At 44.5% G+C, this 71,114-nt stretch overlaps 2 protein-coding genes, 1 long non-coding RNA gene and 2 gene segments (V, D, J or C); all 5 read left to right on the top strand.

Moving 5' to 3' along the window:
* The first annotated feature begins 6,360 nt into the window (after window positions 1-6,360).
* LOC133373464 (immunoglobulin lambda variable 8-61-like) lies at window positions 6,361-8,133 on the top strand. The segment is given in 3 exon segments: window positions 6,361-6,431; window positions 6,890-7,221; window positions 7,984-8,133. Coding segments are annotated over 3 exon segments (522 nt in total).
* Window positions 8,134-9,900: 1,767 nt separating this feature from the next.
* On the top strand, window positions 9,901-15,374 carry LOC133373292 (vacuolar protein sorting-associated protein 29-like). 2 transcript variants are annotated; one of them, XM_061602830.1, is made up of 4 exons: window positions 9,901-9,944; window positions 13,627-13,818; window positions 14,231-14,466; window positions 15,092-15,374. In XM_061602830.1, exons 1-4 carry the CDS (start codon window positions 9,918-9,920, stop codon window positions 15,207-15,209), a joined length of 573 nt encoding a protein of 190 aa, XP_061458814.1. In that variant the 5' UTR covers window positions 9,901-9,917; the 3' UTR covers window positions 15,210-15,374. The 2 variants fall into 2 exon arrangements, with proteins under 2 accessions (XP_061458814.1, XP_061458816.1); XM_061602832.1 differs by lacking the exon at window positions 9,901-9,944 and adding an exon at window positions 9,951-10,112.
* Window positions 15,375-17,964: 2,590 nt separating this feature from the next.
* Window positions 17,965-21,679, top strand: LOC133373295 (uncharacterized). Of its 2 annotated transcripts, none has more exons than XR_009759642.1 (3): window positions 17,965-18,048; window positions 21,245-21,462; window positions 21,592-21,679. It is a non-coding gene; the product is annotated as an uncharacterized LOC133373295 (long non-coding RNA). The 2 variants fall into 2 exon arrangements; XR_009759641.1 differs by lacking the exon at window positions 17,965-18,048 and adding an exon at window positions 18,230-18,273.
* Window positions 21,680-46,970: 25,291 nt separating this feature from the next.
* On the top strand, window positions 46,971-47,520 carry LOC133373293 (Ig lambda chain V-1 region-like). The segment is given in 2 exon segments: window positions 46,971-47,046; window positions 47,195-47,520. Coding segments are annotated over 2 exon segments (372 nt in total).
* Window positions 47,521-52,501: 4,981 nt separating this feature from the next.
* Window positions 52,502-60,760, top strand: LOC133373463 (uncharacterized). The gene is made up of 6 exons (XM_061603242.1): window positions 52,502-52,574; window positions 52,723-52,834; window positions 55,496-55,572; window positions 55,733-56,050; window positions 60,201-60,293; window positions 60,432-60,760. The coding sequence occupies exons 1-6, from the start codon at window positions 52,529-52,531 to the stop codon at window positions 60,758-60,760; spliced, it is 975 nt and encodes a 324-aa protein (XP_061459226.1). The 5' UTR covers window positions 52,502-52,528.
* Window positions 60,761-71,114: the final 10,354 nt, after the last annotated feature.

Raw genomic sequence — 71,114 nt, 5'->3', positions numbered from 1 at the left:
ATATATACACACACACACACACACACCATGTATACCAATATCTATAACTATATCAGGTGTGTTGAACCTTTGGCCCTCCAGACATTGCTGAACTACAATTCCCATACTGGCCGTATTTATAAAGATTTTTGGAGCTTCACTGAATCTTATTTGGTGAACTACAATGCCCATCATCCCTGGCCACTGGCCATGCTTACTGGGCTGATGAGAGTTGTAGTTCTGCAACATCTGGAGGGCCAAAGATTTCATACACCTGATCTATCTATCTATCTATCTATCTATCTATCTATCTATCTATCTATCTATCTATCTATCTATCTATCTATCTATCTATCTATCTATCTATCTATCTATCTATCATCTATCATCTATCATCTATCATCTATCATCTATCATCTATCATCTATCATCTATCATCTATCATCTATCATCTATCATCTATCATCTATCTATCTATCTATCTATCTATCTATCTATCTATCTATCTAATCTGAATACAAAAGATAGATATCATTTTTTTCTGTATGTGTATATGATATATGGTTAAAGTATATGGTTGAACAGGAAATTGTAAAAATTGTTTATTTCTTTTCATCACTTTCGTTTCCTCCTCTTACTTTCTGGAAATATTGTGTTGCTATAGGACAACGGGGAATTTATAAGCCTTTTCCACTTTTCATTATAAATGAAAGAATTTTTTAAAAAAGATATGTGATTTTGCTCTTACAAGCAAACGAGTTAAATTTATTTGTTCCGTAATCCATAAATATCAAACATAGTGTAGGGTTATTAAAGCAACCACAGGATGAAAGAAGGAACTATGTATGCACACAAATTGTGCCTTTTAAGATGAGAGTATGACAAAATCCATAAGGAAACATAAAAGTTTCTACCAAGGATGCCTGGAAGAATTCAGAAAACTTTAGCCTCCACATCAATCTGCCATTGGTTGTATATTGGGGTGGGCAGAGGGAAGAAGAGGAAGAGCAACTATGAGCTCATCTTAAAGTCCATTCTTTTCTTAACGTGGAGAAGCTGATTTGGGGTCCAATCCTAATCCTAGATCCACCGGGATGAGAGAGGTTTGGAATAGGCAGATCCCTGGCTAGCTGGCTGAGTCCTGGCTCAGCTGGGCTATGATGGTGTAAGTCCCTTATCCTGACTCAGATGGAGATACACCAATTCAACTCACTCACACTGGTTGAGCCAGGGCTCAGCCAAAACCAGAGTAAGTTAAGATGGCATCAAGTCGCCCAAATGGGCATTCTGGGGAACGTCAGAGGAAAGAGGAAAGGGGGGGGCTTACACTGGATCGTACCTCTATTCAGGTCAGTCCCATGACCTGGTAATCCGGCTGAACTTACACTGGCACAAAGGGTGGTATAAGTCAAACTATATTTTACAGGGTTGTTTTCCCTCTGCTAGGATTGGGCTGGCTCAGCTGGGAGTAGCCATGCTCCTGAACTGGGTTAGGATCTGGCTAACTTTAAGCCAGCATCACCATAAGTTACTCCAGCTTCCACAACTCAGTACAGATGCTGCCATATGCTGTGTTGAGTCATAAATCACACGGACGGGATTTAATACGACAACAGTAGGCCTTCACCTTCCTATGAGGAGCAGGTGTGCAGGTAGGAAGCAAATATGTCAGCAAGTTCATAGAGAACATAAAGGAAGCTATAGTGATGGATGAATCTGTCACTTTTGCTTTCCCCCAGTTTCTCATCTTTCCAGTCTCAAGTTTAGTTCAATCCATTTCTGCATTATGTTAGGATTGAAAATAAAATAAAAACAGTTCCAACAAAAATTTGTCAGCATTCTAGAGCACATTTCTCCCAACATACACATGGTTGTGTGCAATTTTGCCTAATGTACACATTTTTTGCAAGCAATCTCCCCTAATATAATGCATTTCAGGTGTTATTTCCCCTAACGTATTTTATTTATTTATTTATTTAATTTGTATCCCGGCCCTTCCTCCCGGCAGGAGCCCAGGGTGGCAAACAAAGCACTAAAAACACTTTAAAACATCATAAAAACAAATCTTGAAATACATTAAAACAAAACGACGTTAAAAACATTTTAAAAAGAACAACTTTAAAAAGGGTTAAAAACATTATTAAAAAACATATTAAGCAATTCTAACACAGACGCAGACTGGGATAGGTTTCAACCTAAAAGACTTGTTGAAAGAGGAAAGTCTTCAAAAGGCGCCGAAAAGATAGCAGAGACGGCGCCTGCCTAATATTCAAGGGGAGGGAATTCCACAGGGTAGGTGCTGCCACACTAAAGGTCCATTTCCTATATTGTACAGAACGAACCTTCTGACAAGATGGTATCTGCAGGAGGCCTTCACCTGCAGAGCGCAGTGATCAGCTGGGTATGTAAGGGGTAAGACGGTCTTTCAGATATCCTGGTCCCGAGCTGTATAGGGCTTTGTACACCAAAACTACACCTTGAACTTGGCCCAGTAGCAAATGGGCAGCCAGTGCAATTCTTTCAGCAGCTGGGTGACATGTTGGTGATACCCTGTCCCAGTGAGCAGTCTTGCTGCCGCATTTTGCACCAGCTGCAGCTTCCAGACCAACCTCAAGGGCAGCCCCACATAGAGCGCATTACAGTAATCCAGCCTGGAGGTTACCAGTGTGTGGACAACAGTGGTCAGGCTATCCTGGTCCAGAAACAGCTGCAACTGTCTCACCAGCCGAAGCTGGTAAAAGGCACTCCTAGCCACTGAGGTCACCTGGGCCTCTAGCGATAAAGATGGATCCAGGAGCAACCCCAGGCTATGGACCTGCTCTTTCAGAGGGAGTACAACCCCATCCAAAGCAGGCAACTGACCAATTATGTGAACTCTGGAACCACCAACCCTCAGCATCTCCGTCTTGCTAGGATTCAGACTCAGTTTATTGGCCCTCATCCAGCCCACCATCGAGTCCAGGCAGCGGTCCAGGGCTTGCACGGCCTCTCCTGATTCAGATGTTACAGAGAAATGGAGCTGGGTATCATCAGCATGCTGCTGACACCTCACCCCAAAGCTCCTGATGACTGCTCCCAAGGGCTTCATATAGATGTTAAACAGCATGGGGGACAAGATGATACCCTGCGGCACCCCACAGCACAGCTGCCAGGGGGGCGAAAGACAGTCACCCAATGCTTTTCTCTGAGGGCGACCTTGGAGATAAAACAATAAAAGGCAGATATACAGCTTAATCAAATTATCCTACTGACCAGAAATGGTGTGTGTGTATGTGCGCGCGCATGCGTGTGTGTGTGTGCATGTGTGGTTAGCTCGTCTGTCTCCATTTCATTCCACTCTGTGCTCTCAGACTGGTGGGGCCGTGCGTTATACACCTGCACATGAGTTCTGAACATCTGTAGCATGATATCCTGGGCAAACATTGTGGTTTCCCTTTAAGGCAGTACATCTTGATTTTTTTTAATTAACCCCCCCCTTCTGAAGTATGTGGTTCCCCCCCCGACCAGACACACACCAGTCATCTACTCTGCAGATGAACCTACGCGTAGCTGAAAGCAGGCCACCTCTGCATATTATGATCTGAGAAATGCAGCAGCAACCCAGCCAGGCATTGGAATTGTACACATAGATCTTTGACTCCTCCTAAAACAAGGAAATACCATCAGAACAAACCAGCAGTTCATGTTTGGATGATGGGGAAGTGGCAGAACTCCAGCGCATCAAATGTGGATCTGTGCATCTCCTCTGCCAAAGGGACATTCAGCCTATCCACAGGGATGTTAACTGATGCATAGGGGGAAAGTTTACCTGCATCAGGAGGATCCTATCCTATCCTTTGCACCTCTTTTAATGGATCCCTGATCATCAGCCTGAGAATTACTATGTCCTTCATGGGTTGTCTTTCTCCCTCCTTTGAAGAAACTTGTAGCTCAGTGGTAATCTAGTCTAGAGCATCTACTCCTGCTGGGAGAAAGGGCGGGATATAAATCCAATAATAATAATAATAATAATAATAATAATAATAATAATAATAATAATAATAATAATAATACTTTGGATACAGTCTAAAGGGACTGGGCCAGTCCCTCTCTACTTAACCTAGTAGTGGGGAACCTGTGGCCCTCCAGATGTTGTTAAACTGCAATTCCACTCAGCCCCAGCCAGCATGGCCAATGGTCAAGGATGATGGATGTTACAATCCAGAGACAACAGAGGAGCACAGCTTCCTTAGCCTTGCCTTAGCCTAACTCGCAGGGTTGCTGTGATGGTGAAATTACATGGGAAGAACCATGTCTGTAGTCCTGAGCTCCATGGAAAAAGAGCAGGATATGAATGTTGGTTTGCATACAGACAGGTTCAGTCCTCAGCATTTCCAGGTAGGTCTGGGAGAGATCCCTGCCTGAAATCCTGGAGAGTTGCTGCCAGTCAGTGTAGACAATACTGAGCTAGACGGACCTGTGGCCTGATTTGGGATAATGCAGCTTCCTGTGAACATGAAGCACATTGTCAAAATGCTGCTTTACCCTTGTACAGCCCTTACTGAGATTCCATTTACCTTCTTAATACAAATTGCAGTACTTCAGGTGAAGTACTTCAGGACCCCCATTCATTTATATCTGTTTGGAAACATGCTTGAAAAAGTGGATCTGCCAGTATAACCTGGCCTGTTTGGAATGTTCTGAAACCTGAGGATCGCAGATAGTCCAATACTGGGAGAAGGTTGCTATGCTCGTATCTCCCTTTGGTTGAACAGTTGCATGTCACTTTATCTCCCCTTAGGAGAAGGGCTCTAGCTGGCAGCAGCACTCCAGGGCTTCAGACAAGGATCCTCTCCCAGCATTACCTGGAGATGCCATTGGGGACTGAACTTGCCAGAGCTTGGAGAAGTTACTTTTTTGAACTACAACTCCCATCAGCCCAATCCAGTGGCCATGCTGGCTGGGGCTGATGGGAGTTGTAGTTCAAAAGAGTAACTTTTCCAAGCTCTGCGGACCTTCTGCATGCAAAGCAGATGCTCCTCCACTGCGCTGTGGCCCCTTTCCCAGCGCTGATGGGCCAATATAAAACAAAACATTGTGTTGGCAGTAGCACTGTGTGGCCACTAGGTGTCCATGTTGCCACATTTCCTGGAGAGAGGCAAAAAGAGAGAGGCAGACTCCAGTAAAAGGTGGCCATCTTCTCAGTTTCTTCTTTGTAGAGAATGGTCTAAAGAAGGTGTGGTGAACCTTTGACCCCTCCAGATGTTTATTTTTTTTATTAGATTTATATCCCACCCTTCCTCCCAGTAGGAGCCCAGGGTGGCAAAATGCGGTTGAACTACAACCCCCATCTGCCCCAGCAATCATGGCCAATGGCCAGGGATGATGGGAGTTGGAGATCAGCAACATCTGGAGGGCCAAAGGTTCCCCGCACCTGATCTTAAGGCATTTGACTCGGTACAATTGTCACTGGGCATCATAAGTGGGGAGAGGGGTTGTTGAACTCAGGTCCTTCTTGGGGTCTTCCCGTGGACATCTAGTTGGCCACTCTGAGAACAGGGTGCCTTTGGGCCTGATCCATCAGGGCTATTCTTATGCTTTTATGTCACGTATGTACAGTTCCCACCTAATCAGAAAAATGCATCCTGACCTGCTCCTGTGCCATTGAACTCACCTTGATTGGCACAAACCATCAGAGGAAGCTTTTCCGTTCACATACACACATTATGCATACCCTCCAACATTTAACAGATGAAAATGCAGTCTTGCATATAACCACCCCACTTCTGCTTAGAATCACTACCCCTCTCTACTGTTACAAATGGCTGAAGTTTGTGTTTTGAACATTTTAAAAATTGTATTGAGTCCATTTACCTGCAATAGCTTCTCTGGGGTGGCACAGTTTTAAACATCAAGAGGGCCTTTGTAATTCAGAGGAAAGATATGCTAGAAAAACAACAACCCTGTCCTGTACTTTGTAATCAATGGTCCCAAATGCGCCTTGTCAGCATAGGACACGGCAGACTGTGCACTACAAGCTACTTTGGGGTGGGATTTAATCACATTCTGGCGAACTGAGGTTGCACAAGTATAGCTGATGGGTGGGATCTTGAGCAACAATCCCATGTCTCCAAAAGAGAGGACTTTTTATGATAAGGAAATTGCTGGGGAAACCCTTGCTTTAAAGCAAAGTCGTCTAATCTCCCTGCAAAGAGACGAGACAGTCGCATGGCTTACTAGCAGGTAAGCGTGTTTGGTTTTGCTTCCCCACTGGTTGGTATGCTGCTCTCCTGTGTCCGACTCAGGATCCTGAGTTAAAGGGCAGGATATTTGCATGAAGGGGAAGCTGTCAGTCTCTGTGGGTTTAAGAGAGCCTGGGAGGAGGCAATCAGAATCCCCTTTGCCTTAGGAAGATTCTCTGGGTCCCTCCAAAATGGCCCAGGCCCTTCTCTTCCTCCTCCTCCAGTCCATTGGTGAGGGACATTTCATGAGTGCAAGGAGGAGATAAACCTCATGGAAATCTCCCATCCTCTAATGCAAGGATGGGGAAACTTTTCTGGCCTGAGGGCCACATTCCCTTCTGGTAGATGGGGCCAGGCGCCAAAGCGGGACAGGTGACAGATGTGACTCTTACCTTTGTACAGTGTAAACCAGGGGATTGCGCACCCCTCTCTCTCCATCCAGGCAAGCAGGAAGCATCTGCATAGTTCAAGGACACATCACAGCCAGGAAGAAGCATTGAAGAAAGATGTGGAACAGGATTGGCCTGGGGGAGAATCCTGCAGGCCAGATAGAGAGATCTGGTGGGAGGCATTGAGCCCCTGGTCCTCAGCTCCCCCATCTTTCCACTAATGCAATGCTTGACAATGTTTGGTGCCACACCGTTGTGTGATGCAGCTGAATAAGCTTTCCATGCCTCATTCCCTTCCAGGTCTCAGTGTCCAGCAGCTACAGCCCTTGAAACCCTCAGAGACTGTGCCTCAAGGTGGGACCGTCACCTTGTCTTGCAGACTCAGTAGTGGAACCATTGCTGATGGCAACTACCCCCAGTGGTTCCAGCAGAAAGAGGGGAACACTCCACTGCTGATGATGCACCAGACCAACAGGAGGCCTTCTGACATCCCAGCCCGTTTCTCTGGGTCTAAGTCAGGGAGCACCATGTCCCTGACCATCACAGGGGCCAGGGCGGAAGATGAAGCTACCTATTTCTGTTGCATGCTGAATCCAGGAGTGTCTTGCACAGCCGTTCATTCAGATGGGGAAGTGAGACAAAAACCTTTTAACAGAAGCCATCTCCACTGTTGCAGGCAGGCTTTGCTTCTGAATACCAGTTGCTGAGAATCACAAGTGGAGAGGACAGGAGCGGCTGGTAGCTCCATTATTATTATTATTTATTACATTTGTATACCGCCCCATAGCCGAAGCTCTCTGGGCAGTTTACAACAATTAAAAACATTTAAAACATTAGACAAATTCATGGAGGATAAGGCCACCAATGGCAACTAGCCATGATGGCTGTGCTCTGCCTTCCTAGTCCTGCTTCTGAAAATCAGTTACCGGGAGTCTCAGGAGGGGAGAGTGTTCTTGCACTCGGGTCCTGCTTGCGGGCTTCCCATGGGCATCTTGTTGGCTACTGTGAGAACAGGATGCTGGACTAGACGGGCCACTGGCCTGATCCAACCGGAAGGCTCTTCTTGTGTTTTTACAGGGATTAAACAAATTCATGGAGGATAAGGATATCATTGGCTATTAGCCGTAATGCTTCTGAATGCCAATTGCTGGGAATCATAAGCCAAGGAGTGTGCTCTTGCACTCAGGTCCTGCTTGCGGGCTTCCCACGGGCATCCGGTTGGCCACTGTGAGAACAGGATGCTGGACTAGATGGGCCACTGGCCTTGAGCCATTAGGCAACAGCATCTCTTCCTAAATTCCCAGCAATTGGGACACAGAGGTGAAGGAGGGTTGTTTTTATATACAAATATATTTCTTTAGAGAATAATATTTTGCCATTCTTTGAACGTCCAGAGGGTATCTGGGGAATATCTGGCGTCAACGTTTACAGAGCAGAATTCGAAGATGAATTACCGGGCTCACGTTCATCCTTCCTCCATCATGCTTGGCTTTAAGTGGTGCCCTGGGCTGATCGCAGCCAGGGACAGGAGACTGGGACCTTGAAGCTCTTGAGGCAGGGCCTTCTGCCTTCTGGGTTGGTGACAGGGATGGAGGAGAAATTTGATTCAGCTCACATTTAAAGGGAACCAAAGGTGCACTTTTTGAAACAATATGTGAACTGAAACATAGCTATCCATCAAAATCTGCACTTCTCTGAATTTTGCAGTGCACATAAATGCATATACTAGGGCAAAGTGTGTAATAAATGCACATATGAACACAGCATACAAAATGCATTGATTGCATTTGGGAAACTCCTTTGCAGAAACGCTCATAGGATACCTGAAAGACCATCTTACCCCTTATATACTCAGTCGATCACTGTGCTCTGCAGGTGAGGGTCTCCTGCAGATACCATCTTATCAGGAAGTCCATTCTGACAGCATTGGAAGCAAACGTTTAGTGGAGTGGCTCTTTGGAATTCCCTCCCCTTAAATATTAGACAGACACCATCTTTGTTATGTTTCCGGTGCCTATTGAAGACCTTCCTCTGTCAACAAGCCTTTTAAGCAGAGACCTTATCCCAGCCTGTGTTGGAATTGCTTTTTGATATGTTTTTAAACCTTTTTTAAAAAAGATGTTTTAAAAGCTTTTTAAAAAATGTTTTTAAAGAGGTTTTGTTTTAACGTATTTTCAAGTCTGTTTTTATGAAGTTTTAAAGTGTTTTTAGCGCTTTTGTTTGTCGCCCTGGGCTCCTGCTGGGAGGAAGGGTGGGATATAACTAACTAACTAACTAACTAACTAAACTAACTAACTAACTAACTAACTAACATAAATAAATAAATAAATGTTTATACGAGGAGGAGAGTGCCCTCAAATGATGATGATTTTTCATAAGGATTTTTTTTTTAAAAAAAAATGCAAGCTGATGTGGAAACCAAGCTTAAGATTGGAAATGAGAGTCTGAAAGAAACTGAAATTAACCTGTTCACCTGTCCCTAGAGACAACGCAGTCTCCTTTCTGGAAGAGAAAAAAGGTGCTAGGAAGTGAGAGAGAACCAACTGGACAGCTCTCTGCAAGACAGTTTTAAAAGCAAACAAACGAAGTCCCAACGGACGTGAATATTTTGGTTGCTTCTGTTTCACATCAACATTTCAGAGCAGGGGTAGCCAGCGTGGTATTTTGTTGTGTTACAGTTCAAATTCAGTGAAATGGAAGTGGTCAAGACAACAAAAGACGAGAAATAAAAGAGGCGACAGAAATGCAATTTAAAAATGTACAGCATCTCACACAGCCCATTACAATGGCTACAACAGGTGGAAATATCATTAAGTGATCTGCCAAGATCATCAGCAATGTTCAAGTGGTCCATGGGAGGAAATAAGCTTGGGAACACCTGCAATAGAGTATCCTCAAAGAGGGCATGGCTTGCTGGCTGGAACCCTGAACAGGAGCACTCTATGATTGAACATTTTACTATAGGTCCTGCTTGTACCATCTAAGCTTCCCGTGTGTAGATAGTGATCTGACACTCCATTATAAAGTTAGTTCTGCATGCTTACTTAGAAGTAACTCCCATTCAGTTCAATGGTGCCTACTCACAAGTAGGTGATTGCTGCCATTGCTGGCCAATCCTCTGCACACTTGCTTGGACATAAGGACCATTGTGTTTGTCTGATGAGGGTCACTCCCAAGCGAGTGTAGTGTATATAGATTTGTAGCTTTAATATTTGGAACAGGTTCTGGATCTCAGCTCCAGGAATGCTTGCCTACTTCTTTAAATGAAGTCCTGTATATAAGAGCCTTCAGGAGTTGAGCCCCAAATTAAAAATGTTTTAAAAGGGAGATGAATGCAAAAAAAAAGTTGTTCAAGGTAAGGGCAGCGGCTTCAAGTTTGCACTGCTCATGTGTCAGGCGCTCCAGAAACCTACTAATTTTGACCCTTGGCAGCTGCTGTGGCCAGCTTGCATTTGTGATTTAGTGTGTTTGCTCTGCTGCTTGCTGGAGCGCGGTGAAGGCAAAGGAGACGTGTTGCAAGATGGTGAGCAAGGGAGAGGAGTTGGGGTGGTGTTTCTGTTGGGCTGGAGGAAGGGTGTTGATCCAGGGGCCTGTTTTTCTGAAGGACAGAAAGGTGGCTTTGGGGTGCCAGGATTCTAAGCAGAGCTCTTAATTTGAGGTGATATCTTCTGGTTCTCTGACTGGGAAGGTGCTTTCAGTGCCAAGGTGTACCTTGTCATTTCATTTCAGTTCTCTCAGTTTCTCATTTTTCCAATCTTAAATTTGGTTCTCCACATATCTGCAGCAATTTGTGATATTTTTTCTTAATCCTCATGAACATTTTTCAACATTTTAGTGTCAATTTCTCCCAATAAACACATTTCTCGATGCAGACCCAGGGGACAAATATGACCCTTGAGGCATCTCTGTGCAGTCATTAGGACTTAGCCCAGGTCACATCCCTCACTGGTCCCTTCTCTAGTGATTCCCCCCCCTAAACTGTGATTCCTCCCCCCTTGAACACTTGAAGTTCAAGTGTTTCCTTGACCTGTGATAATACCTCTTTTTTGCCAGGATGGAGAGTGGTGTGCGTTTGACCACACCCGCTTTTGCCACACTCACCCATTGGAACAATGGTGGATGGTGCTCATTGGCACTGCCAAACAGGGGTGTAGTTGTGCAGGGTCTTGGGGGGGTGTCTTAGACCCCTTACTTTTTTAGGAGCAGGGTCTCTAAGACTCTAGCATCCTGTGAGCCAATCGGCATGAAAGGGGAGAGTGTTAGCCACTGAGAAGGGTCTTCCAAAATGCTTCCTTCTCCTTTCCTGCTGATTGGAGCCAATCAGAGTGAAAGGAGGTGAGTCAAATCCTGAGAAGACTCTTCTCAGTAGCTAACACACTACTCTTTCATGCTGATTAGCTCCTAGGAACATCTATTGTGGTGGACGGAGGCAATAACTAGGATCTCATTCTCCACCCAGCAGCAAAAAAGGAGGGGAGGGGCTATGACTATCATGAAGGGACCCTGCACTTGTGAATTGGGGCAGAAGATAGGGAGGCCAACAGTAGTTGGAGGTAGAGTCAATGACAGGCAGAGCCAGCTAATTCTAGTTTTACTCCCATTCTCCTCCTTCCTGGGTTTTATGAGGGCAATTGTATTCAACTAAGCTTGACTCAGAATTAAGGATGGGAGAGATCTGATTGTTTGCATTGCAATTTGCCCTTTTTGAAACAATGTGAGAAGCGAAACAGCCATCCTTCAAAACCTGCACTTAACTGAATTTTGCAATGCAGTTTGACAACAAAAATGCATATGTAAGGGGAAAGCGTGCATAAGAAATGAACACATGAGTGAAAATAACATGCACGATGCATGGTATGAGGGAAAACTGCAAAAACTTGTACACTAGTCAAAACTGCAGACAAATATGTGCTTATGAGGAGAAATTAGCACTAAAACTTTCATGAGCATTTCTCAAAGAGGAAATGGCTGTAGAACTGTGGAGAAAAAGGAGGAATGGAAATTGACGGATCTTTCCATCCCTGCGCAGGATAGACCCACTGAAATCAGTGGACCTAAGTTGACCTGACTCATTAATTTCAGTGGGTCTGATCTGTGTAGGACCAACCATGGATACAGCCCACTGAGACTGAGAAGGAGGAAACAGTCAAGCAGTGCCACCCTCTGGACTGGTTGTAAGTGAGAAGGCAGGTGGGTGAGGACACACCCTTGCTGGAGAAAGACCCTAATGGATCAGTTTCCATTGCAGCGGAATGAAGTCCTTGGAAGGTTGCCGGCAAACGGATGTAGCCCTTGGGCGTCAAAATGCTCCCCACCTGCTGCGTGTGCAAGGAAAGGAATACATTTCTGTAGGTTTCCTTTTTGTGCCACCTGAGAGGTTCTGCTGCTATTAGGAATCTCAAAACAGTCTTCAGAGCGCTGGGTTGCAATCTAAACTCACTCACTAGAGAGAGAACTTCCATTGAGCTTAGTAGGACTTGCTTCTGTGTAATAAACATGCAGAGGATTCCGGTTAAGAGACTCTTGAGTACATAAGACCACCCTAGACTTAGTTAAGATTGGGCGCATTCCTTTCATGGTCATGTGACTGGCTCACAAGATTTCGGCAAATCTGTTCTTGGAAGTGCACGCGTGTTTGCAGAACTGGGGTGATTAAAAAGATAAACTATTGACAGAACAATGCCTCGGACTTTGCCATTTGTTTGGTTTGTGTTGTAACAGGAAAAAAAGGCTCCAGAAATACTTTGCCAATTAGGCCTAAAAGAGTATGATGTCAAATTACCACCTCTGTGAAAGACGGGGAGGGGAGAATCAAAACTAATGCCAAAAGCTACATGTCCCCTGTGTTAGAATTTGGCAGAAAAAAACCTAGACATTTGCCCATCTTGAGTTGTGTGTTAAATATCATTTTCTTTTTTATTTCTTAAAGCATTTTCCTCTCACTCTTCAGCCCAAAAGGCCCCCAGAGCTGCTTATATAAGATCAGTATCAAACAAGCTAGCCCCCACCCACAGGCTTACAATCTAAAAGACATGGCATGTGAGGAAATGGGGGTGCGGAGGGAAGAGGAAAGCAAGCAAAACCCGGGCACCAGTTCTTAAGATTATCACATTCTTATACTGGCCAAGTATTTAACCCATACAGTTCCTGAAGCTGGATACCTTTTTGTTTTGCGCAGTATGGAGCTGAGGAAACAAGCACTTGTTTAATAAAACACCCCCTCATGAGATCATTCTAAAGTGACATTTGAACGAGGAACTCCCTGGCTAACAGCTTGCACTCTTTGCCATGATGCTACATCACTTCACTCCTGGAAGTAGCCATTCCATTTAGGCTACAGCAGAGGTAGAGAAGAGGCGTGCTGGGAATATGGGATGGAGTGACTTGCTCCTTTTCAGCCAGTCTGCTTGGTTTCTGTGCCCACTGACTCACCTGCATGGGATTCCTCATCACCTGTGGCAAGGATTCTTTAATCTTGGGCCTCCAAGTTGTTGGACTACAACTCCCATCAGCCCAAGCCTGCTTGCCCAATGGTAAGAAAGCAGCAGGTGGGGGTGAGCTGAGGGGCTGGTGCATTCTCCCTAATGGACCAGCCTCCACAGGTTAGGGATTATGGAGTTGTCGTCCAACAACATCTGGTGACCAAAGGTTGAAGAACACTGATCTACAGCTACCAGGTGAATTGTTATGCACAAGACACAGGCTGAGTTCAGGAAAATTGAACTGAAGTAATATACACTCAGGGTAGAGTTTGTCTCTCCAAGAATTCACTATGTGGAGGTGTTCACATGTTGCATTCGGTGAGCATACAATCTGCGTCCACAAATAGCTGAGTGCCACACTTGTACCATTATTCAATGAGTGTACAGTCATGTACACAATAGTTGAGCTGTATAAATCAAGAAGTGTACATTCTTTCACACAAACACTTGTCCATGTATAGAGACAGCTTGTGCCTGTGTTCAGTGTAATGTGCTATAAGCCCACTATCTCACTTTGCTGGTGTTGTCTTTGCCTCCGCTGAACTCGAAAAAAAGTTGGTGCTCATAATAGGAGACCTCCACATCCCACACCGATGCAACAGCCTCCCAGCCAAGTTCAAGAAGCTCCTGGTTCCGGGGAAGATCCAGCACATCCTATGCACTGGGAATCTCTGTACGAAGGAGACCTACGATTACCTAAGGACGTTGGCCGGGGATGTTCATGTGGTCAGAGGGGACTTTGATGAGGTAGAGGGGCTTCTCCAAAATTTGCTTACTGTCTTCAACCATGGGAAGATGTGAATGGGAGAGATGAAGGGAGTAGGGCAGCCATCCCGCCCCCCAACCCTCAACCCTCATATAAGGCAGCTTCATAAGTTTGTATATTTTCAGTGATTGCAGTGGTGCTGAGACACAACTGTTTTTAGTTTAAGATGAGCATCTGGTTAGCCACTGTGAGAACAGGATGCTGGACTAGATGGGCCATTGGCCTGATCCAGCAGGTTCTTATGTTCTTAGGTTTTAGCTTGGAAAGAAATACACAAGAAGAAGCCTGTGTGTCCTTTATTTATTTATTTATTTAAATGTAGAGGCGTGTTCATACACAGTTAACTCTGCCCTGTGTATTGGTTAACAACTAACCACCTTCTTTTACTTTCAGGGTATGAGTTACCCACAGCAAAAAATAGTCATGGTTGGGCAGTTTAGGATTGGCCTCATCCATGGCCATCAAGTTATTCCTTGGGGCGATCTGGCCAGTTTGGCGATTCTGCGGAGGCAGCTTGATGTGGACATCTTAATTTCAGGGCATACACACAAATTTGAGGCATTGGAGTATGAAAATAAGTTCTACATCAATCCAGGATCAGCCACGGGAGCCTACAATGCCATAGAAAGGTGAGACCAATACTCTTTCTGATGGGGACATAGGAAGCTACTTTATGCTGAGGTCAGATCCTTGGTCCATCAAGGTCATTAATGTCTACACTGACTGGCAGCAGCTCTTCAGGTTTCTTCCATACCATGCACTTCTATCATGTCACCTCTTGCTTGTTTTTTCTCTAAACCACCTTTTCCCAATCTTTGGGTCCCCAGAAGCTCTTGGACTACAACGCCCATCATCCCTGACCATTAGCTAAGATGGCTGAGGATGATGGGAGTTGGAGTCCAATAACATCTGGGGACCCAAGGCTGAAGAACTGTGCCATCTTGATTTGCACCAGTCCTTCATCCCTTGATAGCCACACACCAAATGTCCAGCTGGAAGATAGGAAGCAAATGAAGTGAGTACATTTGTGAATGTAATCCATGCTCTGCACTCAGATAATGCTGTTGCGGAATTCTAGGGTTGCATAATCCTGCATTCAGATATTCTACAACCTTATAATTCTGCAACAAAATCCTAGGGTATCGTTCCGTCCTCCCTTGGTTCAGACTGTTTTGAAGGAAGTCTGAAATCTTCTCATTGAGTAATTTCTTGAGTACTGCTATAACATTGCTAATATCATTTTGCAACTTGCAGAAATATCATTCCTTCATTTGTACTGATGGATATCCAGTCCTCCACAGTTGTAACGTATGTGTACCAACTCATCGGAGAGGATGTGAAGGTGGAAAGAATTGAATTCAAGAAGTCTTAAATCAACCTGTCTTTTTCTCAGAGCTTTTTTGCAACTAACTGATTTAACCTCTTAGAGAAGCCATGTAAACCCTTAAATGCCCGCAGTACATTACTGGAATATTTCAACAAGAATTTTGTACCTGAGTTGAAAATCATGGGAGCAATAAACCTGTTGCAAAATGAACTATATTCCAGTATTTGTAATAAAGAAGAAGAAAAAGTTGGGTCTGGAAATGGTGTTTGATCCACAGTACATAAACTGTAAATATCGATTTAGGATAAAGCTATTTCTGAAATGTGTGTCTGTAGGGCAGGATAGTGAGTACCTTTCACTGCAAGGGCCACATTCCCTACTGGGAAATGTTCTTAGGGCCACATGGCCAATAGTGGGTGGGGGCAATGGATCTGACTTGAATCTTTGGGTTGCATCCAATGCTAACATACTTGAAGTAGACCCATTGAAATGTATGGACATTTTAAAAATGTTAATTGTAATTTCATGAAAGAAGAAAGAGAAAAAGAGAAAAAAGGGGGAGAGAGGCAGAAGAACACCCCTTTCAATTCACATTAACAGAGCATTTAAACATGTATATATTCATTTTAGTCTGCACATATAGATCAACATATGCTGTCCAAATATGTATCTAGGCAAAGTTGGTCTTCATAAGAAGTACGCTGAAAAGTAACAAGGGTGTTCAGGTCATCAGACCATTGTATAATAGCTGAGGGGTATTTGTCCTCCCAGGCTCAAAGTACAAGTCTCCAAACAACCATTAGGGTATATAAAGTCCATTCTTCTTGCCCTGCCAATAATCCCACATAACAGGAATATCATTTTAAAAATGCATGGACGTCTGCAAATTTCAAGGATTTCGCCAATGCCAAGTTAGTACGGACAATGGTGTCAGACCAAAAAGAAAATAACTGGACGTGCCCGCATCATATGCCTCAATTTATGGGCATAACTAACGTAAAGCCATTAATTTTCAATGGGATGACTCTGAGTAGACTTTAGCTGGATACACCCCTTTTTACAGGATATTCAGAGCTTGACAAATTACTTTTTTGAACTACAACTCCCATCAGCCCCGGCCAGCAAGGCCACTGGATTGGGCTGATGGGAGTTGTAGTTCAAAAAAGTAACTTTACCAAGCTCTGAGTAGATTGCAGTCCAGCCCTACCTGTCATTCAGTCCAGGCAAGGGAAGAGGCACTATTGCAGTTGAAGGACAGACATCAAAACTGTAAGAGGTTGTGGAGCATGCCCAGTGAGAAGTATGGCCTGCAGAGATTCCCAGGGGCCAGATATAGAGGCCTGGGGGGCTGCACTTGCACCCTGAGGATCTCCATCCTTGCTGTAGGATAATACTTTTTCACTCTCTTAGGTAGCAGGTAGAGGTGGAGAGCAATAGCATGCTGAACTCACATTTGAGGATAATCAAGGACTTCTGTATATCGTACTCTATTGTACAGTTAAGCAGAAACCATGGCACATGAGTGGGGAAGCTGCTGCCCTCCAAATTTAATTGGACTACATCTTCCATCATCCCTGGTTATCTGCTGGCTGGTGCTGATGGGAGTTGAAGTCCAGCAACACACGGAGAGCCCACAGGTTTCCCCATTCCCTTCTTAAGACATGATGCTGTAAAGGAATATAGTCTTCTCTGGCGCTGGACTGTCCCTGTGCAGAGAACAGCTGCTGGGCAGGCAGGACCACAGGTTCAATAATAGAGCTAGGTCATGCGCAGAAGATCCAACGTCCATTCCCTGACATCTCTAGTTAAAAAGGATCTCTGGAAGTAGAATCCACCCAGCCTATGCTTCTAATGAAGGAGAGACCATAACCTTCAGAGGTGGTTGGCCCCACTGTTGAACAGCTTGCACCAACAGTTCTTCCTAATGTTTAGTAGGGGTGTGTGTTGTATGTACCCCAAAGTGGAGGCAAATTGGGATGATTTGGGGGAAGGTTTACATGTTTCTGAGTTGGATTGTGGCATTAACAAGGCATTTTAAAGCAGATCAGCTACTCTTGAAGCTTCTGGGTGACCCTGTGGCTTTGGCTGTCCAAAAACTATAGAAACCACCCTCTCTGTAGTTTTGCATATGAGGGTGAGCTGTGACATTTCATAAATATCTTCTAGTCTTACGAAACAGTAAGGAGGGCTATGGGAGTGCACAATCATAATACAGGCTGAAGAAACACTATTGTATATCTCTTTTTTTTATAACATGCATTTTAAAAAAAGAAAACAGACATAGGAACTGCATAACTGTCAATCAAAGGGCAGAATCCATAGGTTGTGTCCAATACTAGTCCTACTTAGAGTTTAGCCACTGAAATTAGTTGACCTAAGTTACTCGTCATGTCCATGAATTTCAACGGGTCTCCTCTAGATAGGACAAGCATTGGCTACAACTTCATGGACATAATCAAATTCACCTTAGGACAAGTGTGGAGAACCTTTGGCCCTCCAGATGTTCCTGAACTACAACCCCCATAACCCATAGCCATTGGCCATGCTTGCTGGGGCTGATAGGAGTTGTAGTTCAGCAACATCTGGAGGGCCAAAGGTTCCTCACACCGGGCTTAGGGGAACTGAGAAACTGAAGCAATTCTTTCCCATTTTCAATGACATAATATTCCGGGGCAGAAATGGGAGGGTCTTCTAGCGCTCATGCAGCCAATGAGCAAACAGAACATGTATTTGCATGCTGTGATGGATCACGAGTCCTGGAGCACTTTAAGACTGACAGACAAGGTGCCTACCAGAGCTACAGTGCATCAGGAAGGGGAGCGTCCTCAGTTTCACATCATGCTTTGCGCCATTCTTCTCCTTCCACTTATTACTTATTGCTCAGGTGAGTTTGAATTCTATAACTTAAAAAACATGAATTTGAGCATGCTCTTTAACACCCCCCCCACAAAAACCTATCTTGTTTTGATGTGCCGCAGAATCATCCTGAATATTAATTCCTGTCTTTTTGTTTCCAAGGTGTTGTCTCACAGCCTGTACTGACTCAGGCTCCCTCCCAGTCTATGACTCTGAGAAACACAGCGAGACTCTCCTGCAGTCTGAGCAGTGGGTATGAACGCTACTTCGTTGCATGGTATCAGCAGAGAGCAGGGCAGGCCCCTCGTCTTCTGGTGTATTCCGATAGCTCCAGAGCCAGTGGGATCCCCGATCGGTTCTCTGGCTCCAAATCTGGCAGCGACCGCTACTTGACCATCACCCAAGTCCAACCAGAGGATGAGGCTACTTACTACTGTGGTGCAGATCATGGCAGTGGCAGTAGCTATGTGTAGCCCACAGTGATACAGGCACAAGGGGAACTGATACAAAAACCTCTGCTAGGGGAGAGAAGGTTAGGGACTCACTTGATTTCATTTAAACAAAATCCAGAGAATTTTCAGAGAACTTAGCCATGAAGCTCACTGGGTGACCTTGGGCCAGTCACTGCCTCTCAGCCTCATGAAAACCCTATTCATCAGGTCGCCATAAGTCGGAATCGACTTGAGGGCAGTATATTTACATTTATGGGTTCCCCCAGATGACTCCTGTATTGGGCTTCTCCTTTTCTCTATGGTTTGCCACACACACACACAAACCCCGTTCATGCAAATCTGTTCTCTGGTCGTTGGCCTGGCTAGCTTATCATGTCTTGTCATAGGAGTTGTGATGGTTTCCAGCAAAGCTAATGGGTGGGAACAAATGTGCATGACTGGGACTTTCTTCAGTTTTGGGGTGAGTGAAAGAAAGAAGAAAACAGATGCCAGTTAGATACTCTTCTTCTGGAGCTCAAATACATTTTAATTTCCACCATGGCCCTAACCTGCAGTGGGGTGGGGGAGGCTTCACATGTGAGTGCCCTCTGTGTACTTGTGTGCACCACAGTTGACCTGTACACATGTACAGTGTTTCTCATGTAATGTGCAACAAGTGTACGGCCTGTGTACCTGCATACACAATAGTTGGCCTGTGCAAACCAACCACTGTATACTTTTTCACGTAAACACTTGTACATGCGGGGACGCAGCTTGTCCCTGTCTTGAGCAGTAACATGTGAACAAGGCTCTAGCCTTTCCGTCAGATGGAAGCTGGAACAGGATCTCCCCAGAGAATCCAAGTACCAATGAAGCGGGGGCTCATATGAGAGAATTGCCCTATGATAAATAATCAGGATCTAAGTCATTTGGAACTTTTCTAGGTCAAAAGGCTTTACATTTGCACAACTTTACATTGGCCTAGCTAGCACATCATATGTTGTTATAGGAGTGGTGATGGTTTCTGGCAAAGCCAACGGGTGTGGAGCCAATGTGGTGTAGTGGTCAGAGTGTTGGACTGGGACCCAGGAGGCCAGGCTTCCAATCCCTCCTTGGCCATGAAGCTCTGTGGGTGACCTTGGGCTGGACACTGTCTCTCAGCCTAACCTACCTCACTTGGTTGTTGTGAGGATAAAATTGGGAGGACGCGAACCATGTTTGTATGTCACCTTGCATGATTGGAGCATGAGATATTTCAATGGATGCAAATGTTTGAATGCAGGTTTGCTGACAGCAGCACCCAGAATCCTCAGGCAGCTGTAAGGGCCCAAGCGCCACAGCAGGGTCCATCACTTGCCCTGGTATCTACATTCTAGGAACTGCCTGCCAGCCATTTTAATGCTCCTGAGCAACGTCATACACTCAGGGGCATTGTGGGAAATTTAAAATGGCAGGTGTCTCTCTCCCCCTCCCCATTTAGGAAGGGGACATACCTTGCCCAGGCCCCCTTGAACCTGGAGCTGGGCCTGCTCACCTAGTCAGTCGGCACAAATGTAACACATACATACATAAGATGCCTATTTTGGTGTCTAGTTTCCTCAGGCAATGAGGAGAGTGGGGGGTGCACTGTCTACTCCTGCCCCCTCTGTTGTATCACCATTTCCATGCACACTGCCCTCTAATGGTTGGAAGATGAACGTCTGCAGTGGGGAGCCTATTATAGTGTAATATCTCAGTTAACAAAGTAGATACACTCCTGGGCATTACTTCTTTAACATAAACTTCAGTATCAGAAGTAGGAATAACATGAAAAGAATAGGGATAGGTTCTTATACCTGCTCATAGATGGTGGGGGCAGCTTCAACAGGGGCTTTAAAGGGTGCCTACCTGGCACCCCCTCCTTCCCCCTCCCCTCCTTCTCCTCCACTGAAACGTATAGGATCCTTCCATCCCCAACCCTGGGAGAAAGCAAGAGATCTCTTTAATGAAAGACGCAGGCTCCTCAGTTTACTGATAGCAAAGCAAAGTCACAAGGTGGTCAGTTTCACCTTAAAGCAAAGGCACAGACTTGAAAGTTTATCTATGGCAAAGCAATACTAGTCAGTTTCACCCTTTTAAAAAAGCCTTCCTTAAAAGGAGCTTAATTTCTGGAGGATTTATTTAACTGAACTATTACTGTACTCAAGGAACAGGGTTCTAGGGTTACAGAATTTTGCAGTCAGATATTCTGCCACCCTAGAATTCTGCAACAACAGAATGCCTGAAGGCAGAATTCTGCAACAGAAATTAACCTTCTACCTTCCTTGACTGTTATGGAGAAGTGCTAAAATATCCTTTATTAATTTTTATTGATAAGTCAGTATTGGTAATTTTATGACTAGTGCTGCAATTGTGTACTATGACTAAAACAATTAAATGGGCAGAAACTACTGAAAACATTGGAAGTCCACGATCTGCTAATGATTCCATTCTGTAGAGAAAATTAATGAATAGAAGAGGGCAATTCCAGAGAGGTTTGCAACTTGGAAGCAACCATATTTCAAGGCTTGCATATGAAGGTGAGCTGTGACATCCCATGAATATCCGCTAGTATTAAAAAGTAGGGAGATGATGGCAGGGTTATGAGAGCACACAATCTTAGCATAGTCTGGAAAAAGACTTCTGTATAGTTCATTTTTTTGTACTCATGCATATCCTGGGAATGAAGTGTGGAGTTGAGGCCATGAGTGTAATCATACCTCAGGAGAGTTGAGAATCCTAAGCAATTCTTTCTCATTTTCAATGACACAATAGCCCAGGATAGAAATGGGAGGATCTTCCAGTACTTATGCAGCCAATGAACAAGGAGCACGTGTATTTGCATACCGAGAGAGATCATAAGTCCTGGAGCACTTTAAGATTGACAGAGAGGGTGTCAACCAGAGCTACTGTGCTTCAGCCGACTGAGAATTCTCAATTTCCAATCATGCCTTGGGCCATTCTTCTCCTTCTCCTTCTTACTTACTGCTCAGGTGAGTTTGAATTCTCTAAATTTAAAAACATGAATTTGAGCATGCTCTTTAAAAACAAACAAAAAACTATCTTGTCTTGATGTGCCACAGAATCATTCTGAATATTAATTCCTGTCTTTGGTTTCTAAGGTGCCGTCTCACAGCCTGTACTGACTCAGGCTCCCTCCCAGTCTGTGACTCTGAGAAACACAGCGAGACTCTCCTGCAGTCTGAGCAGTGGGTATGAACGCTACTTCGTTGCATGGTATCAGCAGAGAGCAGGGCAGGCCCCTCGTCTTCTGGTGTATTCCGATAGCTCCAGAGCCAGTGGGATCCCCGATCGGTTCTCTGGCTCCAAATCTGGCAGCGACCGCTACTTGACCATCACCCAAGTCCAACCAGAGGATGAGGCGACATACTACTGTGGTGCAGCTCATGGCAGTGGCAGTAGCTATGTGTAGCCCACAGTGATACAGGCACAAGGGGAACTGATACAAAAACCTCTGCTGGGGAGAGGAGTCTTTGCCCTGCTAGAGACTCTTACTCATTCGGTTAAAAAAAAACATTTTCAAAGGACTTTTGCTCCTCCAGATGACCTACATGCCAAGCATTCATCTTGATTTCCTTGCACATAGCTTCCCCAGAGACTGGATTATATCCCATCTTTATTGAGGGTTTAATCTGATTTGTTTGCAGGGTGTTAATATGTCTTTCCATTCATTGTTCTTGCATTCAGCCCCATCACATCATTTCTCTCTCACGTTCCTAACTACAAAAAGTCGAGTGGTTTGGTCATGCTAGGGTGACTTGAATTGAGCAAACCTAAATTTCCCGATGTGACTTTGAGTCCTTCCCACAAAATAATGGCACTCCGGAGGCTCCGTTTCTGAAGATTGCCCTGGACTCCTGCTGGGAGGAAGGGTGGGATATAAATCAAATAATAAATCAAATAATAAAAATAAATAAGATTGGCTTTAGATGGACAGGCCAACACTGTCTGGCAGTGGCTCTCCTGCATTTCAGACGGGCTGTTCCCAGCCCTACCTGGAGATACCAGGGATTGAACCTGGGACCTTCTGCACCAAGGCAGAGCCTCTACTGCTGGGCTATGGTCTAATCATGTCTGGGATGAGAGACAGTGTCCATTGGCAATGACAGTGCGTGACCAAGCAGTAAATAAGCATAAGTTGCAAAAAACAGGTTGTAAGACAGTTAAGGAAGGGTGCCTGTCTTGCTCCAGCAAGTTCATAAGAATAAATGAAGAGTGTTGCTGGATCAGGCCAGTGGTCCATCTAGTCCAGCATCCTGTCCTCACAGTGGCCAAGCAAGATACCTCTGGGAAGCCCACAAGCAGGACCTGAGTGCAGCAACATCTCTCTCCACTTGTGATTCCCAGCAACTGGTATCCAGAGGCATACTGCCTCCGGCAGCAGACGTAGAAGGTAGCCATCGTGGCTAATAGCCATTGGTAGCCTTATCATTTCTGAATTTGTCTAATCCTCCTTTAGAGCCATCAAAGTTGGTGGCCATCACTGTTCTCTTGGCTCTTGCGTTGCTTAATGATGCACTGTGTGAAGGAGGAATGTCCCTTTATCTGTCCTGAATCTTCCAACATTCAGCTTCATTGGATGTCTCCAAGTTCTAGTATTATGGGAGAAAAACATTTTTTCCCCACCATATACGATACATAACTATTTACATTATCAGGTCCCCTCATACTTTCCTTTTCTCTAAACTGAAAAGCCCCAAGTGTTGCAACCTCTCCTTGTAGCTGTCCTCTCTCCAGGGCTGAAATATTCCCTTGCCAGTCCTGTCGGGTTCTGTATATAGAGCAGAAAGGTGACACCAGCTTATCCTTTGCCAGTGTGGCGTAGTTGTTAAGGTGTTGGGCTACGACCTGGGAGACCAGGGTTTGAATCCCCACACAACCATGAAGCTCCCTGGGTGACCTTGGGCCAGTCACTGCCTCTCAGCCTCAGAGGAAGGCAATGGGAAACCACCTCTGAATACCGCTTGCCATGAAAACGCTATTCGTAGGGTCACCATAAGTCTGGATCGACTTGCAGGCAGTCCATTGCCATTTTCCAGGCAACAAAATATTTCAGGCCTCTACCGCTGAGAATATTTCAGTGACGGGGTTTTATTTATTTAATAAAATTTATACACTGCTTGATTGTAAAAAAAACAAACAGACCTCTAAGCGGTTCACAAAAGACATAATTCATAGGGTCGGAACAAATAGTGAGACCCCCTATTTCTACTTCATCCAAGGAAGAAATGGGTCACATCTAACTAAGGGTTACTTGGAGTAGATCCATTGTAATTAATAGAGATAAAACATGTTCATTAACTTCAGTGGGTCTACTCTGAGCAGGGCTAGGATTTGATACAACTGAACCCTAGCAACCAGCACAGATTCTAAAGCATAGGCAGAGTGCAAGGTCTTTGAAGAGAGGTGTCTTTAGATAAAATAACTTCCTAAATCAGCAATGGGAAACTTGTGCCTCTCGATGTTGCTGGATGTCCCATCTAGCATGGCCAATAGTCAAGGATGATGGAAGATGTAGTTCAACAACACAAGTTCCCAATCCCTGTTCTCATTTATTTGATGGTTGTCCATTAAGGCTTTGTTGTAGACAAATGTTAGGCAGGAGAGTTTCCTCCCAAGTGCTACTAATTCAGGAAGCCACAAAAATAACTCAGTGAGGTCTGTGGTTTTTTAAGTGAGTTCAGCATTGGCCCATCAGGAGAGTTTGTGGTTCTCCATTCGCATCTAACTTCCTGCTACTTAATTAGGAATTTAATTCACACAGGCCTGGTTTGTTTTGGTCTCTTTCTTTAAAAAGTGTTAAAACGCTTTCATTCCTAGCCATTTGATAGTGGTGTGCAAATTTTAGAAACAATATCTAGACAGAACAAGCACAATGGACAAGAAAATCAAATAATGTGGCAGCAAGATCTAGATTAGAAAAGCATTCTGAGAGAAATTTAGCATCAATAATCATAAGCCTTCTGGGGGAGGGGAAGGTCCTTCAGGCACTTCAAAATGTGCAACAGGGAAGAGGCCAAAGAAACTTATATTGGAAAAGAGTTCTACAGTGATGGGGCTGCTGTGGAGAAGGCCCTGCTTCTTGCAGAGCAGGGGTGGGGAACCTCCAGATGTGTCTGGGTTCCAAGTCTCATCAGCTGAGCTAGCATGGCCAATGGTCCTGTGATGAATTCTGCGATTTTGTAGTCTTGCAAGATGACAAGGTTCTCCAACAGAAAATTATCTGCCTCGTCACAAATCTCCAAGTTTCTTCATGTAGTGTGATCCTAAGCCTATATATACGAAAGTAGGTCCTGCTGTGTTTAATTGGATTTGAGAATTGTAGCCTAAATAGATCTTCAGTCAGGTTTTGAATTGTATTTTAGATCTGTGCGGAGAGGCAGATTCAGCACAGCCAATGAGCAGGAGGCAAGTTTGCATGCCATCTAAACATGGACGATTTAAAAAGATGTGGGGAGTCTGTTTTCATCAAGGAACCGAAGGAAGCTGACTGACAATATGGCACAGGATTTGCTTCCCATACTTGTCACTTACTATACAGGTAAACTCAAACCTATTGCTCTCTGGTTCAGCTGTATATATTGCTGCCAGTTCTATTTGCCACCTTCAAACACTGAATCCAATAGCAAAAGTTTCAGTGGTAACTAGCTGGTTATGGAGCACAAATATTGTTAGATACTTTTATCTAAATAGTGTCTGTTTTATCTATATAATGTTTTAGATACTTTTTACGTGTTTTTAAATGTTTACACTATTTTTTTTTAATTGCATTTTTTTTTACCGGTTTGGTATTTGCTGCCCTGGGTTGCTTGGGAGGAAAGAAAGGATGTAAATGCAATAGTATAATAAATAATCCAATTTCTTCAGGTTCTCTTGCACAACTGACTCTGACTCAGCCACCTTCAGTGACTGAACCTCTTGGAAGCTCTCCTGCACCCTTACCAGTGGTGGGACATTGGTAGGCATTAGCTGGTTTCAGCAAAGACAGAGGAAGAGTCCATGATACCTGCTATCCTACAACACAGACTCTGACAAGCACCAGAGCGCTGGGATCCCGACTCGTTTCTCTGGCTCTAAGGATTCCTCCAGCAAGATTTGCTACTTAACCGTCACCGGCGTTCAGGCAGAGGATGAGGCTGACTATTATTGCCTAGCATTTACCGGTACCGAGGACACTGTGACCCAACCAAATGAGGAACTCAGTGAAAAACTAGCTGCCTTCTTGATAGGTTATTCAGGCATGAAGCAAACTTGCTACCGTTCAGTATGTCACTTCTAAAAATAGGCATTCGGATACATATTGTGTGTGTGTGCTGATATACAGTATGCATGTGTGTTGTCTTTTCGAATGTAAGCCTGCAGGGGCCTGCTTTTGACTCTGTACAGTGCTTAGTAGATTTTAGGACCTCTATGAAAATGGCTAATACTATAGGTAGTAGTAATAAATTAATTAAAAAAATGTAAGGAGTATAGCGCCAACATTTCATTAATCATTCTTTTCTGTTTAGTGCTTGCTGCATTCATCGATTTTGTGCATGCCTTCCCAAACTGATTTAGAAGCAACGAGAGTGTCTTTTTTTCTACTGTGAATTTTTTAAATTTAAAAATGCCACCGCAAAACATTGAAAAAGTTCATATTTATATGAATAAGATAAAATAATCCACTCTCCCCATACTGTTCAAATCGATCTATCACGCACACACACACAATGGGCTCTGTCCCTGCTCACTTCACCTGCCAACCCCACCTAAGGTCACCCTCCAAGGGTTGCCAGTGCACCCCCTCCCTCCCACCACGGGTCACCAGCTCTCCCACCTCCTTCCTGCACACAGGTCACCAGTATCCCCTCTCTCCCCATGGGTCATCATCACTCCCTCCTCCCCATAGGTCATCAGCCCTCCCACCCTTCCCACAGGTCCCCCTTCCCCTACCTCCCCTTCCATCCCCCAATGGGTCTCCCCCCACAGGTCTTCCCCCACCCACCAAAGACCAGGTCTGGTCAGGCCCAGCCATCACCAGGCACCTCGCTTGCCAGCTCGCTGTGGTGTCTCCACTGCCGCTGCCGGGCAACCTGCATGACTTGTGAGACCCCATCAGGTGACCTGCACAACTCACCTTCTGCTGCTGCCACCACCATTGCTGGGTGACCCATGCAACTCACTCCCCACTGCCCCTGCCAGGCACCTCGAGCGAGCAGCGTTGTCACTGTTCTGCCTTGCAGCATCACACTACACGTGAAGGCTTACAAAAACATTATATAGGAAGATATCGGAGTAATTTCTAAAAACAGTATCAAAATTATGCTCTTCTATTTCTGTAGTGAGGCTGATGGACTTGGTTACATGCTGCATACATAACACTTTAATGCTTTTAGTCGCTCCTGTTTCTTTGTTGGCACCAAAGGATATTTCTGAGAGTGGGCAAATAATTTTTTTGCTGCAGATCCAGAGATTTAGACTGAAGCTCCTTGCCAAAGTATCCCTTGCGTACCGGGTCACTTTGCCCTGGGATTTGCAAAGGGTATTTAATAATGATATGAATCTGAATACTCGTCTTGCAAGTTCTTTAGATCTGTGATCATAAAGTTATTACTTTAGTAAAAATCTTATTCTCTGATGCGTGGTACTTGCTATTCCAGCTTGCATCATTAGGGGGAGACGTTGATTCATTTTCTCCACATTTAACAGAATCAGACGATGTCACAGACCACTGGCACCCCTTGCACGTGTGGTATGGCAGGAAAATGTTTGACATGCAGGGGTACTCTTTCATTTTCGCTCACTCACGCATAGAGCTCAAGGGCCCGTGCACAGCTTCTCTAGCCTAGAATAAAGGGTAAGACTTGATCTAGACAAGTTAAAATTTGCATTTTCTGAAACAATATGAGAATCAAAACACAGCCATCCTTCAAAATTCGCACTTACTCTAATTTTGCAATGCAGTTTGGCAACCAAACAACGCTTGCGTAAATGCATATGTTAGGGGAAAGTGTGCATAAAAATGAATATATTAGTGAAAATAACATACAGATGTGCATTACATTATGAGAAAGTGCTTGCGAAAATGTGTAAATTAGTCAAAATGTCCCACAAAACTGTGTTTGTTGAGAGAAATTCATACTAAAGTGGTAGAGAATTTTCATGAGGATTTTTTTTAAAAATCACTAATTGGTACAGAGATGGGAAGAACTGAATTTAAGCTGGGAAAAATGAGAAACTGAGGGAATTGAAACTGACATATCTTTCCATCCTGGACGCAGATAGCACAAGCGAAATGAACAAGTAAACAGTCATAATAAAATAGCAAGAGCTAATCTAGCAAACCGTTCCAAGAAGGAGAGCAATTTATCATCAATAACCAAAAGCCGCCTGAAAGAGGGAGGTCCTTCAGGCACTTTTGAGGAGAACAACAGGGAAGAGGATAAAGAAACATATATTGGGAGAGAGATTGATGGGGCTGCTTTGGAGAAGGCCCTGCTCCTTGCAGAGCAGGAGTGGGGAAACTGCAGCCCTCCTGATGTCCCTGGACTCCAAGCCTCATCTGCCCCAGCCAGCATGGCCAATGGTCCTGTGAGGAATTCTGGGAGCTGTACTCTTGCACGATGCAGCATTCTCTGCTCTCTCACAAAAATATTATCCCCAAAGGTCTTGGTGCAGTGTGATCCTAGGCCTATTTGCACAGAATTAGGTCCTCCTATGTTCAGTTGGAGTTTTGGATTGCAGCCTAAAAAGTTTTCAGTCAGGTTTTGGTTGGTATTTTTGATATACTCTGAGACTGAGGAAGATCCAGCAACAACCAATGAGCAGCTGGCAAATTTGCATGTGCTCGAAATAGGAAAGGTTTAAAAAGACATGGAGAGTCTGTTTGCCTCTAACAGCTAAGATCCTCTGGAGCTGACAATATGGCATGGTATTTGCTTCTTCTCATGCTCATTGCCTATTGCACAGGTAAACATAAACATGTTGCTCTGATTCAAATCCACATTTTGCTCTTGTTGCATTTGGCTTATTCAAACACCGAACTCCGCTAGGTACAATTAACCCAGATGCAGAGCACAACTTCATACACACGCTCTCTCTTTCTCTCCAGGTTCTCTTCCCAAGGTGACTCTGATTCAGCCACCTTCAGCATCAGGGTCTCTTAGAGGCACAGTGAAGCTCTCCTGCACACTAACCAGTGGTGGGACATTTGGAGCAGTTGCCTGGTTCCAGCAAAAAATTGGAAAGAGCCCAAGATACCTACTGTATTACAGCACAGACTCTGACAAGCACCAGGGCTCTGGAATCCCGACTCGTTTCTCAGGCTCTAAGGATTCCTCCAACAAGATTTGCTACCTAACCATCACCGACATTCAGGCAGAGGATGAGGCTGACTATTATTGTTTAGCATGGGCCAGTACTGAGTACACGGTGACTCAGCCAGATGAGGAACTCAGTCAAAAACCAGTCGCCTCCTTCTGTTGCCTGCATAGGTCATTCAGGCATGAAGCAAGCTTGCTCCTGCATCATCTCTGCCGTTCGCTATGTCACTTCTGAAAAGAGCCATACTGTTGCATGTGTGGTCTGTGTGTGTGTGTGTGTGTGTGTATGTGTGTGTGTGTGTGTTATCTTTCAGACTGTAAGCCTGGGTGCAGGGACCTTTTTGAAAATCTGTATAGAGTAAACGTTAGGCTATCTATAGATTAGTAATAACAATAACAACAACAACAATAATTATAACCAAAATGAAATTAAGCTTCTTTTTTCTTTGGTCCTTGCTGTATTCATTGATTCTGCAACTGGCTGTCCCATTTAGAAGCAATGAGAGTCTTTGCTTTTTTTTCTTTTGAACGGAATGTATGAAATTTAAAACCTGTAATGAAATTATTATTATTATTATTATTATTATTATTATCCAACAGCAACAACCTTTTTTTGCCAGAAGCAGCCCAATAATTCAAAATATTGCAAAAGTTCATATTTATATGAATAAAATAAATGAAACCAGTCTTCCCATACTGTACAAATCCAAAAATATATAAAAATGGAAGCCATTTCTGAGAATCCTATTGAAATTGTGTTCTTCCATTCCTGCAGGTAACCAAGTCCATCCATCTATCTTAACACCCATCTTGATGTCTTTTAATAGCAACTGTGGCTTTTTTGGGGGGGGGGAGACCAAAGGAGACTTTCAAGAGTGGAAAGCAAAAATTCTTTCTGAAAATCTAGAGATCTAGGTTGACATTCTTGGCCAAATTATCCATCATTCTCAGCCCTTGGGATACTCTGCAATGGGATTTGCAAAGGGCATTTCAGAATCTGAATACTTGCCTGCTATCCCAGCTTGCGCCTTTAGGGGGAGATGTTGATCCATTTTCTCCACATTTGGCAGAATCAGATGATATCGCAGACCAATTGTAAGGTGCTTCCTTGAGTCAGCCCAAGTACTAATGACACTTTCTAATCATTATAGTTTCCAAAATAGAAGAGTTTGTGGTTTCTCATTCTCATGTAACACCCTGCTAGATATCTAGGAATTTAACAGAATAAATTCACATGGGCCTGGTTTTGTTTTGCTTTGCTTCTTTATAAATGTTAACACTTACATTCCTAGCCATTTCATAGTGGTGTACATATCTTAGAATTAATGTATACAATATTCAGATAGAACAAGAAAATAGCATAAACAACAGCATCTTCCTCAATGGACCTCCAAAAGCTGGAAATGACACTGGTGACAAGACTGAAGGCAGGACTTTGGGACCAGGCTTAATTATTTATTTAAATTTATTTAAATTTATATCCTTCCTTTCCTCCCAGAAGGAGCCCAGGGTGGCAGGCTGAGCACCCGATGCCAGTGCTTGGACTTAGCTCTCAAACAGATGCAGGGCAATGAGTGCCTCTGAGCATTTGCAAAGTGTCTTCTACACTGAGAAGATCACTGCCAGTTCTCTGAATCTCTGAATTGACATTGGTTCACTTCTTGGAAAAGGGGCTGAGATGTTTGCTTCTCTGAAATGATAAGTTTTGGATTGGGAGTCAATGCCGCAGCTTATAAATCTATGAAATCTTCTAGATCTATAAAACTATAAAGTTCATAGATCTGTAGGCCAGGCCATTGCATTTTGGGTAAATTAAGATGGCGGGGGACTACCACAAATGGAAGCTGAGCTTGGCTCCCATTCACAGGTTGCATGACAGCCTGTCCACCATCAAAATGCCATCTGGGGGACTGCTGTGGCAGCAACAGAAGAAGAAAAAATGACTTCGCAGTCATGGCTGTTTAGGGCCCTTGGTGGCAACATGCTCACAACCTTCTGACGTCTGGCAGGGATGTAGGGCAGACTGTGTTACACCTGCTATTCTGCCTTTAACCTTTAGAGGGTGCTGTATATCCAGTTTCAAAATGTCTTGAACTCCCCCTTTTCCCACAAAGGAGGTGGAGCTGCTTTCACTTGGGTTGTCCTGCAGCCCTCCTGCACCTGGAGATAGTAGTTAAAGAACATGACATTTGCATGAAGAGGCTAATCAGTTGAGCTCTGGGGGTTTAAGAGGCACCAGGAGGATGACAGTCAGTATGATAATCAGGGATCCTGTTGTTTTAGGAAGATCAGTTCATCGGTTTTCTGCGCTATGGCTCTCACCTTGCTTCTGTTGACAGTTCTGGTCTCCATTGGTGAGGGGAGTTTTTTTATGGGGTGGATGGGATCAATCTTACTCAAAGCAACTAAAAAAGAGCCATCTTTTCATACTGTAACATTCTGAGTTTTGCAAACGTTTTGGTGTTGCACCACTGTGTGAAACTGAGAGATTTTCCCCCTTCGCATTACCCTATTCTCTTTCAGGTCCTAGTCTCCAACAACTTCAGAGTCTGAAGGACTCAGAATTTGTATCCCAAGGTGAGACAGTCACCCTCTCGTGCAGATTCACCGGTGGAAACATTGCTGACAATAATTACCCATGGTGGGCACAGCAAAAGGCAGGGAAAACTCCACAGAGGGTGATGTACGCCACCAGCACCAGACCATCTGATGTCCCAGCCCGTTTCTCTGGGTCTCGATCAGGGAATGTGATGTCCCTGACCATCACGGGGGCCCTGGTGGAAGATGAAGCTGCTTATTACTGTGCTTGATTCCAGGCTGTCCATGGAGGCTCAGATTTCGGCAGTGAGCCGGGCAGCCTGGTACCAACTACACCTCATACGAAGGCTGCAACCCTACCTTCCTGTTCATCAGCTCCCACTAGTGGTACACGCCCTGGTCACCTCTCATTTGGACTACTGTAATGCGCTCTACGTGGGGTTACTCTTGAAAACGGTCCGGAAATTACAACTTATACAAAATGCGGCGGCTCGACTACTTACGAATAGTCGCTGCCGAGATCACATCACACCAGTGTTGTTCGATCTACACTGGCTTCCAGTTGTTTTCCAAGCCCAATTCAAGGTGTTGGTATTGACCTTTAAATCCCTACACGGTTTCGGCCCAGTTTATCTTACGGAGCGCCTTCAACGCCACCAATTATGCCGCCCGACAAGATCGGCCACACAGGGCCTTCTCTCAATCCCGCCAACAAAAACAGCCAGATTGGCGGGTACAAGAGAGAGGGCATTCTCAGTGGCGGCCCCCACTCTTTGGAACTCCCTCCCACAAGATCTCCGGCATGCCTCTTCCCTAAATGTATTTCGGAAAGCCTTAAAGACCTGGCTTTTTCAGCAGGCCTTCGGGGTATCTGGGGAGGGTTAATTGTTATAACTGAAATGCCTCCTGCCCAGTTTTAATATTGTTGTTGCAGATGTGTTGTTTTTATATTGTATCACTGTATTTTATCAATTGTATCTTAACAATTTTGTAAGTCGCCTAGAGTGGCCATTGGCCAGATAGGCGACAAAGAAATTAAATTTATTATTATTATTATTTATTACTGTGTGTGGGCTGGGAGTCAATTCCACAGTGGTTCATTCAGATTTGCAGTAAGATGCTGACAAATTTTCACGAGGACATTTTTTTTTAAAGCAAACTGATGTGGAAATTGGAGGACTGAACTCGAGAATGGGAAAAAAATGAGAAAATCAGAAAAACTTGAACAGATTTGTCCAAGCCTAGCCACAATGCAAGGCTTGCACCGATGCCCCACCCATGTCAGCTGTACTTCCAGCCTTCATGTGATGACCTTGACCTTGTGAAGGGAGATTCTAACCATGCTCAGCTAAATGTGCTTAGGGGGCTCCCCATAAACAGGAGCCCTCTATTGTCAGGATTCCTAATCATGGGAGACTACTAGGTGAATTCATAGTAGTGTGCTTCCGAGTGGAGGCAGCATGCATCCGAATACCAGGGATGATGGGAATTGTGGTCCAGCAACAACTGGAGGGTGACAGGTTCCCCACCCCGGCTTTAGAGGCTCAGAAGGGAAATTAGTTACCGGTAGCAGCCTATGAACTTTTGAAGGTATTTGCATACAGGGACACTTCTTGAGTTTGAGGGGGTTTAAAGGATAATTACACAACTCTTCCGTATAGAAGCCTCTTTCTCAAAGAAGCTGTGACTTCCTCACCATGGACAGACCCTTGATGCTCCTTGCATTTCTTGTTTACTGTTTGGGTAGGACAGAAGCTAATACCTAATTATTTCCTGTTTCTTTCTTTTAGTGTCAACAATTGACAGCTTTCTCTTTGTGATACTCCACTTAATTTTCCCTCTTGGTTTTTGTTCCAGGTTGTGATGCGCAGTTTGCAATCATCCAGCCACCTTCTCTCTCAGCTTCCATTGGAGAAACAGTCAAGATCTCCTGTAGGAGGAGTATTGAGAGTGTCACTGATTACTACAACTCCTGGTACCAACAGAAGCCCAGTAGTGCTCCAATACTGCTAATATATGCAGATGATGCTAGAGAGTCAGGGATCCCAGAAAGATTCTCAGGTTCCCTTGACAGCTCGGCCAACTCTGCCACCTTAACCATATCCAACATTCAAGCAGAAGATGAAGCTGTTCATCTTATGACAGCAACACACAGCGCACAGTGGTTTAACCATATAGGGAAGTCAGACAAAAACCTCCTTGCAGATGATGGGCTTCATTTGGCCTTGATTGAAGCTGATGAACACTAACACTGTGTCAAGAAATATCTCTTTTTTCAAACTGCTCTCCATCGGTTAATGAGAAAAGAAACTGAATTTGAAAATTGTTGAAGGCGAGCCATTTTGGGGCAGAATTCTGATGGTGGGGTGCATGATTAAAAAAAATATTTTAACATATTTAAAAGTCATCAGGATCCTTCCCATAGGGAAGTTGATGGTAGATCTCTCTCTCTCTCTCTCTCTCTCTCTCTCTCTCTCTCTGTGGGTGTGGGTGTGTAATCCAGGTGAAACAGGCCCTGAGATGGTCTCTGCTTGCCTGCCTCTCTCTCCAAGAATCCTTTATACCTGTTTATATACCAGTTCAGCAGGGACTCGTGTTCTAAAAGGCAGTTCCACTACCATCACATCTGATTAACCTCTGAAAAATGCTTTACAACCTGACATTTATCTAGCCCTGTCTCCCATCTTGTTTATGAAATGGATCCTTCCTTAGCTGATATTTTAAATCTTATTATCTAGATGATGATCTTTATTTCAAGACCCTCCCTGCTCATTCTCTTGCCCCCCCGGTGCCTGTGTGTTTGGACCTAGAAGAACGATGATGGAGTGTTGCCATCTTATTTATTGGTCATGCTCCTGTGCCTTCAATAACAACTAGGTGCACAAAACTTCAGCAACTGAACTTTATCCTAACACTTGTCCCCAGGCTTGGGAAAAGCTTTGTCATGGAAATGTCACTGTGCCTGGCTGCCTTAGAACTACTATATCTGCAGTCTTGTCTTTAAACTTTAGGGGGCATTGTTGGTCCACTTTCACCAGATTTAGCAGAATTATAAGATCGGTGGGGTGAAGTGAAGTGCAAGAATGTCCCGTATTAATGAGTTTTTTTCTTGGGCTGTCCAGCTCATTCGTGCATGCAAATCAGGTGCAGATATTTGCATCTTTAGCTACTCAGATACGACCTGGGCTGACCTAAGGGGTGTTCACACACGACATCCAAGGAGTGTACAGTCTGTGTACCGGTGTACACGTATAGCTGAGTTGTACAAATCAACTAGTGTACACTCTTTCACGCAAACACTTGCACCTGTGTAGACACCTGCGTTCAGTGTAACATGTGAACAAGCCTCTGGACCAGGAGCAAGTAAGTAAATTTATTACGGTCAAAGACCAGCATATAGATACATAGCATCAAAACAACAGGGTATCATTAAAATTCAAACATCCACAGAACGAAACAAATTCTGATACAAAGCGAATTATAAAGCCTGTATGTGCTATTGATTTATCTTTGCTCTCCAGCATATAACGGCTACTGCACAAAACCTGGCCACTTTGACTGTGACTTGAGGATTTCGATCAGACAGAAGATACTCCAGATAAAATGCATCATCTCTACCAGGACTTTTTTGTAAAATCGGGGTAATGAGAGACAATCGAAGGACCAGGAGTGGGGAAGCTCAGGCCTTTGGGGATGCCAAATGTGATCCTCCAAGTCTCTCTGTCAGATCCCTCAGGAGTCTCCGCAAAGACCCACACCCCTCACTGGCCCCACTTCATAATTTCCTGGAGAGTTTTTGCTTGGCTGGAATGTGTCCGTCATCTCTGATAAGGACTCTTCCTTCTCTGGGTGGGGAAAGAGAGGAGTCTATGTAAAAGCTGGAGCTGCTCATCCCACCCACCCCAACTCATCCGGGGCCCAATCCAGGGACTTTGGATCAGCTCTGACCTAGATCTGCCCCTGAATAGATATAGGATACGCAGCTAATGCTTAATGTAGTTTTTTTTTTTAAATTAAGGTGAAGGATTTTTGTCTGAAAACATGGAGATCCACTACCAGTCAGTGTAAACAATACTGAGCTAAATGGACGAACGGTCTGACAGTGTACAAGGCAGTTTCCAATTCCAGTGTCACTTCATCCTAGCCAAAACATCTAAATTTGCTGATGATGCTTGTGAGCTGGCAGCCACACTAATTATATTGGAAAATATTCAATGTTAGCCCTACTCAAAGTAGTTCTCCCCCATCCATGCTGGGGGCCAAATGTAGCACTCAGGGCCGCTCTGGTCCTTTGGATTCTCCCCTGGCCATCCCCTCTCTTCTGCCACTCCCCCTTTCCCCAGACCACACCCTGTTTTGCCAAGGGGGGTCGAGAAGTTCTTTTAACCAGCTCCAGGTAGGCAATGAAATTTAACATCGGCTGTGCTAGTTGACAGGGTTTATTCACGAGACAAAGACTAGCAGAACAACCATCACTATCAGAGCAGATACAATTTGATTCAGCGGCCGGCAGACCCCTTTGTAGTTGTTGACAGCAGCAGTTGAACTTCTCTGGGTCATTAATCACACACAGTCCCTCCTGCTGTCCTCACATTAATACCATCTGTTGGAGACTCAGGCTACCATCACATATACCAGTGTCTGTGTCATATACATCCACCCCTTTGACCTTATTGGTTGCATTAAACATGCTCATTCACATGTGACTGGCCCTACTAATGCCTGTGTCCTGTCAATCAGAAGGAGGAATTTCTGGGCAGGCAGCCAAAGGAGATAAACAAATCCTTTCCCACAGATCAAAGGCTTGGCAGGCTGCTATACTGGTAAGAGGTGCCATGATAGAAATGTATACAATTGTGCATGGTATGGAGAAAAGTGAATAGTATTTCTCCCTCTCTCATATCACTAGTACTTCTGGACGGCCAATGAAGCTGAATGTTGAAAGATTCAGGGCAGACAAATGAAAGGACTTCTTCATACAGCATATAGTTGAACTATGGAATTTGTCCCACAGGAGGCAGTGATGGCCACCAGTTTGGATGGTTTAAAAGAGGATTAGACAAATTAATGGTGGATAAGGCTATTGATGGCTATAAGCCATGATGGCTATGTTCTGTGTCCATGATCGGAGGCTTAAAGGACCACATTTGCCCTGGGGCATGCAGTTCCCCACCCCTGATGTAGACCAGCATCATAAACTGTGACTCGAAATGGGTTCCCCATGTTTCAGAAATTCCCCTTCACCCAATGCATTTAACTGGACATAACGGGAAATGAACTTGGAACTGCTTGCATGCAAAGAATCTGATCTACCTCTGAGCTCTGGTACCTCCTTGTGCCTTCTCCTCTGAGCTTTGATGCCTGTACCAGGGTTGGCCCTCCCATTAGACAGAGTAAGGCAGTTGCCTCAGGTGGCAGATGTTTAGTGTGGTGGGGAGTGCTGGAAAGATGTTGGAAGATGGGGTTGTGTGTGCCATATGACCTGTTCCGTATCCCCAAAGCTACTTTGCAACCTGCTGGAGTGCTGAAAGCTGGTGTTCATGTCACCCCATTGAACTAAGCTTCAACTGCCAGCGCAGTCAGCTTCCTAGTATGAAATGGGAATGGTGCCATCTTGCCTTTTGCTTAGATCAGCCCTGCCTGGATATTATTGGCTATTATTGTGATGGATTATCCTACCACTGCCTCATTTAAAATGACATTACTGTTGTCGTTTTAATCTCTTTTGTGCACATCTGTTTCTTTTTGCTAAGGTATCATGTATTCCTTGTGGAGATAAGTGGTTCTAGCAGAGCCAATGAGCACAAGGTGGATTTGCATGAAGGGGCCAGTCTTCAGATCTGGAGAATTTAAGACAGGGAAGATCAGGTCCTTGGCAGTTGCCTGGTTGATTCAGGAAGCCACCCTGCTTGAGAGAGCTCACCATGGCCTGGTCACTCTTTTTCCTGGCCTTTCTCAATTACTGTTCAGGTAAGGATGCCACGAAGTAATGTTATGCCAGCCTAGGAGCCAAGAACAACATGATCTGAAATATGTATTCATCACAGGAAGATAATGATTTTCTGATACTGTAGAGAACAAAATATCAAGGGTCATTTTTCACCCTTTCCCTTCCTTTTGTAAAGGTGTGACTTCACAGCCAACGTTGACTCAGCCAGCATCACAGACTGTGTCTCTGGGCCAAACAATTAAAATCTCCTGCTCTCAAAGTAGTGGAGGCAGCTGGGGCAGCTACTTTAGCTGGTATCAGCAGAAACCTGCACAGGCTCCTCGCACGGTGATCTATGGCACCAGCACCAGGGGAGAAGGGATCCCAGATCGGTTCACTGGTTCTGCCTCTGGGAACACCGGCTATTTAAGCATCTCCAACACCCAGTCTGAAGACGAGGCTGATTATTACTGTCTTAACTGGGAGAGCACCGGTGGTGTCAAGTTCCACAGTGGTACAATCTGATGAGGAACTGAGACAAAAACCCTCACTGTTCTGTAACAGAGCAAGGAAACCTGAATCACTCAAGACCTCTGCGGAGCCTGAAAATGACATTTCTCCTCCCTGGAGGGGGCGGGCTCAAAGTGGTTCAGATGGGGCCAATTTGCAGTGTTTGGGTGCTACACTGATACTGGTACAGGTATGCTTTTCACTGGTATCAACAGGGAGCTGGCCACAATCTCTGCTTCATGCTCTACAGCAGCAGGGGAAATAGGATCATGGATCACTCATTGAAAGAATAAAGAAATTAAAGATCTATTATGATATTGGATATGAAATATTGAGGGGCAATTTTTGTTTGTTTCTATCAAGGTGTCACTTCACAGGCAACACTGACTCAGCCGCCCTCCCAGTCTGTGTCTCTGGGCCAAACCGCTAAACTCTCCTGCTCTCGAAGTAGCGGTGGCACCTGGAGTTACTTTAGCTGGTACCAGCAGAAACCCGAACAGGCTCCTCACGCTGTGCTCCACTATACAAGCACCAGGGGAGAAGGGATCCCAGATCGGTTCACTGGTTCTGCCTCTGGGGACACTGGCTATTTGACCATCTCCAACATCCAGGCTGAAGACGAGGCAGTTTATTACTGTGGGGTGGAGCATTACAGCACTCCGTACATGTTTCACGGTGGTGCAACCTAATGGGGAACTGAGACAAAAACATTCACTCAGTTCTTCCCTGCAGCAAGGAAACCAGTATTACTCAAGAGCTGAGTTGGGCCTGAGTGAGTTTTGTCTGCTTTTGATAAGAACATGCAATGATATCAGGTTATTTAGGCACATGGATTCTTTTAGAGAAATGACCTCACCTTAAACATCAAAGTTATTTCGCCAGTAAACAGCAGTCCACAGTTTGTGGCTGACCTTGCTGGCTAGGTCAAAGCTGTGGGTGCTTATCCTATTCAGAATAGACACACTGAAGTGAATATTTTTGGCTAACTTAAGTTCATTAATTTCAGTGGGTCTGCCGTGAGTAGGACTTAGTTGAACACAACCCTGTAGTTGCAAGCTCTCTTACCTATCACCTCCCTCTGCTGGTGTTTCTTGAGGGAAAGGCTGTGGGTGTGAATGTTTCTATGTGAGCAAAAGCATGTGCTCTTGGGTGCCTTTGCTCAGAGGTGGAACACATGCTTTGCATGCAGAAGGTCCCAGGTTCAATTGCCAGCATCTCCAAAATAGGGCTGGGGATGTCCCCTATCAGAAATCCTGGAGAGTTGCTGACCATCAGTGTAGACATTACTGAGTCAGATTTCACTCATGGCCTCACTTGGTATAAAGCAGCTTCCAGTATTTTCTTAAAGGTGCTACTTGTGACTTCAGGAAATGCCATCCAATTCTCCTCCACCCCAACCTAGTCCTTTCCAAAATAAAGCAGGGAAAAGTGTGGAGAAAGCATGCATTGCTTCAAGCCATTACATGAAGATGCTTAGCACACCTCTGGGAAGTGGCATCCAGTGTTCTCTGCAGATTTTTCAGAGACAGCTCGTGAAACACCTTCAGACAACAGCACCCAAAGCTGTCAAGGGAAAGGCTAAGCAGGGTGAGAACATGTGCTACTTCAACGGATCTGTGGTCTTCCATGCATTGGTGGTCTCTGACTCCAACATCTATTGGCCCATAACGTTTGGCCAGTGGTTAGTGATGTTGGGAGGTGCAGTCCAACAACATCTGGAGGGCCACAGACAGAGCTTGGAAAAGTTACTTTTTTGAATTACAACTCCCATCAGCCCAATCCAGTGGCCATGCTGGCTGGGGCTGTTGGGAGTTGTAGTTTAAAAAAGTAACTTTTCCAAGCTCTGGCCACAGATTCCCCGTCCTTGGTCTTTCAGAGAGATCGCTGCAGGGACTTTTATGCTAGATAGTGGGGCTGTGCACCAGATTCTGCCAAAACCCAAACCAGGCCAATTTGGAAGGATCTGGACTTTGGCGGAGTGATGTGGAGGTAGCCTTAGATGGGTTGGATCTTTTGGGAAGACTGCCAAATTTTGCACATAAAATGTTGGCAGCCACAACTTGTGCGATGCCCTCTCTTCTAAGTTTGGCCTGTAGGGGGAGATGTTGGACTACTTTCCCATATTTGAGAGGATGTAACTGTCACAGTGGCACTTTGCAACACCTGCAGAACAAATTGAACCAGAACGCTGCTCAGGACGTGTCTGCTAAGGTCCTCTGCCCCCTCTCAGTTCCTCCTAGTCATTCACGCACAGAAACCAAACAAGGTCACCTTGAAGCACACACCTAACAGAGCCAATGTAAGCCCATTCCCATCCTATTAACTCTTCATGCAAACTTTGGAAGAGTTTGTGAATTCCCAAATCTGGATAAGGAAGAGGAACAAAGGATTTCATTGTTTCCACAAGTGGTGTTTTCAACTTTCCCTCCCTCCCTCTCTCTCTCTCTGTGCATGCTTGCTTTGTTTGAAAATCAGCCATGCTTTGGCTAGAACAATTCTTGTATTGTTTCAGAAAGTGCAAATGTGATAGATTCAGCTTGAAATGCAAACTGAATTGAAATTCTCACCCATCCCTAGTGTGAGTGAAAGTGTGTGCTCTTTGGATGCTTCTGCTCAGAGGTGGTCAGGACACATCTGGTCAGGTTCACCCTCCCCCTATCCTAGACTCTCATTCATGCACAGAGATCCAGCAGAGTCAGCTCTTAAGTTGTGGAGCCAGTGTGGTGAAGTGGTTAGGGTGTTAGACTAGGACCTGGGAGACCAGGGTTCAAATCCCCACTCAGCCATGAAAACCATTGGGTGACCTTGGACCAGTCACTGCCTCTCAGCCTATCCTACCTCACAGGTTTGTTGTGCAGATAAAATTGGGGAGGAAAGAACCATACGTCTCACCTTGAGCTCCTCGGAGGAAAGGTGGGATATAAATGCAATAATAAAATAAATACATTTACACCTAATAGAGCCAGTGCCACCTCACTCCATCTCATTAACCTTCCACTCAAGCTTCAGAAAGGTCTGAAATGTAATGTACTGCTTGCCTTCAAGTCGATTCCGACTTACGGCAACCCTATGAGTAGGGTTTTCATGAGGCCGAGAGGCAGTGCCTGGCCCAAGGGCACCCAGTGAGCTTCATGGCTATGCAGGTATTAGAACCCTGGTCCCCCAGGTCGTAGTCCAACACCTTAACCACTACACCACACTGGCTCTTGGTCTGAACTACAGGGAAGGAAGGGCAAAGTCTTTGATTGTATCCACAAGAAGTGTTTTAACACAGGGTTGTTTGCATGTGTGATTTTTCTTTGTTTGCGTTGTTTCAGCACCTGGTATGTGGTGGCTAGAACGTACCACACTGAAATGTAAAATTCATTCGATGTTCCGGTCTTCTTAAATAAAAGCGTTTGGCAGACACACTTGGAGGAAACGGATTATTTAGATCCATTCCAATCGGGTTTCAGGATTGGACATGGAACTGAAACAGCCTTGGTCGCTCTGGTGGATGATATGAGGAGGGCGTTGGATAGGGGAGAATATACCTTCCTCATCCTCCTAGATCTCTCAGCGGCTTTCGATACCGTTGACCACGGTATCCTGTTGGATTGCCTAGGGGGATTAGGAATAGGGGGCACTGTTTTATAGTGGTTCCATTCCTATCTCTCAGATAGGCACCAACGGGTAGCTTTGGGAGATGAGGTATCAGACCCTTGGCCTCTTAATTGTGGGGTGCCACAGGGCTCTATCCTCTCTCCCATGCTGTTTAACATCTATGTGAAACCGCTGGGGGCCATCATCAGGAGTTTTGGGCTGAAGTGTCACCAATATGCGGATGACACTCAGCTCTATCTCTCATTTAAGTCCTCACCAGAGTTGGCTGTGGATACCATGTCCAAGTGCCTGGAATCCATAAGTGGTTGGATGGGAGAGAACAGGCTGAAGCTGAATCCCGACAAGACCGAGGTGTTGCTTGTGGGAGACAGAGGAAGGCTGGGTATTACGGACCTGATGCTTAATGGGGTGAGATTACCCCTGAAGGACCAGGTCCGCAGCCTCGGGGTCATTCTTGACTCCAGGCTGTCCATGGAGGCTCAGGTCTCGGTGGTGAGTCGGGCAGCTTGGTATCAGTTACATCTGATACGGAGGCTGCGACCCTACCTTCCTGTTCATCTGCTCCCACGGGTGATACATGCCCTGGTCTCCTCTCGCTTAGACTACTGTAATGTGCTCTATGTGGGGTTACCCTTGAACACGGTCCGGAAGTTACAGCTGGTACAGAATGCGGCAGCACGCTTGATTAAGCACAGCCGTCGCCGTGACCATATCACGCCGGTGTTAATAGATCTTCACTGGTTACCAGTTGTTTACCGGGCCCAATTCAAGGTGTTGGTGCTGACCTTTAAAACCCTATACGGTTTCGGCCCAGTCTATCTGAAGGAGCGCCTACAGAATCACCAATTATGCCGCCTGACAAGATCAGCCTCACAAGACCTTCTCTCGGTCCCACCGGTTAAAACAGCGAGGCTGGTGCGGACCAGAGAGAGGGCCTTCTCTGTTGTGGCCCCCACCCTCTGGAACTCCCTTCCTTTTGATCTCCGACATGCTCCCTCCCTGATGGGTTTTCGCCAAGCCTTAAAAACCTGGCTATTCAGGCGGGCCTATGGGATTGGGGAGGATTAATTTTATAAGGTTTTAAATAGAAATTGGTTTTAAATGGATTATGATTGTGTTTGCTTGTATTTTATTTTGTATTATGTACTGCTCTCTATTATTGTGAGTCGCCTAGGGCGTCCACTAACCTGGACAGATAGGCGACCAACAAATAAAATTTATTATTATTATTATTATTATTAAATGGTAAAAAGAATACCCTTATACATGTTCTCCGGTACCCTTATGCCATTGCTATCATTCCCTTCTGGTGGTTCAGCCGAGACAAGGATGGGGGACCTCAGGCCTGGAGGGGAGGCAAATATAACCCTCAAGGCCTCTCTGTTTGGCCCTTAGTCCTAGAAAGGAAAGAATCTGTCCATTTTGGTTCCCTCTGACACACATTTTTCCACCCTCAAAAAATGTTATCCATGTTTCTGCAGAAATTAGCTAATTTTTGTTTTAAAAAATCATCATGAAAACTCTTCCGCTTTTTAGCACAAATTTCTGCTAATAACCCATTTTCTATGTAGTTTTGACTACTGTACACATTTTGCAAGCAATTTCTCCTAAAATGAATAGCAAAAATGACATAAGTGAATACATTACATTATCATTATTAAAAATTAATATAGTATATTCATTTTGAAGAACATTCTCCCTCAATATATGCATTTTTGTTGTTTTCCCCAGCATTTTAGTGCGAATTTCAACTAATAACCACATTTTTGTAGGAGGTTTTGACTCATGCACACATTTTTGCAAGCCGCTTCTCATCATACAATGCATTTTTGGATGCTATTTTCACTCATATATTCATTTTTATGTCCACTTGCCCCAAACATACAGTATGCATTTTTGTAGACATGATTTGGTTGGAAAACTGCATTGCAACCTTTGAATAAGTGTAAATTTTGAAGGATGGCTCTGTTTTGGTTCTCATTCTGATTTGGAAAGTGCGGATCCGATAATTCAGGTTTAAATGTGAACTGAATCAAATTTCTTCCCTGTCCCTATGCAGGCCACGCCCCCTCTTCAGCCACACACCCCCTCCCCAGGCCACACCCCTCATTGTCCCTGCTTCACACCCTCCTGGAGTGTTTTTGCCTGGCTGGAGACCGTCCTTGAAGTCTAATAAGGCTTCCATGGATGGAGGATAGGGAAGACAGTGTTGAATGTGCAGAAGGTAAGATCAGAGCTTGGAAAAGTTACCTTTTTGAACTACAACTCCCATCAGCCCCAGCCAGCACGGCCACGAGATTGAGCTGATGGGAGTTGTAGTTCAAAAAAAGTAACTTTTCCAAGCTCTGGTAAAATATATGTTTGTTGCTCAGCTCACTTTTGCCTCTGGCCCTACCAAATCCTGAACGTTGCCCAGTTTCCGACCCCTAACAGGAAACTTTAAGGCACTGGACTTAATGACTGGCAGGAAGGGAGGCACTTTATGTCATAGTGTGTCACTTCAAAATGTAGTAAGCTAGTTCTGTTGCATCTGGATCCCCAGCCTGCTCATTGTGATGATGGGGACATGGACATCTGCCCCAAAGTCTTGTCCTGCTGGTGCCATTGCGCCTTCATCTACATCCTAGCCCAAGTGAAGACCACCCCTAGGACTTGTATGCAAATTTGTCCTTTGATCATTGGCTTTGCACTAACAGAAGCAGGTAGATAAAGGCACTGATGAGCACAGAGGCAATTTGCATAAGGGAGCCTTTGTGTATATCTGGCGAAATTCAGCAAGGGGAAAGACGATCCCATCTAGATCTCTCTCCAAAGAGAAGGCACGTTCCTTGAGAGAGTTCACCATGGCCTGGCCTCTGTTTTACCTGGCATTTCTCAGCTATTCTGCAGGTAAATGTATGGAGGACTCACTTGACATATCAACGTTATTTTCAGTATGCACCTACCATAGGAACATAATGCTTCTCTGATATTTGAGAGCATGGGAAATGTTCCAAAGTCATACTTTATTTTCTTTTTTCTTTCTGTAAAGGTGTCAGCTCACAGCCAACGTTGACTCAGCCTGCCTCTGCGTCTGTCTCTCTGGGCCAAACAGCTAAACTCTCTTGCACGAGAAATGGTGCTGGTGGCTGGGATGACATTCACTGGTATCAACAGAGACCTGGACAGTCCCCTCGTTTTCTGTGGTATGGCTCTAGCACCAGGGGAACAGGAGTCCCGGATCGGTTCACTGGTTCTTACTCTGGGAACACTGGCTATTTAACAATCTCTAACATCCAGGCTGAAGACGAGGCAGTTTATTACTGTTGTGATTGGCCGGGCGCCCATAGCGTGTTTCACGGTGGTACAATCTGATGGGGATGTGAGACAAAAACCTTCACTCTTTCTCTCTAAAGTGGGGAAAGCTAAATCATTCAAGAGACTGATTGAGCCTGAACATGTTTTGACAAAACTGTGTGATGACACAGAGATGATATGACTGAAATGATCTCTGAAATATCTGCTGGCCATTCCGAAACTTGGAGATTCCATCTCTCCCCCCACCCAGTCTGCCAAGCCTTGCTGGCATTTTGAAAGGGAATGGCTCTAGCTATGTGTGTATATGAGGGAATCATCTCCTCTTGGGTGCTGGTGCCCTGAGAAGGGGTCATAGTTCAGTGGGAGAGCATGCCCTTTCCATGCATAAAGTTGCAGACTCAGTCCCCGGTTACCAGATCTGGTCATGTGTCTATCTATACACACATACATGTGAATCAGTAGTTCATCCTCTTACTGTGGGGATCATTACTGGAGATATTAAACCACCACAGACCTTATTTCAAGGGACACAGTTATTTTGGAAACACCAATTCCGCCTCACTCAGTTTGGCGAAATCGGCATTAACCATTGAGGACCAATGTTCTATTACTTCCTCAGGGAATTAGCAAAAAATCAAACCAATGACTTTTATTACATGACCAGGGAGCCACTCTGTTTGGGGACTAGATTTGAGGGTTTGCACCTGCTGATGGGCTATGGAGACAGAATAAGGATTCTGCTAGTGTATACCCACCCTGCTGCCCTGGAGTCTCCCTGTGTAAGCCAGCAAACAAAATTGCAGAGGCAGTGTTGGAAAATCCTCACAGTGGTGTTCTGGAACTTCAGCATCCAAACTGGGGCTGCCTTGAATGGGTCTGCTTGTAACTTCATGGCTACCATGACAACTATGGACCTGTCTCCTACATCATTGACAACACATGTTGCAGGACATACCTTTATCTTTATTTATTTATTTATTTATTTGTTTGTTTATTTAATTAAGCTTATATACCGCCCAACTAGCAACAGCTCTCTGGGCGGTGAACATTAAAAATACAATAAAAATAACACAAAACTGTACACAAAACTGTACAGTCTAAAATCAAAATATAATAATTTAGAATTAACAGGAATTAAAATGCCTCAGAGAAGAGAAAGGTTTTAACCTGGCGCCGAAAAGATGATAGTGTCGGCGACAGGCGCACCTCCTCGGGGAAACCATTCCATAGTTCGGGGGCCACCACTGAGAAGGCCCTAGATCTTGTCACCACTCTCCGGGCTTCCCTATGAATCGGAACCCGGAGGAGGGCCTTCGTAGTAGACTTTGGAATGGATAAAGATGGTCTGGACGTGGGGGTTTCTTAGTGACCCCAGTGGCATGATCACATTATTTCCTGGTTTAGGTTGTCAGTGACTGCCGAGGTGGGGATCCCATTATGGTGTTTTGCACCCAGAGAGACATGGAAGTTAAAGGGATTCTGAAATGCTCTGAAGGAATTTCTGGTTAACATGGCTGGAACATCTTTTGGTGTCCTGGTCTCACTAAAGAGTGGCGAGAATAGTAGGACCACCAACACAACAGCTCCCAACAGCTCTCTCCAGTGCTGTAGAGTCCATGCAACATCTTTGTTTTCAGTAATTAATTAATTTACTTCATTTATGAAGTGCTTCCCATGAGACATCACAATGCAGTTTACAATATAATGCCATATATTTAAAAGCAGTTACATATATAAAAACAGTTAAAAAAACACAATTGCATATACAAACAATTAAAAAAACTATAAATATAAGAATGGTTTATAACAACAGCACATACCTAAAATCAACTTAGATTCATGACCAATCCCAACTGAGATAAAAGTTTTAGCAGATTTTAGCTATCGTACTGATAATGAAATAGACTATGCTGGGCAATGGATGATCTAAGTCTCACAGTAAATTCGACCTAGAACAAGAACTAGCCAGTGTTGTACCTAACAGGTGGTGCAGATGGTGGCAAAGAAAGCTTACTTTTCTATCACCATTGCACCCTCAATTCCAGGACAGAAATTAAAATAAAATGTGTGAGAATGAAAACCCAATGGAAATCTGTACAGTTGTGCATCATTCCTTGTTGAGAAAATGTTCTTTATGCAAATAATGTTTTATTTGACTTTGTTTTGCATCGTGTGTTCTCAGCAGAGTGACATGGCGTTCCAGCAGAGCCAATGGAGGATTTGCATGAAGGGGCCATTCATCAGTTTGGGGGAATTTAAGGAAGGAGGGGGGAATGTCCCAGCCAGTTGCCTATTAGATTTCAGAAAGCCATCCTGCTTGAGAGAGCTCACCATGGCCTGGGCTCTGTTTCTTGTGGCCCTTCTCAATTATTGTTCAGGTAAGGAGGTGAAGATGTAGCTTCATGTACACCAAGCAGCCAACAGCAACATTACCTATAATAAATCTTACATAGGATATTAAACCTTTGTGATATTGGAGAATATGAAGTATTGAGGGGTAAATTTTGTGTCTTTGTTTCTATCAAGGTGTCACTTCACAGGCAGCACTGACTCAGCCGGCCTCCCAGTCTGTATCTCTGGGCCAAACCACTAAACTCTCCTGCTCTCAAAGTAGTGGTGGCAGCTGGGACAGCTACTTTAGCTGGTATCAACAGAAACCTGGACAGGCTCCTCGCTTGGTGATCTATGATAACAGCAACAGGGGAGAAGGGATCCCTGATCGGTTCACTGGTTCTGCCTCTGGGAACCCTGGCTATTTAACCATCTCCAACATCCAGGCTGAAGACGAGGCAATTTATTACTGTGGAGATTGGGAGGATGACAGCAGCATGTTTCACGGTGGTACAGTCTGATGGGGAACTGAGACAAAAACTTTCTCTCTTCCTTCCTAGAGAGGGGAGACCAGAATCACTCAAGAGCATCACTGGTCATGAATGAGTGTTGTCGGTTTGTGATAAGGACATCTGGTGATATCCGCTTGTTTAGACACATGGATGCTAATAGAGAAATGACCTCCCTTGAAACATCAGACGTTTTGCGCAAATAAATAGGGGCCCACAATTCTGGGCTGACCTTGCTGGCCAAGCCAAAAACTGGATTTACAAGCCCCCTCCCCAATCAAGCTCACCCTTGCTGGTGTTTCCTAAAGGAAAGTCTGTGGGCATGGCGTGTGTTTTGGGCCAGCCTTAGGGGTAGGCTAGTTGGGTGGTTGCCAAGCTGAGAGGGGTGCCAAGCTGAGCTCAGTGGCTGTGTTTTTCAAATGTGCTGCCTGTAGTGAGCTGGGCTGGCGAAAGTGTCTATCATCTTTTCCCTCAAGGGTTCTAAAGGTTGTTTGGATGCTAACTGCTGGGCGGAAGGGCAGGATATAAACCAAATAATAAATAAATAAATAACTACAAAAATGAACTTCCTTCAGTTAGCTTTCAAGCATGCTTCTATTTCAATTCCCACTTTGAAGCCATTTGCTCTATGTAGAAATCAATGGAGTGAATAGGTATGGGGGGAAATTCAATTCCGTTTTCATTTCAAGCTGAATTTATCAAATCTGAACTTTCCGAAACAGTTTGAAAGCAGAAACACAGCTGTCCTTTGAAATTCGTGCTTGTCTGAATTTTGCAAGGCAGTTCGCCAACCAAGCAATGAAAATGCAAATATTAGAGGAAAGAGTGCACAAATGGGCTGGGAAAGACTCCCTTTCTGTATCCCTGGAGAGCAACTGCCAGTCAGTGTTGACAGCATAGAGCTAGATGGACCAATGGTCTGATAGCATATAAGCGGACACTTATGTGTTCCTACCATGTTCTTCCACAATGGAAACCCAAAGTAGTGTCCATGTCAGTCCCAGGGGCCACCCTTCCAGGTGCTGACCAAACATTAAGACGCTTAGCTCCACCAAGGTGGTGGCCTCGTGTGCCTTCTGACCATGTCCTGGCTGCGTTTTGTGCCACAGAGCAAACATTATCTGCTCCTCATTCAGCCTTTATTGTGATGAGTAACCTTCCGCTGCCTCATTTTCAATGGGGAAAGGCCATTCTCAATATTTTTAATATTTTTTTATAACCTCTGTTAATTTCTCCTCCAAATTATTCAACACCATGCTCTTCTCAGGGGATCCTCAACGTCTTAGGACACTCTTGCCTTCAGATATACCTGGTGGGTCCCTTCCTTCATGGGTTCAGGATCCCTATTCATCACTGGATTCCTCAACTGCCTGCTTTTACTTTACACAGCTTTCCCTCTTGTCTTTCCTTGTCTTTCACCTGCTTAGGGTCACCACAGGGTCTCTCCAGCACAGAGACAGTAGACTTTGGTTTTATGTTCCCTTAAAGTTTCTCCTGATGTGGAGGGCATCGACATTCTAATATCCTTTTGGTCCATCTGCTATACTCCTAAGAATGAGGGCACCATTCTCCCAATGCCTTCTTCCTCTCCCTTCTTTTTGACCCCTGCGGTAGAGGGAGCCACCCTCTTTGCTCTTCTCCCCTGAGCAGTTTCCACTGTACCTAAGACAAAGAGCATCCCAAAGTTCCCTCCTTCTCCCCAAGCTCCTCTGGCTGCCTCCTGGTCCAATATCCCCATCCCTCCCAGTGCCTCAGCTTTATCTCTGCATACCAGGAGAGAAGATGACTCCTCCCCTCTCTGTCACTCTCCATGCCAAGCCAACCGTGGCCCACCATGTTTAATTCCCGTTGCGCCTCCAGCAGAGCAGCACATAGATGTGATGCAATTGTTGCTCCCCCCTCACAACTTTCTTTATGCAAATCAATTCTGTTGTTATTTCTTTTTGTTATGGCTTCCTGTATTCCCAGTAGAGACATGATGTTCTAGAACAGCCATGATGGGGAACAGCCAATGGACACAGCCTTTATTGTGATGAGTAACCTTCCGCTGCCTCATTTTCTTTTTTTTTTATCATTAATTTTTATTCAAATTTTCAAAGACAAAAAACAAAACAAAACAAATATAATTAAACAATAAAATAAAATGTTGACTTCCGATTTGTCGCAGATCAGTTATAGGTCTACAATATATAACAATCCTGTCTCTTAAATTATATTATAAAATCACTTTCCTCCAGTAGTTATCTTAATTAATCATCAAATCTCATAAACATTACTTTATTCTTTCCACAAAAAGTCAAAGAGAGGTTTCAATTCCTTGAGAGATATATCTTTCAATTTTTCTCCAAATAAACATGTCGATTAATCCATCTCGTTCAAATCTGTTAGGTCCAATAATTTCAATAGCCATTCTTCCATTATCAATGTTAATTCCATCTTCAATAATCCTGTTAAGTCCAGTAATTTCAGTAGCCATTCTTCCATTATCAGTATCCCATAATAATCTTGTTGTCATAGCCATAGTCCAAATAAACATATAGATTAATCCATCTCATCAAACCTGTTAGATCCAATAATTTCAATAGCCATTCTTCCATCAATATTAATTCCATCTTCCATCTTCAATAGTCCTGTTCAGTCCAGTAATTTCAGTATCCATTCTTCCATTATCAGTATCCCATATTAATCTTGCTGTCATAGCCATAGTCATATAATAAGAGTCTGATGGGAATTTCCTTTATCACAAATATTTCCTTGCCATCAATTCTGAATATGTTGCTGAAATATTGTTGTAGAGTCATATCTCTGTTCTTCTTTTTTACAAAATGCACTGGCTCATCTCTTGAGAATTTTTCCACTGTCACATATCTGTAGTTAATTCCATAGATTTTTTCTATGTCAAGCTCCATCACGTCATTCCAGTCCAGAAAATTATCCAAGACATTGATAACTTTATCTCTAATATCTTCATTAATTTCTTCAGAGACAACGTTGAATTCCAAACAGTAAACTTTGTTTCTAATATCCATAAACTCCAGCTCTTTTTCCAATTCCACATTTGTTCCAATCTCCAGGGCTTGTATCTTCCCTTTAATTTTTCTTTTCTCATCTCTAATCTCATCAATCTCCTCTCTCACAAGAGCCCCTATTTCTTTAAGCTCCTGCGTCATTTTGCCTAATTCAATTTTCATCTCCTGTCTACCCTGTCTCAGGGTTTGTTTCGTTATCTCAATCTCATCCATTATTTTCTGAAACATAATTTCTTCCATGGTCTCAGCCACTTTCCTGACTGCCATTCTTAAAACCACGAAAACAAAAATTATTTCAGCCGCAATTGGGTTAATATTCCAGGCTTGATGACATCACAGTGTAGACAGTACAGCCTGCCTTATCTCTTATTTGTTCAGGAATACAAAACAAATTTAGTTCCCAGCTTCAAAACAGTGAGTGGCGTCGTGAACAAGTAGATTCGTCAAAATGAAATAGACCAAAAAGAAAATAGTCCCGGACATATAATACTCCAAAGTTCATAAATCAAATTTATTTATTTTTTTCCCCTTCTCAAAATAGAAATCCCTCTTCCGTTTGTATCTTTAGAATGCACTTCAAGGCCAGCTTTTTGCAATAAAAACAAAGATAAGCTTTTTCAATTTCTTTCCTCCTTAATTTCGTGAATAAAAGAGAAGAGTTATAACTCACCCAGAAATTCTTTATAGCTGATTCATTGACAAATCTCTTTTTGCTGCAACGATTTAAACCAAGTGGAAAAAAAATAGAAAGAAGGATGCTTGCCTGTTAAAGTCCGTTTTTCTTTGAAGAAAAGATAAACATGTCGCTTAATCAGTTAGAGCTTGTTGGAAGTCCGTCCGGCATTTGCTGGCTGAACCTTCTCTCATAAATTAATGAAATCCAGTCCTCCCAACAAAAACAGGCTTTTGTGGTTAATCTCTACGTTTCTCCCTGCCCGGGAGAAAATCTTTACCGGTCAAAAAGAACATTCTGACTGATTTTAAAACTGAAAAAGCTTCTTCTGAGACGAGAGCTCGTCTCAAAAAGCAGGCACAAGCGAAGTCACCCTTCCCGGAAGTCCCGCTGCCTCATTTTCAATGGGGAAAGGCCAGGGCCATTCTCAATATTTTTAAAATATTTTTAGAACCTCTGTTAATTTCTCCTCTAATTTATTCAACACCATCCTCTCCCCAGGGGATCCTCAGAGTCTCAGGATACTTCTGCCTCGAGATATACCTGGTGTGCTTTTTCCTACATGAGTTCAAGAATCCTTTTCATCACTGGATTCCTCAACTGTCTTCATTTATTTTACACAGCTTCCCCTCTGTCTTCTCTCATCTTCCACTCTGTTTAGGCTCGCCATTGGGTCATTCAGTCCCAGACAAAATAGTATCTGGTTTCTGTTCCCTTAATCTTTCCCCTAATCCTGATGGCACCAAACTTGTAATATCCTTTTGGCCCATCTGCTGTACTTGGAAAAATGAGGGCACCATTCTCCTAATGCCTTCCTTCTCTCCCTCCTTTTTGACCACTGCAGTAGAGGGAGCCATCCTCTTTGCTTTTCTCCTCTGACCTATTTCCACTACAACCAAGACAAAGAACATCTCAAAGTTTCCACCTTCTCCGTCCCTTCTAGTGCCTCAGCTGTATCTCTGCATGCCAGGAAGGAAGGTGACTCCTCCCCTCTCTGTCAGTCACCAAATATACCCACCCACAGCCCACCATTTTTAATTCCAGCTGCACCTCCAGCAGAGCAGCAGAGAGGTGTGATGAGATTGTTGCTGCCCCCTCACAACTTCCTTGATGCAAATCAATTCTCTTGTTATTTCTTTTGGTTATGGCTTCCTGTATTCCCAGTGGAGACATGACGTTCTAGAACAGCCAATGACCACAGGCTGGATTTGCGTGAAGCAGCCATTCTTCAGCTCTGCAGGACTTAAGAAAGGAGGAAGGAATGTCCAGGCACCTGCCTGTTACTTTCAGAGAGCCTCCCTGCTTTTGAGAGCTGACCATGGCCTGGGCTCTGTTCTTCTTGGCCCTTCTCAATTACTGTTCAGGTAAGGAGGTGAAGATGTAGCTTCATGTACACCAAGCAGCCAACGGCAACATTTCCTATAATAAATCTTACATAGGATATTAAACCTTTGTGATATTGGAGAATATGAAGTATTGAGGGGTAAATTTTGTGTCTTTGTTTCTATCAAGGTGTCACTTCACAAGCAGCACTGACTCAGCCGGCCTCCCAGTCTGTGTCTCTGGGCCAAACCGCTAAACTCTCCTGCTCTAAAAGTAGGGTGGCAGCCTGCCTGAAGAGCCAGTTTTTCAAGGCCCGGTGGAAGCTCATCACAGAGGGGGTATGGCGGAGATAATTTGGGAGGGAATTCCACAAAGTGGGGGCCACAATTGAGAAAGCCCTCAAGGTTACGACATCTTTGAACCGTTTCCAGAACTGACATGGCTTTGCAGTTTGAAAAGCATTCATTTTCCAAATGCACCTTAACATAAACATCCCACAAACAAAAGTGCAAATCCAAAGGGAATGAACACATTTCTTTAAAGCAATTTGAAATGTGTATGTCTGATAACATGAATTGACCATGTGCAGATCTTTTAAGTCTGTTAAGACTATACTCGCTATGCAGTGCAGCTAAAGTAGATGCTGCTCTAAGTGCTAGGTCACACTTGCAAAGGTGAGAACATGGAGGAAAAGAAAGGGAAGGAATTTAAAAGTATCAAGTTGTCTAGATAAAGTATTTTGCTTTAAATCGTGATGCATAGTTTTATGTGATGCCTGTTATTCTGGCTTTAACCTCCAGGGGGCAATGCTGGTTCATCTGCTCAACCTTTGATAAAAGTGAATTCTGCTACCAACCAGAGAGATTACACTTGCACCTTTGGTGTAAAGTGAAACAGCAGAATGTTTTTCTTGTTTGAGAGCTCTTGCAGATAGTTTGCAGGGACAGCAGCACCGATAAGCAATTTTTCTTCCATTTCAATCTGCAATGGAGCCAAGTGCGCGTTGCAACCTGGAAAGAACTCCAGAGTTCAAAGGAATCCAGGTACTGAAAACAACAATAATTTCTATCATCGATGGGGCTTCCTAAAGCTGGGGAGGAAGGGTGATGGCTTGGGTTGTTTCCACATGTAGAGCATAAATAGGTTTTACATTTCCTGGTTCTGCTGTTAAAAAAAAGAGACCAACTGTGGAAAGGATGTAGTCCATATGAGTTTATAATGGCACAGCTCCTATATCTGCCTAACATTCACAGGTTCAAAGCTGAGAAGATGTCTTGGTGTAAAAGACCCTTTCTATTCATCAGAAGAAGAAGCTGTTCCATAGTAGGCCAAATTATCTTTCCACTTGGGGCACTTCCAACCTCTCCTTAATTTTGGGTGAGATTTAATGAGACATCAGTAAATATCTGTGCAATTAGAGTTGATCTGGAGGTCTTCTGCAACAAAGCTGTTCCACCCTAACCCCCTCCAACCCCAAAATTGACATTTTTCCATAAGGAAAGTGATTGGAAAGTGTGGGATCGCAATTGCTTGATGCAACATTGTACAACCTTCCTGCACACAGATCAGATTGAATGCTCAATAAATACCTGACATAGTCCAAATTCCTTGCAGACAAATCAGTGAATGCTCAATAAACAGCAAACCTGGTCCAGTATTGTGATTTTGACCCCAGAGTCTTAGGTAGAGGAGTTTCCACCATCTTCTACTCTATCCATTATTTAATGGTGCGTATGGCGCCGACATTGTTTTCCTTTCGGCGCCAGGTTAAGACTTGCCTCTTTGCTATGGCGTTTTAATATGTAACTCGTTTTAGTTTTAAATTTGGTTTTAATTGTTTTTGATTTCTTGTTTTATATATGTTTATGCTGTATTTATTATGAGATCTGAGATGTTTTGTATTTTTATATTCTGTTGTTCACCGCCCAGAGAGCTAACGCTAGTCGGGCGGTATATAAATCTAATAAAATAAAATAAATAAAATAAATAAATAAATTGGAAATGGAAGGGACTGGACCTTCTGCAAGCAAAACATGTCCTTTGAGACAGTTATTCTTCATCCCCAGTGCTTTCCCCCTGATCTATGGTCCCCTTCATCCTTTGTTGTGGTAAATTATCCTACTTCTGCTTTATGTTCATTCAAATAACACAAGAGCTAATCCAAAGTTTTTTTAAAAAAAACAAATCTCCCGGAAGCAAATCAGGTCTACTGTGTTTGGTTTTGCTAATGCACCATGCCTTCCTAGCAGAGAGCATTGGATCTCGCTTCTGAGTAGACATGCATTGGATTGCAGCCTTAGTGAGGAAACCAGAATCACTCACGAGCTTAATGAAGCCTGAAATGTCAGGGGAGATGTTGTGGCAATGCTGGGAGAAGAGGAATGGAGCAACTGCAGAGTTTGGGTGCAGCCCGCTTTGTACCAAGGATAGAGAAATCTGTCTATTTTGATACACTGTTTTTCATTTTTTCCAAACTTAAATTCAGTTCTCCACATTCCTGCAGCAATTTGCCATTTTTTAAAAAAATCTCATAGACTGGGAAGTGTGAGATAACACTTCCTTGATGCAACTTGGTATATCTTCCCTGCACATGAATCGGGTTGAATGCTCAATATCTAGCCAGCATTGTCTAACCTCCCTGCAAAGTGATCAGGATGAATGTTCAGCAAAAGACAATCCTAGTCCAGGACTGTGATTCTGTCTCCAGAGTCTCAGGGTGAGGCCTTTCCCATCATCTGCCATTTTCGTTAAAATGGACCGGAAAATATGGGATAATTGCTTGTGAAATGTCATATAACCTCCCTGTAGACAAGTCAGAATGCACTGTATCTTCCCAGCAGAGATGTGACGTTTTAGCAGAGCCAATCAGTACTGGAGGGATTTGCATGAAGGGGGCAATTGGTCACCTCTGGGGGATTTAAGAAAGGAAAGGGTTCTGTCCCAGCCAGTTGCCTCCTTGACTCAGGAAGCCACCCTGCTTGAGAGAGCTCACCATGGCCTGGACTCTCTTTTTCCTGGCCCTTCTCAAGTACTGTTCAGGTAAGGAGGCAAAGATGTAATATTTACATACACTTAGGAGCCAACATTAAAATTATCTGTGATATGTGTTTATCTTATGAAGATAATGCTTTTGTGATATTAGAGAGCACAGAGGATTAAAAGTTATACTTTTTCTCTCCCCCCTCCCTTTTCTGTAAAGGTGTCACTTCCCAGCCAGCAGTGACTCAGCTGGCCTCCCAGACTGTGTCCCCGGCCCAAACTGTGAAACTCTCCTGCTCTAAAAGTACTGCAGGCAGCTGGGATGGCTACTTTAGGTGGTATCAACAGAAACCTGGACAGGCTCCTCGCTTTGTGCTTGTTGGTACCAGCACCAGGGGAGAAGGGATCCCAGATCGGTTCACTGGTTCTGCCTCTGGGAACGCTGGCTATTTAACCATCTCCAACATCCAGGCTGAAGATGAAGCAGTTTATTACTGTTGTGCCTGGGAGAGCACCGGTGGTGGCAAGTTCCACAGTGGTACAAACTGATGAGGAACTGAAACAAAACCCTTCTCTCTTCCTCCCGAGAGTGGAGAATGAATGAGTCCTGCAGAGCTGATTGTCATCTGTGCCTGGTGATCTTTGGAAATGTTGAGCTAGAGGGTGCAGAATGGCCCTGTGGTGCCAGACACTTCTCAATGGAAAGACCACCCACCCCTGAGCCACCCACCCATGAGTCCTCAGTAATATACATAAAGCACAGTCCAAATGGAGTTTCCTGAAAATCTCAGTGGTGACTTTATCTGCCAATATACTTTTTAATTCCTCCGTAATTTCAATAGGAAATAAGTCTTCCCTTTTCATTTAGCTGAAATATGAACAATTGGTGCATATTATATGACTTATTAAATGTTTAATATTATACACATAAACACTCCAGGTTTCCCAAAGTAGCCAGTACATTAAAAGATAATGCAACTATGCATATAACTGTATATTATTTATTAGTTTATTTATTAAATTTATATCCCACCCTTCCTCCCAGAACAGGGTGGCAACACATGTCTAAAAATATGTACGTATTCAGTAGCACAGAGATTTGACTGTTCTGAAACATACAAAGGACATGACGGGAAACTACTTGCTTGGGATGGTCATGAAGGTGCAGACATGAGATTAGGACAGATATAAATATTGCTTTTCGAATGAATAGATGGGAGTTTGCATCCTTTTTTGTTGACATATATGCAAATGTATATTATATCAGAGAGTGTTGCTTTTCCTGTATTGCAGTGAAACTGATGCAGGTTTCAACAGTTTGGACAATTGGTACGGCTTTGCAGTTTGAAGAGCATACATTTTCAGCTCATACCTTCATACCAACCTCTCATGGACAGACCTGCAAATCCAAAGGAAATTAATAAAAATGATGAAGGCCATTTGCAAAGGGCGTCTCTGTGGATAACATGAACCGGCAATGCACACACCTTTTCAGTTTGTGAAGTTGCACTAGCTGTGCTGTCTCACTCTGTGCATGGTGTTTTAAAGTGCTATTTCACACTGCCAAAGCTGAGTACATACTTTCCCACTGGGCACAAGGTTTGGAGGAGGGAGTTGAAATGCATGGGATTTTTGAGATTTTAGTATTTTGCTTTAAAATATGATGCATTTCTCCCCGTGCATAAATGGAATGCTCAATACCTAGCCAGCATAATCTAACCTCCCTGCAAACTGATCAGGATGAATGTTCAATGAATCCTAGTCCAGGCTTGTGATTCTGTCTCTGGAGTCTTTTGTAGTAAAGTTTGACTCATGTACAATTTTTGCAAGCCATTTCTTGTCATAGAATGTGTTTTTGTGTGTTAGTTTCACTCATATGTTCATTTTTACGCACACTTTCCCCCAATATTTGTGAACATAGTTTGGTTGGCAAACTGCATTGCAAATTTCAAAGCACTGCGAATTTCAAAGGATGGCTGTGTCCCAGTTTTCATAGTGATTTGGAAAGTGCAAATTTAATAGATTTATCTTGAGATGTGAACTGAATCAAAATTCTCACCCATCCTTATTCTGTATTGGTGTGGGGGGGTAGTTTGGGCTGGAAATTTGTAAGCCTGCCCCACCCTCCATCCGTGGAAATGATTGTAGAAATTCAATAATTATAGCTTAGTTCAGTCCAAGACATCTTTGTCTTACTACCTTATTCCTTGGTTTGGGATTGCAAAGTTTATGTGATGACTGCTATCTTGGCATTAACCTCTAGGGGGAGATATTGGTCCAGATTTCCCACAATTGACAAAATGGAATTATGTGACCGACCCACCACAGACAGTCATTACATAAACTGCATCTCTGGTATGAAGTGAAGACCGTTCTAAGCACCATATCAGGGTTTACCAGCTCACTTCTGCATGCACATCAAGTGCTGATATGCAACTTTTTCTGCTAAGAACATAGTCTGGAACCAAGCTCAGAGTGCAAGTTGGGCAGAGTCTTTAAGTGCCAAAGGAATCAGGCACAAAATTAACATGCAACATACTTCTTAATTTGGGGGGGGGAAGTGTCAGCTTTGGTGGTTTCCATAAGTGGTATGAAACAGGCTTTCCATGGCTTGGTTCTGTTCAGATGATAAGAACTTCAGTGGTGGGGATGTTGCCCGGATGATTTAACAATGTATCTCCTACTATATCTGTCTAGTCACATGTTCAAGACTGTGTTCAAAGACGTACATTCACAAGACATACAAAGACAGTAGTCATAGAATGTGGTTTTTGGTGTTATTGTCACTCATATGTTCATTTTTACGCACACTTTCCCCCAACATTTGTAAACATTGTTTGGTTGGCAAACTGGATTGCAAATTTCAAAGCACTGAGAATTTCAAAGGATGGCTGTGTCCCAGTTTTCATATTGTTTTGGAAAGTACGAATTTAATAGAATGAAGTAAAGAAGGAGAACGTTCTGAGCACTATTTCAGGGTCTGCCAGCTCTCTTCTGCATGGAGATCAAGGGCTCATATGCACCTTTTTCTGCTAAGAACATAGTCTGGAACCAAGCTCTGGTGGTTTCCATAAGTGGTATGAAACAGGCTTTCCATGGCTTGGTTCTGCTCAGATGATAAGAACTTCAGTGGTGGGGATGTTGCCCGGATGATTTAAAAATGTATCTCCTGCTATATCTGTCTATTCACATGTTCAAGACTGTGTTCAAAAATGTACATTCACAAGACATACAAATACAGTTTCTCTCAAAGATCACAAGAAGCTGCTGATTTGTCCATCTAGGAGCTTTTGCCAATCTGGTGCCCTCCAGCTACGGATGGAAAGATCTCTCAGGTTTGGTTCATCCCGTTTTTCATTTTTCCAACTTTAAATTCACTTCTCAACATTTGTGCAGCAAAAATCCTTATGGAAATTCTTGAGCATTTTACTGTGAATTTCTGCTAATAAACTCATTTTCGTATGCAGCTGTGACTGATGTACACATTTTTGCAAGGAATTTGATAGATTTGGCTTTAATGAGAACGGAGTTGAATTTCTCCCCCATCCCCACCTCCAGATGTTTTTGACTACATCTCCCATGAACCCCACTCTGTGTGGCTGATCTAGGACGTATTGTTACTCTAACAGTGGGTCTCCGGGTTCTTAGGCTGAGATCTTTCACACCTTGCACTGCCTAATCCTCTTTCAACAAGAGAGCTCGTGGACAGGGCATAGTGCATAGGAAGCTGCTTTATCCCTTACTGTAGAACCAGGATTGTGGCTATTGACTGGCATCGGCTGTCCAGGATTTCAGACTGGGAGACTCTCCCAACCCTACCTGGAGATAACAGGGGTTGAACCTGGGACCTTTTCTATTCGAAGCATGTTTTCCACCACTAGGCAAAGGCCCTTCCCTGGTTGGCTTGACCTTCTGCCTGCAGAACATCTTTTGTTTATTTATATAGTTTAATTTTCTTACATTTATATCTTTCCTTTCTCCCTTCATTGCATCCAAGGTGATGTATACATCCTTTCCAGGTGGCCACCTGTTCAGGTACTGACCAGCCCTGCAGGCAATGAGCTTCAGCAAGGAGGTGACCTCATGTGCCTTCAGACTTCACCCTGGATGTGTTTTCATAGAATCACAGAATGGTAGAGTTGGAAGGGGCCTATAAGGCCTTTGAGTCCAACCCCCTGCTCAATGCAAAAATCCAACTAGACAATCATAGAATCGTAGAATTGGAAGGGGCCTATAAGTCCACCGAGTCCAACCCCCTGCGCAATACAGGAATCCAACTATAGAATCATAGAATAGTAGAGTTGGAAGGGGCCAGAAAGGCCACGGAGTCCAACCCCCGGCTCAATGCAGGAATCTAAATGAAAACATCTCTGACAGGTGGCTGTCCATCTGTTTTGCCACTGGCCAAACAGTTATTGTCTCATTTCATGAGCTATGGTCCTTATTCCTTATCACCCTTGATTGCGACAAGTTATCCTTCCACTGACCTATGTTCATCCTGGACAAGAACAAGTTCCATTCAAAATATTTTTAAAAAACATCCTGTATTTCTTTTGGCTCTGTATTGTGTCTTCTCAGTGGAGACATGATGTTCTAGCTGGGCCAATGAGCACAGGATGGATTTGCATGAAGGGGACATTCATCGACTCTGGGGGGATTTAAGGAAGGAAAGGGTTAGTCCCAGCCAGATGCCTGTTTAGATTTCATAAATCCTCCTTGCTTGAGAGAGCTCACCATGACCTGGGCTCTGTTTTTCCTGGCCCTTCTCAATTACTGTTCAGGTAAAGATGCAAAGAAGTAACTTTATGTATGTCTAGGAAACATAATTTTTAAAATACAGATATAAAGCTCCTGTGATAATTGAGAACTCAGAGGATCAAGTGTCATGTTTTTCCTTTTTTCTTTTCCTTTTCACAAAGGTGTCACTTCACAGGCAACACTGACTCAGCCACCTTCCCAGTCTGTATCTCTGGGCCAAACAACTAAACTCTCCTGTTCTCAAAGTAGTGGAGGCAGCTGGGGCAGCTCCTTTTACTGGTATCAGCAGAAACCTGGACAGGCTCCTCGCTTTGTGCTCTATGATAACAGCAACAGGGGAGAAGGGATCCCTGATCGGTTCACTGGTTCTGCCTATGGGGACACTGGATATTTAACCATCTCCAACATCCAGGATGAAGACGAGGCAGTTTATCACTGTTCTGCCTGGGAGGGTACCGGTGGTGCCAAGTTCCACAGTGGTACAATCTGATGGGGAACTGAGACAAAAAGCTTCACCCTTCCTCCCTAGAGTGTCAACATCCAAAATCAGTTAGGTGCTGAATTGGGCCTGAAGCAGCTTTGTCTGTTTCTGCCAAGAATGTGTCATGATAAGAGGTTGTTTCGACACATGAATGCTGTTGGTGAAGGGACCTCCCTTTAAACCTTGGATGGCCAAGCGAAAAACTGTAGTTGACAATCCTCACCTATCAAACCTCTGCCCCATTTCTGGCACGTCTCTTTCCCTCTCCCTCCTTCTCTCTCTCTGTCTCTGTCTCTGTCTCTCTCTCTCTCTGTAGTTTTGATCAATTCACACTAGAGTGTTGCTGCCCTGAGGAAGGGCCGCAGATCAGCAGCAAAGCATTGGCTTGCAGATGGTCTGAGTTTCACTCTGGCATCTCCAGGATGGGCTGGGAAAGACTCCCTTTCTGTATCCCTGGAGAGCCCCTGGAAGACAGTGTTGACAATACAGAGCTAGATGGACCAATGATCTGATTGTGACTCTTATGTGTTCCTGCATGCTCTTCAATCATTGAACCCAAGGTAGTGTACATGTCATTCCCAGGAGGCCACCCCTCCAGGTGTTGACCACACCTTCAGATGCTTAGCTCCACCAAGGTGGTGGCCTCCTGTGCCTTCTGACCATGCCTTGGCTGTGTTTTGTGCCACAGAGCAAACATTTCCATCCTCCTCTCATGAGCTTTGACTGCTGCTCCTCACCAGCCTTAATTGTGACGAGTAACTTTCCTCTGTCTCATTTTCAATGGGGAAAGGCCATTCTCAATATTTTTTATATTTTTATAACCTCTGTTAATTTCTCCTCTAAATTATTCAACACCATCCTCTCCCCAGGGGATCCTCAGAGTCTCTTGCCTCGAGATATGCCTGGTGGGTCCCTTCCTTCATGGGTTAAGGATCCCTATTCATCACTGGATTCCTCAACTGCCTGCTTTTACTTTACACAGCTTCCCCTCTGTCTTCCGTGATCTTCCATCTGCTTAGGCTCACCCCTAGGTCTCTCAGTCCCAGAGTCAGTAGACTCTGGTTTTATATTCCCTTAATGTTTCTCCTGATATGGAGGGCATCAACTTTCTAATATCCTTTTGCCCCATCTGCTATACTCCTAGAAATGAGGGCAGAATTCTCCCAATACCTTCTTCCTCTCCCTCCTTCTTGACCCCTTCTTGTGGTAGAGGAAGCCACCCTCTTTGCTCTTCTCCCCTGAGCAGTTTCCACTGTAACCAAGACAAAGAGCATCCCAAAGTTCCCTCCTTCTCCCCAAGCTCCTCTGGCTGCCTCCTGGTCCAATATCCCCATCCCTCCCAGTGCCTCAGCTTTATCTCTGCATTCCAGGAGGGAAGGTGGCTCCTCCCCTCTCTGTCACTCTCCATGCTAACCCAACCGTGGCCCACCATGTTTAATTCCCGTTGCGCCTCTAGCAGAGCAGCAGAGAGGTGTGATGCGATTGTTGCTGCCCCCTCACAACTTCCTTTACGCAAATCAATTCTGTTGTCTTTTCTTCTTCTTGTGGCTTCCTGTATTCCCAGTGGAGACATGACATTCTAGAACAGCCAATGAGCACAGGCTGGATTTGCATGAAGCAGCCATTCTTCAGCTCTGCAGGACTTAAGAAAGGAGGGAGGAATGTCCAGGCACCTGCCTGTTACTTTCAGGGAGCCTCCCTGCTTTTGAGAGCTGACCATGGCCTGGGCTCTGTTCTTCTTGGCCCTTCTCAATTACTGTTCAGGTAAGGAGGTGAAGATGTAGCTTCATGTACACCAAGCAGCCAACGGCAACATTACCTGTATCATAAATCTGACATAGAATATTATACTTCTTGTGATATTGGAGAATATGAAGTATTCAGTGGTAATCTTTGTTTGCTCATTTGTTTCTGTCAAGGTGTCACTTCACAGGCAACAGTGACTCAGCCAGCCTCCCAGTCTGTATCTCTGGGCCAAACAACTAAACTCTCCTGTTCTCAAAGTAGTGGAGGCAGCTGGGGCAGCTACTTTTACTGGTATCAACAGAAGCCTGGACAGGCTCCTCGCTTTGTGCTCTATGATACCAGCGACAGGGGAGAAGGGATCCCAGATCGGTTCACTGGTTCTGCCTCTGGGAACACTGGCTATTTAACCATCTCCAACATCCAGGCTGAAGACGAGGCAGTTTATTACTGTTGTGCCTGGGAGGGCACCGGTGGTGGCAAGTTCCACAGTGGTACACTCTGATGAGGAACTGAGATAAAAACCTTCACCCTTCCTTCCTAGAGCGTCAAAAACCAAAATCAGTCAAGTGCTGAATTGGGCCTGAAGCACCTTTGTCTGTTTTTGCCAAGAATACGTGATGATAAGATGTTGTTTTGACATGTGAATGCTGTTGGTGAAGGGACCTCCCTTTAAATGTTGGATGGCCAAGCAAAACACTGAAGTTGACAATCCTCACTTATCAAGCCTCTGCTCCATTTCTGGCATGTCATAAGGGATACTCTGTGTGTGTGTGTTTGTGTGTGTAGTTTTGATTCATTCACACTTGAGTGTTGCTGCCCTGAGGAAGGGCCTCAGCTCAGTGGCAGAGCATCTGTTTTGCTTGAGGATGATCTGAGTTGCAGTCTCTGGCATCTCCAGGATGGGCTGGGGAAGACTCTTTTCTGTATCCCTGGAGAGCCTCTGCCAGTCAGTGTTGACAATACAGAGCTAGATGGACCAATAATCTGATTGTGACTCTCACTTGTTCCTACATCTTCTTCCATTGTGGAACCCACAGCAGTGTCCATGTCATTCCCAGGGGCCACCCTTCCAGGTGCTGACCACACCTTCAGATGCTTAGCTCCCCCAATGTGGTGGCCTCGTGTGGCTTCAGACCATACACTGGCTGTGTTTTGTGCCTGAGAGCAAACATTATCTGCTCCTCATTCAGCCTTTATTGTGATGAGTAACCTTCCGCTGCCTCATTCTCACTGGGAAAAGCCCATTCTCAATATTTTCTATATTTTATAACCTCTGTTAATAATATTTATAACCCCTGTTAATTTCTCCTCTAAATTATTCAAAACCATCCTCTCCTCAGGAGATCCTCAGAGTCTCAGGACACTCTTGCCTCAAGATATACCTGGTGGGTACCTTCCTTGATGGGTTCAGGATCCCTGTTCATCACTGGATTCCTCAACTGCCTGCTTTTACTTTACACAGCTTCCCCTCTTGTCTTTCGTTATTTTCCACCTGCTTAGACTCACCACAGAGTCTCTCAGTCCCAGAGTCAGTAGACTCTGGTTTTATGTTCCCTTAATCTTTCTCCTGATATGGAGGACATCAACTTTCTAATATCCTTTTGGCCCATCTACTATACTCCTAAAAATGAGGGCAGAATTCTCCCAATACCTTCTTCCTCTCCCTCCTTCTTGACCCCTTCTTGTGGTAGAGGAAGCCACCCTCTTTGCTCTTCTCCCCTGAGCAGTTTCCACTGTAACCAAGACAAAGAGCATCCCAAAGTTTCCTCCTTCTTCCCAAGCTCCTCTGGCTGCCTCCTGGTCCAATATCCCCATCCCTCCCAGTGCCTCAGCTTTATCTCTGCATTCCAGGAGGGAAGGTGACTCCTCCCCTCTCTGTCACTCTCCATGCCAACCCAACCGTGGCCCACCATGTTTAATTCCCGTTGCGCCTCTAGCAGAGCAGCAGAGAGGTGTGATGCGATTGTTGCTGCCCCCTCACAACTTCCTTTACGCAAATCAATTCTGTTGTCATTTCTTTTTCTTGTGGCTTCCTGTATTCCCAGTGGAGACATGACATTCTAGAACAGCCAATGAGCACAGGCTGGATTTGCATGAAGCAGCCATTCTTCAGCTCTGCAGGACTTAAGAAAGGAGGGAGGAATGTCCAGGCACCTGCCTGTTACTTTCAGGGAGCCTCCCTGCTTTTGAGAGCTGACCATGGCCTGGGCTCTGTTCTTCTTGGCCCTTCTCAATTACTGTTCAGGTAAGGAGGTGAAGATGTAGCTTCATGTGCACCAAGCAGCCAACGGCAACATTACCTGTATCATAAATCTGACATAGAATATTACACTTCTTGTGATATTGGAGAACGTGATGAACTGAGTGGGAATTTTTGTTTGTTTCTTTGTTTCTATCAAGGTGTCACTTCACAGGCAACACTGACTCAGCCGCCCTCCCAGTCTGTGTCTCTGGGCCAAACCGCTAAACTCTCCTGCTCTCAAAGTAGTGGTGGCAGCTGGTACAGCTACTTTGGCTGGTATCAACAGAAACCTGGACAGGCTCCTCGCTTTGTGCTCTATGATACCAGCGACAGGGGAGAAGGGATCCCAGATCGGTTCACTGGTTCTGCCTCTGGGAACACTGGCTATTTAACCATCTCCAACATCCAGGCTGAAGACGAAGCAGTTTATTACTGTTGTGCCTGGGAGGGCACCGGTGGTGGCAAGTTCCACAGTGGTACACTCTGATGAGGAACTGAGACAAAAACCTTCCCCCTTTCAACTCGGTGAAGTGAACTGAAAATCCTTAGAAAGCTTAGTCTGATCTGTGGCTGAAGCTGTTGGAATGAAAGAGCTGGAGTAGAGAGAGATGCAAGGATATTTGATGCCACCTCCTTTCTCAAAGCAGAACCCCCTGCCGGCTCACTTCTGTCCAGGTCAACCACCACCTCCCAGCTGGGGTTTGCCATAAACAGGGGGCAAGGTCATCCAAGGACGTTTCTCCTAGAGCATAATGGTTACGAGAGCTTTGAACAGTTTCCAGAACTGACATGGCTTTGCAGTTTGAAAAGCATACATTTCCCAAATGTACTTTAACATAAACATCCCATGGACAAAAGTGCACCTCTTTTGAATGAACAACTTTTTAAAGAGAAGTTTGAAATGTGTGTGTGTGATAACATGAATTGACCATGTGCAAATCTTTCAGGTCTGTTAAGACTATACTTGCCCTGCTCAGAGAGCTCACCATGGCCTGGGCTCTGTTTTCCCTGGCCCTTCTCAATTACTGTTCTGGTTTGGAGGTGAAGAAGTCACTTTACATATGCTTAATCCACAACAGCAAATTATCTGTAATTTTTTAATCATAGAAGCATAAAGTTCCTGTGATATTTGCAAAGACAGAGGTTCAAGAGTCATGTTTTTCCTTTCTTTCTTTCTTTCTTTCTTTCTTTCTTTCTTTCTTTCTTTCTTTCTTTCTTTCTTTCTTTCTTTCTTTTTCTTTCTTTCTTTCATTCATTCATTCATTCATTCTTTTGTTAAAGGTATCACTTCACAACCCACAATTACTCAGCCAGCCTCCCAGTATGCGACTCTGGGCCAAACAGCTAAACAGCAAAGTTCAAAGAAGTGCACATTTGAAAGGATGTCTGGGTCCCAGTTCTCTTACAGGCCGTTTGCAAGGATGTCTGTGTAGACAAGATGAACCGACAATGTACACACCTCTTCAGTTTGTGAAGCCCAGACTAGCCACGCAGTGTCACTCTAGGGAATGGTGTTCTAAAGAGCTATTTCACACTGCCAAAGCTGAGTGCATATTTTCTTGGACACGGGGGGTGGGTGGGTAATTCAAATGCCTGGTATTGATTAAATTGAGATTTCAGTATTTTGCTTTAAAACGCATTGCACTGCTCATGTGACACATCCTATTCTCAATTCAACCTATAGGGGGCAATGTTGGTCCATCTATCTTATATTTTTAATAAAAAGGAATCCCATTCCCTACCACAGAGACTGATTACAAAATCTGCACCTTTGAGGTGAAGCGCAGCAGCAGAATGTTTGTTATGCCAGGCTACTCTTGCAGGGCCTTCTAGCACATGTTTGCTTTATAGTAGGTCAGACTATTCCTCCATTTAGGATGTGTTCAGCCAGTCATAAGTTTTGGGTAGGATCCCATCAAGTGGCAGCAAATTCATATTGCCACTTAAAATCAACTTGGAGGTCTTCTGCAACAAAGCTTCTCCCCCACTCCTGACAATATCAGGCTTCCCCCCCTTTTTTCCCCATAAGGAAAGTGAAAGGAAAATACACAGGGAAGTGTGAGATAACAATTCCTTGATGCAACTTGGTATATCTTCCCTGCACATAAATCGGAACGAATGCTCAATACCTAGCCAGTGTTGTGTTTGAATTGAAACCCCCAGTGCCAGTAAAACTATAATTCACTTGTCTTACCTAAACGAGCTTGGGCTTCAGGAATAGTGAAGGCTGACATAGCGGGACGTTTGTGCCATAAAGCAGCCGTTACCTTGCAACATAATTATACTGGCCGCTGGGTAACACATTGTACCCGGGTGGAAATCGAATGGCCTATTAGACTTGCACTTCGGTGCTGGCAATACCGTCATATGCCTAATTATGGTTGCCCTCCTGATGTAGACATAACATCCATACGTTCAGAGTATAACATGCTTACTTTCCAGGTTCAATACGGAAGAATCCAGCCCAAGATAACAGAAAGAACGAAGTTTTGTGTGGGCATTGGTGAACCATCATGTTATGCATGGCTGAATGATAAACTGAGCGCTCAGAAACCCGTACAGGATAAGGTAACACAAGCTACACAAACCAGAAAAACATTGGGCGGGTTCAAACATAGAAACACCAAGAGAGGCGATGGGTGGGACGGAAATACTTTTGTTGCCTTGATGGAAGAAACAGCTCCAAAAAAGGGCACTTGTTATGTCTGTGCACACACCCCACCGCACGGACAGGCGGGAGTCCCCTTGACGGGGGCCCCATTGCCGTTAAATGACTATCTCTCCTTTGCCTCACATTCCAGCTCACAGGAACTAGAAGGGGGGTTGGTTCTTAGTGGGCCCATCGCTAGATCAGTTTGTGTAGGCAGCGGAAGCCAGCCAGCGGGAGGGATGTTGTGCGATGGCTTAATCTACTCTACAAATCCAGGTAATTGGTCTTTTATAAATGGAACACGAAAAGCAGCGGGTTTAACGTGGCTTTCCATCTGGCAGCATTTGCTACACCTGACTTTTGCAGACCATCACTTAGTACCTTTCCTTACGGACTTAGTGGATCATCAAACCCCAGCTGGACTCTGGTGGCTTTGTGGGCACTCAGCGGTAAGGAAACTGCCAGTAACAGGCTCCTGGACCTGTACTCTGGGAAGGGTGGTGCCAGGACTCCGGGTTTCCTCTACATTGCCTACTCTACGCCGCCGTAACAAAAGAAGCACAGGGGAGGCAGTACTGAGAGGCTTTTTTCCACAGTATGGCGCAGCCAAAACATACCAGGAACTCATAGAACTGTCTCAAGCCTTTGAGCGTTTTATGAATGATTCGGCCATTTCCTTTTCAGATCTCACCAACGAACAGGGGCAAATTAGAAGCGTAGTTCTCCAGAACCGGCTCGCCTTGGACTTTTTATTAAGCTCCCACGGGGGGGTCTGTTCGCTGATAGGGAGCGAATGTTGTACCCACATAACAGATAGCAAGGCTGATGTCATAAAACACATTAACGACATCGGAAACATATATCACGAAGTAGAGCGTATAGGGAATTTTTCCTTTATGTATCTCTGGGCCAAACCGCTAAACTCTCCTGTTCTCCAAGTAGTGGAGGCAGCTGGGGCAGCTACTTTTACTGGTATCAGCAGAAACCTGGACAGGCTCCTCGCTTGGTGATCTATGATAACAGCAACAGGGGAGAAGGGATCCCAGATCGGTTCACTGGTTCTGCCTCTGGGGACACTGGCTATTTAACCATCTCCAACATCCAGGCTGAAGACGAGGCAGTTTATCACTGTTCTGCCTGGGAGGGTACCGGTGGTGCCAAGTTCCACAGTGGTACAATCTGATGGGGAACTGAGACAAAAACCTTCACCCTTCCTCCCTAGAGTGTCAACATCCAAAATCAGTCAGGTGCTGAATTGGGCCTGAAGCAGCTTTGTCTGTTTCTGTCAAGAATGTGTCATGATAAGAGGTTGTTTCGACACATGAATGCTGTTGGTGAAGGGACCTCCCTTTAAACCTTGGATGGCCAAGCGAAAAACTGTAGTTGACAATCCTCACCTATCAAACCTCTGCCCCATTTCTGGCACGTCTCTTTCCCTCTCCCTCCTTCTCTCTCTCTGTCTCTGTCTCTCTGTCTCTGTCTCTCTCTCTCTCTCTCTCTGTAGTTTTGATCAATTCACACTGGAGTGTTGCTGCCCTGAGGAAGGGCCATAGCTCAGTGGCAGAGCATCTGTTTTGCTTGAGGATGATCTGAGTTGCAGTCTCTGGTATCTCCAGGATGGGCTGGGGAAGACTCTTTTCTGTATCCCTGGAGAGCCTCTGCCAGTCAGTGTTGACAATACAGAGCTAGATGGACCAATAATCTGATTGTGACTCTGACTTGTTCCTACATCTTCTTCCATTGTGGAACCCACAGCAGTGTCCATGTCATTCCCAGGGGCCACCCTTCCAGGTGCTGACCACACCTTCAGATGCTTAGCTCCACCGAAGTGGTGGCCTCGTGTGGCTTCAGACCATACACTGGATGTGTTTTGTGCCTGAGAGCAAACATTATCTGCTCCTCATTCAGCCTTTATTGTGATGAGTAACCTTCCGCTGCCTCATTCTCACTGGGAAAAGCCCATTCTCAATATTTTCTATATTTTATAACCTCTGTTAATAATATTTATAACCCCTGTTAATTTCTCCTCTAAATTATTCAAAACCATCCTCTCCTCAGGGGATCCTCAGAGTCTCAGGACACTCTTGCCTCGAGATATACCTGGTGGGTACCTTCCTTGATGGGTTCAGGATCCCTGTTCATCACTGGATTCCTCAACTGCCTGCTTTTACTTTACACAGCTTCCCCTCTTGTCTTTCGTTATTTTCCACCTGCTTAGACTCACCACAGAGTCTCTCAGTCGCAGAGTCAGTAGACTCTGGTTTTATGTTCCCTTAATCTTTCTCCTGATATGGAGGACATCAACTTTCTAATATCCTTTTGGCCCATCTACTATACTCCTAAAAATGAGGGCAGAATTCTCCCAATGCCTTCTTCCTCTCCCTCCTTCTTGACCCCTGTGGTAGAGGGAGCCACCCTCTTTGCTCTTCTCCCCTGAGCAGTTTCCACTGTAACCAAGACAAAGAGCATCCCAAAGTTTGCTCCTTCTCCCCAAGCTCCTCTGGCTGCCTCCTGGTCAAATATCCCCATCCCTCCCAGTGCCTCAGTTTTATATCTCTGCATACCAGAAGGGAAGATGACTCCTTCCCTCTCTGTCACTCTCCATGCCAACCCAACCGTGGCCCACCATGTTTAATTCCAGCTGCACCTCCAGCAGAGCAGCAGAGAGGTGTGATGCGATTGTTGCTGCCCCCTCACAACTTCCTTTATGCAAATCAATTCTCTTGTTATTTCTTCTTCTTGTGGCTTCCTGTATTCCCAGTGGAGACATGACGTTCTAGAACAGCCAATGAGCACAGGCTGGATTTGCATGAAGCAGCCATGCTTCAGCTCTGCAGGACTTAAGAAAGGAGGGAGGAATGTCCAGGCACCTGCCTGTTACTTTCAGGGAGCCTCCCTGCTTTTGAGAGCTGACCATGGCCTGGGCTCTGTTCTTCTTGGCCCTTCTGAATTACTGTTCAGGTAAGGAGGTGAAGATGTAGCTTCATGTGCACCAAGCAGCCAACGGCATCATTACCTGTATCATAAATCTGACATAGAATATTATACTTCTTGTGATATTGGAGAATATGAAGTATTCAGTGGTAATCTTTGTTTGCTCATTTGTTTCTGTCAAGGTGTCACTTCACAGGCAACAGTGACTCAGCCGCCCTCCCAGTCTGTGTCTCTGGGCCAAACAACTAAACTCTCCTGTTCTCGAAGTAGTGGTGGCAGCTGGGACAGCTACTTTAGCTGGTATCAACAGAAACCTGGACAGGCTCCTCGCTTCGTGCTTGCTGGTACCAGCAACAGGGGAGAAGGGATCCCAGATCGGTTCACTGGTTCTGCCTCTGGGAACACTGGCTATTTAACCATCTCCAACATCCAGTCTGAAGACGAAGCAGTTTATTACTGTGGTGCCTGGGAGTACACCGGTACTTACAAGTTCCACAGTGGTACACTCTGATGAGGAACTGAGACAAAAACCTTCACCCTTCCTTCCTAGAGCGTCAAAAACCAAAATCAGTCAAGTGCTGAATTGGGCCTGAAGCACCTTTGTCTGTTTTTGCCAAGAATACGTGATGATAAAATGTTGTTTTGACATGTGAATGCTGTTGGTGAAGGGACCTCCCTTTAAATGTTGGATGGCCAAGCAAAACACTGAAATTGACAATCCTCACTTATCAAGCCTCTGCTCCATTTGTGGCATGTCATAAGGGATACTCTGTGTGTGTGTGTTTGTGTGT

Source organism: Rhineura floridana, chromosome 19 (assembly GCF_030035675.1).
Source record: "Rhineura floridana isolate rRhiFlo1 chromosome 19, rRhiFlo1.hap2, whole genome shotgun sequence".
Classification (NCBI taxonomy): domain Eukaryota; kingdom Metazoa; phylum Chordata; class Lepidosauria; order Squamata; family Rhineuridae; genus Rhineura; species Rhineura floridana.
Note: the sequence above shows the minus strand (reverse complement) of the source record. Positions and strands in the feature narration are given on the sequence as shown.

Bases quoted from the DNA above. Each gene is read 5' to 3' on its own strand.
- LOC133373463 (XM_061603242.1), top strand. From the start codon at position 52,529: ATGGCCTGGGCTCTGTTCTTCTTGGCCCTTCTCAATTACTGTTCAG. The intron at 52,575-52,722 runs GTAAGGAGGTGA...GTTTCTATCAAG, and splicing joins CCTTCTCAATTACTGTTCAG to GTGTCACTTCACAAGCAGCA. The intron at 55,573-55,732 runs GTAAGGAGGCAA...TTTTCTGTAAAG, and splicing joins CCTTCTCAAGTACTGTTCAG to GTGTCACTTCCCAGCCAGCA.
- LOC133373292 (XM_061602830.1), top strand. From the start codon at position 9,918: ATGAATGCAAAAAAAAAGTTGTTCAAG. The intron at 9,945-13,626 runs GTAAGGGCAGCG...CTCGAAAAAAAG, and splicing joins CAAAAAAAAAGTTGTTCAAG to TTGGTGCTCATAATAGGAGA. The intron at 13,819-14,230 runs GTAGAGGGGCTT...TTTTACTTTCAG, and splicing joins TCAGAGGGGACTTTGATGAG to GGTATGAGTTACCCACAGCA.